Source organism: Podarcis erhardii (genome assembly GCF_964252035.2).
Source record: "Podarcis erhardii genome assembly, chromosome: 15".
NCBI classification, from domain to species: domain Eukaryota; kingdom Metazoa; phylum Chordata; class Lepidosauria; order Squamata; family Lacertidae; genus Podarcis; species Podarcis erhardii.
Genome location: NC_138505.1, coordinates 11390918 through 11456573, shown reverse-complemented (window position 1 = coordinate 11456573; position 65656 = coordinate 11390918). Strand labels below are relative to the sequence as shown.

Below are 65656 nucleotides of genomic sequence, written 5' to 3'. Positions count from 1 at the left end.
CTCTTCTATTTAATTTTAATCTATTCAATTCAATTCTATTATTTAATTTAATTTAATTTAATTCTATTCCATTCCATTTTATGTTATTTTATTCTCTTTTATCCTATCCTATCCTATCCTATCCCTATTCTATTCTATTCTATTTGGTTCTATTTTATTCCATTTTGTTCTATTCTACTCTATTCTATTCTATTTTAATCTATTCTATTCTATTTTGCTCTCTTTTATTCTATTTAATTTTAATCTATTCTATTCAGTTTTATTTTATTCTATTCTATTCTGTTCTGTTCATTATTCTACTCTATTCTATTTTAATCTATTTTATTTTGTTCTCTTTTATTCTATGCGATTCAATTTTAATCTATTCTATTGTATTCTATTCTAGTCTATTTGGTTCTATTTTATTCTATTTTATTCTCTTCTTTTCTTTTCTCTTCTTTTAGTTTGTTCTATTTTGTTCTTTTTTCTATTCTTTTTAATTTTAATCTATTCTGTTCTACTCTACTCTACTCTATTCTATCCTATTCTATTCTATTCTATTCTATTCAATTCTATTTTATCCTATCCTATTCTATTATTATTTAATTTAATTTAATTTTATTTTATTCTATTCTATGTTATTCTAATCTCTTTTATTCTATTCTATTTAATTTTAATCTATTCTATTCTATCCTATCCTATTCTCTTTTATTTTATTCTAATTTTAATCTGTTTTATTTTACTTTATTCTATTATTCTATTTTATTTAATTTAATTCTATTTTATTCTATTCCATTCTATTTTATGTTACTCTATTCTATTTAATTTTAATCTATTCTATTTTATCCTATCTTATTCTATTCTATTCCTAATCTATTTTGTTATATTTTATTCTCTTCTCTTCTATTGTATTTAATTTTAATCTATTCTATTCTATTTTATCCTATTTTAGCCCATCCTATTCTTTTATTCTCTTTTATTCTACTATAATTTTATTCTATTCTATTATTTAATCTAATTTAATTCTATTCTAATTTGTACTATTCTCTTTTATTCTATTCTATTTAATTTTAAGCTATTCTATTCTATCCTATTATTTGATTTGATTTGATTTAATATAATTCCATTCTATCCTACTCTATTCTATCCTACTCTATTCTAGTTTATTCAATTATACTATTCTATTCTGTTCTGTTCTTTTCTATTTTGTTCTATTCTGCTTGATTTTAATCTATTCTATTCTATTTAATTTTAGTCTATTCTATTTTATATTCTATTCTATTTTGTTCTATTTTATTCTATTATAATTTTAATCTATTCTATTACTTAATTTAAATCTATTCTATTCTATTCCATTCTATTCTGTTCTGTTCTATTTTGTTCTATTTTATTCTATTCTACTTAATTTTAATCTATTCTGTTCTAATCTATTCTATTTAATTTTAATCTACTCTATTCTATATTTTATTTTATTTTAATTCTATTCTATTTTATGTTATTCTATTCAGTTTAATTCTATCCTACTATCCTACCCTATCCTATTCTATTTTGTTCTCTTTTGTTCTATTATTAATTTTAATCTATTATTTTGTTCTATTCTATTTAATTTTAATCTATTCTGTTGTTCTATTTTTTTATTCTCTTTTATTCCATTCTATTTAATTTTAATCTATTTTATTTTATTCTATTATTCTATTTAATTTAATGTAATTCAATTTAAATTCTGTTCTATTCTCTTTTAGTTTATTGAATTATTCTATTCTATTCTTTTCTATATTGTTGTATTTTGTTCTCTTTTGTTCTCTTTTATTCTATTCTATTTAATAGCCTGGGACTATTGGGAAAGAAGGAATTGGCAACAGCAATCAGAACAGAATCTTACTATTGACTGATATGTGCAGCGCACAACCTTGTTATTACCAACACACTCTTTCGACAGAAAAATAAATTTAAAACTTCATGGAGGCACCCTTGATCAAACCACTGGCACCTCTTGGACTATGTTAATGTCCGTGCTAAAGATGGCCATGACGTGCTTCTTACCAGAGCTATGACGACTGCTGGACAGATCACAGACTAACACGCTCCATGATGGCTATCTAGATTATACCTCAACGCAGGCTTCAAGGAAGGAAACCAAGGTGCAAAATGAACACACAAGCCCTTCAAGATCCCATTAAGCGGGATTGCTTCCAAACGACTCTAAAGGAGCATCTGCCTTCAGAATTCCCTGATAAAGGAACACTGGACCAAGCTAAAAACATCCATTATTGCAGCCTGTGAACAAACTATTGGATACCAAACCAAGAAACACCAGGACTGGTTTGGTGAGAAAGACAGTGGGATTGAATGCATGATTGACAAGAAAAGGAAGGCCTTTCAGATCTGGCAAAGAGACAGAAACTGTGCCACTAAGAAAAAAAACCCTGTGCCAACACTAAGGCTGAGGTTCAAAGAAGAACCAGAGAACTAAAAAACACCTGGTGCATAAAAAAGCTTAAGAGATCCAGCATTTAGCCGACACTCATGATAGACCGAGTTTCTTTAAAGCCACAAAGACCATCTATGGGCCGATAAATTATGACATATGCCCCCTAGGCTCAGCAGATGATACCACACTTCTAAAAGATAATACAGTGGTACCTCGGGTTACAGACGCTTCAGGTTACTCCGCTAACCCAGAAATAGTACCTTGGGTTAAGAACTTTGCTGTGGAGGCAGCGGGAGGTTCATTAGCTAAAGTGGTACCTCACGTTGAGAACAGTTTCAGGTTAAGAACGGACCTCTGGAACGAATTAAGTTCTGAACCCAAGGTACCACTGTGATATAATAATAATAATAATAATAATAATAATAATAATAATAATAATAATTCATTTATACCCTGCCCATCTAGCTGGGTTTCCCCAGCCACTCTGAGTGGCTTCTAACAAAATATTAAAATACAGCAGTCCATCAAGCATTAAAAGCTTCCCTAAGCAGGGCTGCCTTCAGATGCCTTCTAAAAGTCTGATAGTTGTTCTCTTCGACATCTGGTGGGAGGGCATTCCACAGGGCGGGTGCCACTACCGAGAAGGCCCTCTGCCTGGTTCCCTGTAACTTGGCTTCTCGCAGTGAGGGAACCGCCAGAAGGTCCTCGGCGCTGGACCTCAGTGTCCGGGCAGAACAATGGGGGTAGAGATGCTCCTTCAGGTATACTGAACCGATGCCGTTTAGGGCTTTAAAGGTCAGCACCAACACTTTGAATTGTGCTCGGAAACATACTGGGAGCCAATGTAGGTCTTTCAAGACCAGTGTTATGTGGTCTCGGCGGCCGCTCCCAGTCACCAGTCTAGCTGCCGCATTCTGGATTAGTTGTAGTTTCCGGGTCACCTTCAAAGGTAGCCCCACGTAGAGCGCATTGCAGTAGTCCAAGTGGGAGATAACCAGAGCATGCACCACTCTGGCAAGACAGTCTGCGGGCAGGTAGGGTTTCAGCCTGTGTACCAGGTGGAGCTGGTAAACAGCTGCCCTGGATACAGATTTGACCTGTGCCTCCATGGACAGCTGTGAGTCCAAAATGACTCCCAGGCTGTGCACCTGGTCCTTCAGGGGCACAGTTACCCCATTCAGGACCAGGGAGTCCTCCACAACTGCCCACCTCCTGTCCCCCCAAAACAGTACTTCTGTTTTGTCAGGATTCAACCTCAATAGATAAAGAAGCTATTGCACTGAGATGGAAAGAACATTACCAACATCTCCTTAACCGCAACTCCCCCATAGCTGCTGAGGTCCTCTCATAAATGCCACAAAAACAAGTTAGAGATGAGCTTGCAGTATCTCCAAATCTGGGAGAGTTGTATACAGCTATGAACCAAATGAAAAACAACAAAGCCAGTGGACCTGATGGGATACCTGCCAAAGTCTTCAAAGTGGGTGGAATTGAACTTACACAACAACTTCACAAGCTCATCAAAAAAAAATCTGGGAGAGAGAAGAGATCCCAGCAAACTTTAGGGATGCCAAAATTATCAATCTCTTTAAAAAAGGTGACAGAACTGATTGTGGAAACTATCGAGGCATCTCTCTATTAACTGCGGCCGGCAAAATTCTTTCAAGGATCTTAGCAAACCGTCTCTTAACAATATCTGAGGTGTCCCTTCCTGAATCCCAAAATGGTTTTCGACCTTCGCGGGGGACAGGGGATATGATTTTCACTGCTCAACAGCGGTGCAGAGAGCAAAAACAACCCCTGTATATAGCATTTATTGACCTAAGGCTTTCGACACTGTAAATCATAATGCCCTGTGGACTGTCCTTCTGAAAATTGGCTGCCCAGGTAAATTTCTGAACATCATTTGGCTCCTCCATGATCAGATGACAGCAACAATCGCAAATAACAATGGCTCTCAAAGTGAACCATTCCCAGTGGGACCAGGAGTTAAACAGGGCTGTGTTATTGCCCCAACTCTATTCATTATTTTCATTGCCATGATTCTACACTTTGTGGAAGGGAAACTCCCCACAACCACTACTAGTGATAACCAAAGAAGAAGAAGAGGAGGAGGAGGAGGAGGAGGAGGAGGAGGAGGAGAAAGAAGAATGCTTAGAGTTAGATTAAGGTTTATGTCTAAAGTTAGTGCTGGGGCTAGGGCTAAGTTTAGGGTAAGGCTCAGGTTTAGAGCACTGGCGGAGCATATGCCCGCGCTGCCCAAGGCGGGCGCGTTCCCGAGGCGCTCGGAGGGTGCCGTCCCGGGCGCGGGATAGCCCCGCGCACGCGCACCCACGATCGCTCTTCCCAGTGGCGTAGCGTGGGTTGTCAGCACCCGGGGCAAGGCAAGTAATTTGCACCCTCTAACCCGTGGATCTGCGCCCCCTAAGCCTAACCCCCAGATGTTGCGCCCGGTGCGGCCGGCCCCCCCCCTGCACCCCCCACGCTACGCCACTGCCTCTTCCTTGCTCTCCCCTGCCTGCCTGCCTGCCTGCCTGCCTCCTCCGGCCCCGAGCGCGGGGCAACGGCGCTCTGGACTCCCGCGCCTCCTGCCGGCCGCCAGGGGAAGCGGCTGCGCTGCGCTCCGGCTGGAGGAGGCAGGCAGGCAGGCAGGCAGGCAGGCAGGCAGGGGAGAGGACGGGAAGGAGGCAGGCGAGCGGGAAGGGGAGAGGAAGGAACCGGCAAAGCAGCGCAGCAGCTCCACCCCGCCTTCCCCCGACGGGTCGCGGGAAGCGAGGGAGTCCGAGTGGCGGGCGGGTGGGCGGGCACCGACTGGCACCGCCGCTCAGGGATGGCACCCGGAGAGGTGTGGGGTGGGTCCCCAGCACCCCCTTCCTCCGCCAGTGGGTTAGAGACTCTTGAGAGTCCCATGGACTGCAAGAAGATCAAACTTATCCATTCTGAAGGAAATCAGCCCTGAGTGCTCACTGGAAGGACAGATCCTGAAGCTGAGGCTCCAAGACTTTGGCCACCTCGGGAGAAGAGAAGACTCCCTGGAAAAGACCCTGATGCTGGGAAAGATGGAGGGCACAAGGAGAAGGGGACGACAGAGGACGAGATGGTGGGACAGTGTTCTTGAAGCTACCAGCATGAGTTTGACCAAACTGTGGGAGGCAGTGGAAGACAGGAGTGCCTGGCGTGCTCTGGTCCAGGGGGTCACGAAGAGTCGGACACGACTAAACGACTAAACAAGGTTTATGTTTAAAGTTAGGGCTAGGACTCAGGCTAAGTTGAGGACTAGGGTGAGGGTTAGGGTGCCGGCATCTGGGGGGGAGACCTTGCCAGTGGTGTAGCGTGGGGGGTGCAGGGGGGCCCCCCGCACCGGGCGCAACATCTGGGGGTTAGGGGTGCAAATCCACGGGTTAGGGGGCACAAATTTCGTTCCTTGCCCCTGGTGCTGACAACCCACACTATGCCACTGGACCTTGCCTCCCCTTGTTCCTAGCAGCCAGGCACCCTCTGACTTCCCATTGCAAGGTTCTGCTGGGATCCCATTATGTGCTGTATCAGATATTATTATAAGAGAGAAAACAAAAAAATTCCTTCCAGTAGCACCTTAAAGACCAACTAAGTTAGTTCTTGGTATGAGCTTTCGTGTGCATGCACACTTCTTCAGATACCAGGGTATCTGAAGAAGTGTGCATGCACATGAAAGCTCATACCAAGAACTAACTTAACTGGTCTTTAAGGTGCTACTGGAAGGAATTTTTTTGTTTTGCCTATGGCAGACCAACACGGCTACCTGTCTGTTATTATAAGAGAGAACATCAGAGCAACATAAAACAATAACATTGCGAGTAAAAGAGGATATATCAGAGACAAGTAGAACAGCTGCTTACCAAAAGGATGGAGGCACAAAACAGTGGTACCTCAGGTTACAGGCGCTTCAGGTTACAGACTCCGCTAACCCAGAAATAGTACCTTGGGTTAAGAACTTTGCTTCAGGATGAGAACAGACATCGTGCTCTGGCGGCGCGGCAGCAGCGGGAGGCCCCATTAGCTAAAGTGGTGTCTCAGGTTAAGAACAGTTTCAGGTTAAGAATGGACCCCCAGAACGAATTAAGTTCTTAGCCCGAGGTACCACTGTACTGTCTGTGTCTCTGTTGAGGAAATCCTTCGGTTTTCACTGTAAAAGGGGCTCTTCTATTGAGCACTGCCTACGCTGACTCACCGGAAACACAGCTTCCGTTTTGAGTTTTCGGTTTTCAAACGTCACTGTTCTTGTAAATGGTACAAGTGGAATAACCCCAAGTGTCAACCGAGGGTCACTGTTGCGCTGCTTTAGAAAAATTGTAATAATTCTTTGCACATCTGCTTCTCCCGGCGCAGAATTTGGATGCTTTTTGAGCTGTTGGAGAGCACATGGATGTTGCAAAATGTTCAGGGCCCCTTTGGAATGAGCACCGTTTCAAATTCCTCAAAATGCACTCTGCCAAGGTTTCTGCTTCTGTTGTCCAGCTAAGCAGCCTTTTGATGCACAGTTTATTCTCCAGAATTGTGGATCCGGCCCACCTTCCCAATTTCTCAGCCATCTACCCGGTCGCTCGACGACCTTTGGTGCGCAATCTACATAAAGCTGCCCATTTACCCACTGCGCAACTGTGGGCCTGGAAAGTCCCCAAAAGTTCTCCTGTCACAGCTTCCTGTTCTTTCAACGTCAGTCTATGAAAACACAGCTGTGCAAGGCAAACATTTGTGTTGACATCGACGTTTGAGCATGTGAGCCAAGGCCTGTTTGCAGGAGAAATGTTTCCCATAAAACACTGGAATGCCGCAAAAACGGATTTATGGTAAGTAATGCCTGTAGGAAATCTATCTGGTTTTGCCAGATAGATTTGAAACTTGGTTGGGGGCTGATCTATAATTTGGGCAAAGGAGTCAGGGGTTCACTAACCTCAGCCAGTCTCTGCCTGATGTCTTTCTAACAATCAACTAGTGTAGGATACAGGACCTGCCTATATCAGCTTCGTTCTCCTGTCACAGAAGGGAGAAGGATGATGGGGGCAATACTAGAATTGTTAGGCTCTGCCTGTCACTGGCTCTGGCGCCACCTAAATAATAATAATAATAATAACAACAACAACAACAACAACAACAACAACAACAACAACAACTACAACTACAACTACAACTACAACTACAATTACAATTACAATTACAATTACAATTACAATTACAATTACAATTACAATTACAATTACAATTATTTATTATTTATACGCCGCCCATCTGGCTGGGTTTCCCCAGCTACTCTGGGTGGCTTCCAACAAAATATTAAAATACAGTAGTTCATCAAACATTAAAAGCTTCCCTAAACAGGTCTGCCTTCAGATGTCTTCTAAAAGTCTGGTAATTGTTGTTCTCTTTGACATCTGGTGGGAGGGTGTTCCACAGGGCAGGTGCCACCACCGAGAAGGCCCTCTGCCTGATTCCCTGTAACCTGGCTTCTCGCAATGAGGGAACTGCCAGAAGGTCCTCGGCGCTGGACCTCAGTGTCCGGGCAGAATGATGGGGGTAGAGACGCTCATTCAGGTATACTGGACCGAGGCTGTTTAGGGCTTTAAAGGTCAGCACCAACACTTTGAATTGTGCTCGGAAATGTACTGGGAGCCAGTGTAGGTCTTTCAAGACCAGTGATATGTGGTCTCGGCGGCCACTCCCAGTCATCAGTCTAGCTGCCGCATTCTGGATTAGTTGTAGTTTCTGGGTCACCTTCAAAGGCAGCCCCACGTAGAGCGCATTGCAGTAGTCCAAGCGGGAGATAACCAGAGCATGCACCACTCTGGTGAGACAGTCCGTGGGCAGGTAGGGTCTTTGCCTGCGTACCAGATGGAGCTGGTACACAGCTGCCCTGGACACGGATTTAACCTGTGCCTCCATGGACAGCTGTGAGTCCAGAATGACTCCCAGTTACCCCATTCAGGACCAGGGAGTCCTCCACACCTGCCCGCCTCCTGTCCCCCCAAAACAGTACTTTTGTCTTGTCAGGATTCAACCTCAATCCATTAGCCGCCATCCATCCTCCAACCGCCTCCACTCACACAGGACCTTCACCGCCTTCACTGGTTCTGATTTGAAAGAGAGGTAGAGCTGGGTATCAACCTACTGTTGAACTCCCTGCCCTCCACCCTAACAGACCCCGACAAGCACCAACCAACCACTGAGCGCGATCTTGCATTGTCTGCTTCCTCCAGCAAGTCGATGAGATCAGGCTGAAAATTGTGAAGACTTCTGGGGACAAGAACGATATTGAGAGTTGACCTGTGAAGTGCTGGAATGGCAGGGTGGGGCTGTCACCAGAAGATGTCTCAGAGGCTGGGGGAGAGGCCCAGAGATGCCTGGGCTGCTGTGAAGGATGGGCCTCTCCTGAAATATGAAGGGTGTGAAATGTATCCAAAGTAGACCCAGCTGTAAATATATGTACAATCATATATATTTTTCCAAATTAATTTTTAATAAATGTTTTCTTGTGCTACAAAATAAACAAATAATAATAAAAAAGGGAAAGTACATATAGCGCCTCCACATTCATTTCATAGAGTCTTTTTCACAGTTCCTTTACAAGGGCACTATTGTAATGGACATTGTGCAACTGGGGGAAAAGAGAGGGGAGAGATGGAGGGAGGGAGAGAGATGGGGATAAGGATATCTCAGTGGCGTAGCATGGGGGGTGCAGGGGGGGCCGGCCGCACCGGGTGCAACACCTGGGGGTTAGGGTTAGGGGGCACAAATTCACGGGTTAGAGGGCGCAAATTACTTGCCTTGCCCCGGGTGCTGACGCTACGCTACTGGGATATCTTCTTCTTTTATATTTCGTTTGCGAGAGATTGGAGGCCCCAGAGCTTGCTTCGTGGCAATGTGGTTTGTCTGTATAGGTGAGCTGGGTTGAGGAGGACCAGAGTGTCTCCTTCCCAAAGGAAGCACGACGGGGGGGGGGGGGGCGCGTGCCTGGAGTCTGCTGGAATTTTGCTACCAGCCGGCAGAGGGGGAGACGCACAACCTTTGTAACAATATTGCAAATATTACAGCCACGTTTATATGCTTTTCGAAGCAACAATATTCTCCCGCAGAGGTACTCCAATCCCAGGTTGATGCAGGATATTTCGTACGCAGTCTTTGAGTATCGTGCACATTTTTGCAAGCAAATTCTCCCAACAGAATGTACTTTCGTCTATTCCACAGAGCTTTGACGACCAAAAATAAGAAAAAACTTTCATTCTGTCTTTTGCACCAGCAATATTCCCCCCAGAGGGAGGTGCACCGTTCCTGGAGGTACTGCAATACCAGGTCGATGCATGGAGTGGACGGAGCAAGCCCCTATTCCATCTCCCAGCTCCAAAAATCCATTTAATATATAGTCCTCAAATAGAGGACATATCAGATATTAAACTGATAAGAACAGATACTACACTTGATCTTAGCCAAAAGGCCGAGAAGCGATACCCAAGGAAACAAAAATTAAGCGGGTCTCCTTTCCCGATGCCTTTTGAGCTGTCGGTGGGTACCTGGGCGCTGCAAACCTCTCACCGCCCCCTCGGAATTAGCCCCGTTTCCAATTCCACAAATACACTCTGACAACATTTCTGCTTCTGTTGTCCAACTCAGCACCCTCTAGATCGACAATTTAACCTCGAAAATAGTGGATTTTGTCGATCTTGCCCATTTCTCATCCGTCTGCTGGTTGCTCTGATGGCCATTGGTGCTAAATCTGCATAAACCCGCCCATTTCCCCATCAGGGCTTCCGTTATTGTTAAGTCGCTGCGCGGCAACAGAGGTCGCAAATGTTTCCCTTTCCTGTTCACTGGAGAGCATCCTGCAAACACACGTGTGCAAGGCGACCATTGGTCCTGACATTAACATTAGTGCTCCTTAGCAAAGGGGTGTTTGCAAGAACAATATTTCCTGTAAAACCCTTAAAGGCTGCAAAAGGAATTGCCAGCATATAATGATTGCAGACGGTCCATCTTTGTCTGGTTTCTCATAGACCATTTGAAGCTTTTTACCTATAAACCCAGATCCTTTTAACATCACCTTGCTTCTGCCATTTCAGCTTTGAGCCCGAAATGTACAGCCATGCCCTGAATTATTATGAGCACAGTTTTATTTTTATTGGTTTTCTTTAAATAAATTTGAGGCAACTCTGCCTGCACATTAACTCAGCCTGCTTTAAGCACGCTCGTCCCAACTAGCAAATATATTTGAAACGGGGTCGGAAGGATTTTGCTTGTGGGTGGTGCTAACATAATTTGACAGGTATTTACTTAGCAGTACCTGAGCAATCGGAAGAACATTTGCTTCCCGGGACAAGTTTTCCATGCGATCTATACAGCAATCTTTGTTCATAAGGATTTCCCTTGCTCGATAGCTTTCTGTTCTCTGGAAGCATAATATCTCTGCAGATATTTCCCCCTGGAAATAAGGGTTATCCGTGTTAATGGTGTTTTTATAGACTTGCTATAATTTCTATCGCACCAAAAGTCTGGCATTTATTACTGCCCCTGCTCTCCTTTCCTCTCTGCTTCAAGACTTCGCACCTGGTTTCTGTGATGACTTTGTTGCATGCTTGATTTTGCATCTTAATGATTAAAAATAATAACGGGCTATGGTTTATTCAGGATTATCCGGCGGGATCCTAAATCGCATCCGTTCTTGTAAATGTTACGCTTGGAATAATCCCAAGTGGCCACCGGGGGGCACTGTTGCGCTGCTTCAGAAAACAATCTTTGCAGATCTATTTCCTCCTTTCTCTCTGCAGGAACTCAGCGTCCTTCCCTTTGGCCTTGCTGGTGTCCAGGAAAGCTGGAAACTCGCCAGATGATTTGATTGCAACCTCTGTAGCTCCCCGCCACCCTTCTTCTTCTCTGCTGGGCATCACTGGCTGGTGGCTATACCAGCTGCAGTTAATAGGAAACACTGCTGTCAAAAAAATGCTGTATTAGTACTGTAGTTCTTGTATTTACATGAAAACCAATAAAATTATGGGGGGGGGGCAGGGTGCTGTTTAGAAGAGGTGGTACTGGTCCTAATTTCTGTGGCTTCGTGCGCCAATTCCTCTGCCTCCCTCAAAAAAACAAAACTTAAAATGATCTGTTCTGTAGAATGATGTATAACTTGTTTTAGAAAATTGTTAAGTGTGTGTTTTAATGGTGAAACAAACTCTTTAAAAAACAACAACAGCTGTTTTTCATGTTTTCATTCAGCCCTTAAGCTTTCAGCAGTAGATTAATCAACTAAAGTTTCAAGTTGATTAATCTAAGGCAGGTATTTCCCCTCCCCACCCATAAGTGGCGCTGAGGCTTAATTTATTTATGACATTTTAAAATTCTCACTCTTCTTGCAAGGAACTCATGGCAGTGTTAAAGATCCTCCCCTTAATTTTATCCTCCTGCCAACCTTGTGAGGTAGGCTGTGTAACCTTCCAACCACTAAATAATATAATTTTTAAGATTTCAGTTATAACAATTATTTATAATTAAACAACTCTTTATAAAACCAGGCATTGAGCAAGTGGATAGGGAAACGCATTTCTCCTTCTTTCATAACACCAGAACACGGGGATAACCAGTGAAGCTGAGCGACAAAAAGAAGTCCTAATTCACGCAGCACAGAGCAGAACTATGGAACTCACTGCCTCAGGACACAGGGGCGGTCATCAACTCGGATGGCTTTAAAAGAGCATTAGACAAGTTCATGGAGGAGAGGGCTATTGATGGCTACTGTCCCCAAGGGTGATGGTCTGCCATCCAAGGTCTGAGGCAGCAATACTTCTGAACCCCCCTTTCTGAAAAACACAGGAGGGAAGAGTTCCTCTTGCACTCAGGTCTTGCTTGTCATGTACGATTGCCATATGTCTGGCTTGGGCGGCTTAAGGTGGTTCTGGGGATTGTGCAAAAAATACATAAGTATTTCACCAGTTTCCTTAAAAAAAAATAATAGCTCAGCAATTTGGGGGTCTTCCTGGTTTTTACTTTTTTGGAATATGGCAACCGTGTCAGGAGTTCGGCCTACACTCAAGTAGGACCCTGGCAGAGACACAGGCCCGACTGGCATGTTCCCTCCCTCCTGGTCAATCATTTGGGAGCTTCATAAGCTTTCTTTAGCCCGAACATCACAGCGACCGATGCCAACCAACACCGGCACACTTAGGGATCCGCAGTCCGAGCTATTTGCGTGACAGAACTCAGCATTTTGGATAATGTACTTTATTTACATATAAACACACATGGTGAAATATACTCAGAGTCGAAAGTGGATTTCATGCTCTTTATTCAGCTCATAGTGGTGAGGAGGAATGGAAGTCCCCCCAGAATGTCTGCTTTATATATATTATTTACACAATGGGCTGCACGTGATTGGTTAATTCTGGACTTCTCCTGTAGGCCAATCAGGTTGTGGATTCTCTTCCACCTGGAGCTGGATTGGGTGGCTTCTGTGGACCAATCATACTGCTGCATTGTTCTAGGACCAATCAGACTGCTGCATTCTGAATCCTCTTATTCTAGGACCAATCAGACTGCTGCATTCCTCTTGTTCTAGGACCAATCAGACTGCTGCATTTTGGATCCTATTCAACTCAGTACATAACACACGGAGCACTGCAACATGGCTCCCTCTCGCTCTAGCACCAGACAGCAAAGAGAAAAGGAACAAAGGACAATAGTCCCACTTTACGGAACACAGTAACACAAACATCTTGTCTCCGTCAAACATCTTTGACTCTGTGGAGTCAAAACATACACCGTCATGTGAAAGACAACAATCCCATGACTGCAATCACGGAGCAGGAATTCTAACAAACCCTGCTTGTGGGTTTTGGCTGCAGGATGAACAGGATGCCTGGACTAGACGGGCCATGGGCCTGATCCTGCAGGGCTCTGCTAACGGATGGGTTGAGTCTAGCAAGCAGGATGTTGCAGGCGCCTCTCCTGGCTTCCCAGCTCAGGAGATGCAAGGCTGGCAGCTTCACCGTCCAAGTCATTAGCAAGCGAAGCCTGTTTGCTTGACGTTTCTTCCCATAAAATGCAGGCAGCCGGTGCTGGAGGGGGGAGAGGGACCCACCCACACACACAAAAAAAAACCCACAGGCCGCGTCTAGCCCGCTTTAATTATCCTTGTAAATTAATCTGTCGCTCTCGTTCAGTGCATGCAAATGCAATTTAATTATTGGCAGCAGAAGCTGGCTGGGGCGGAGGGAATGCACACAGCTCGCGGCTCACCCTCGCTCCCTGCGAAAGAGAGGCCACGGGTTGCCGGCTCATCTCCCCAGAGAGCGAGGCTTCCAAGAAATATGGCGCAAACTGATTAGGGAAATCGGCAACAGGCGTCCCTGGGGAATGTGAGGAAGGAAAAGGAGAAGCTGATTTATACCGCACAGATCCGACTCTCAGTGCCGCTGCAGGCAGTGATTAATTAAAGGCAATAATGAAATTAAGAGGCGATGTAGCGGCCACAGGCTGTCGAAGCATCGGCTGGGCTAGGTGACCTCCAGGAAAGCCTGGTTAGGTCCAAAGGAAGCTGCCTTATAGCGCGTCAGAAGCCATTGCTCCTTCTAAGCTAGTACTGTCTGCACAGATTGGCAGCAGCTCATCAGGCCTGGCCCAGCCCTACCTGGCGGTGATGCTGGAGATTTGAACCCATGGCCCTCCACATTAAGTGCAGCTTCTCTGTCACTGAGTTATGGCCCTTCTTCTAACATTAAAGTGAGTTTCCAGTTCTGATTTTGAGTAGTGATCGGATTTAAACAGGAACAAAAGATGCTGCTTTATAGTGAATCGGAGACTATTGGCCCACCCAGTATTGGCTACACTGACCGGCAGCAGCACTCCAGGGCTTCAGGTATTGGTATTTCCCTGTCCTACCTGGATGTAGTTATTCAGTAGCAAGAAGTGACTACTCTGCCCATGCTCAGGAGACGCATTTCTTTGTCGTTTCTGTGTATCCCGTGATAGGAATTTTGAGGTCTTAGAGATATGGTAATGTTCATAACCGCACGTACATAGATCAGCACAGGAAGACCGACCTGAAGCCATTTTGATTCCTAAACTAAGCAAATGTTTTCTCTGCAAGGTCAAAATTGGTCCCATTGTCTCTTTCCTCACAAATCCTGTCTTAAGGGTATGTCTGTGTTTGAATAGGGTGTGAGCCTGTGACCTGGCCCAGGAACTAAGTATTTATCACTACAAAAGACTAGCCAGGCTACCCAGGAAATCCAATCAAGTAACCTGCCAGACAGGAGATAAACAACGATAGGAGAAAAACAACATTCAAATGTGGATTGTTAATTGGTGAAAGAAGAGAATGTAAAATTACATTATATTAAGATAAACTATTTGGATAAAAACAAGGATGGAAAGGATTTGCCGAAATATTTAACTGAACTAGAATACAAAAAAGGGAGGTGTGAGGAGGTCAAGGAAACAAGCAAATGAAAGATAAGTTATGGGAAGGTTTGATTTGTTTTTTTTTAATTGTTTGTATTTTTCTGTGGGTTTTTTTGTTTGTTTTTTGCTTAATCTGGTGTTTGTTCTTTTTTCCTTTTGTAACCTTTAAAACTTGAATAAATATTACTTAAAAAAACAACAACAACATTCAAATGTTCTGTTTTAGACCGCCTTTTCTGTAATGTAGGTGTGATGTATCTGAGGGGTGGTCCTAGGTTACACCCCTTCTGTGATGTATGTATGATGTTTCTGGGGGGAAGATGGAGGGCACAAGAAGAAGGGGACGACAGAGGACAAGATGGTTGGACAGTGTTCTCGAAGCTACAAACACGAGTCTGACCAAACTGCAGGAGGCAGTGGAAGACAGGAGTGCCTGGCGTGCTCTGGTCCATGGGGTCACAAAGAGTCGGACACGACTAAACGACTAAACAATAACAACAAGGCCTTGCGTGCCATTTTTCTGGGTTCCTCCTCTCTCCTGCGGGTGAGGGGAGCACCCTGTTGCAACAGATGAATAAAGATCAAGCTTACTAGCTGCTTTGCTTCTCAATATTCTCTGGTTGGCCTCTGTTATTTTCTCCTACCAATAGGGAACCTATGTAAGGACTCTATATGGGCTCTTGGATACCCCATAAGGGAAAAGGTCAATTTTTGTTTACAACACCCCCATGACAAACACAACTCACCTGGTGCTGTGGCAAGCCCTGGCTGGTAGAGAGGGCTGCTTGTGACTGCTTAGAAATCGTGACTGCTTAGAAATCATGATAAGAATCTGACCTGTTGCTTCTTTCAGAGACTTGCATAGACTTTCAGAGACTCATAAGACTTTCATTTGGTTCTATGTTTTCAAGAGAATCCATCAAGAGTGTATATTTTGTGACTTTCAGAGATTTATAAGATTTCTGTTAATTTGGTTTTGCAGAGAGTGCATTTCATATATTTCATACTGATACGGAAGGGGGGGCATGTCTTCTTCACCTTCTTCTTCGCTACAATATATCTATTTATTTCCAATTGTCAATGTCAAAAGGGACTAAAATCTATAAAATTCATAGAAAATCAACGTGCCAGTTTGCTCAATTTCTCTAGGACTCCATCACACCTCCCCTGTCCAGCATAATCCCTCAAGCAAGGTGTTAAGACCCTAATCCGGTCAAATCTCTGATCAGCCTTTCCTCCAGGCAATGTCAGGTGGCAGGCTATGCATATTTGGGACCATTGTTTTCTCATCCCCAGGAAGTGTTTATCTGTGCATATCTCCAGCTCTGCATATTCCCCCCTCCCTCCTCCATATGTTAATCTGTGTAACCCAACCTCCCTTTAATATATTCATGATGTAATCTGTGTAACCAAACCTCTCTTTAATGTATTCATGACGTGTTTTGCACTGTATTCTGGGACATGGAGGGAGTTTCAAATACTCATGTCACCCCTTTCTCACTGTTCAATCTCGCCTTGAACCTGTTGCGCAATAAACTTGGATCTTCTGCAGTTTGCTCCTGTCTACGGCTGAGCTCATTTTCCTCCGCAGGGACCCACGGACTTAGTCCGATGAGCTGGGTGGCAGAACAGCCTCGCACCCAGATTTTGCCGTAACAATACTGTTCAATGTTCTGTATAGATTATATAAAGAATTTATATTGACATCGTATTGTTGTACTTGGTCACCATGTTGCTTTGGATATTACTAAAAGAAATCATGACTGGCAGCGTTTGCAGGATTCAGTCAGAACCGGAGTTACAAATGCACCAAAATTCTACAGACAAGCAGGAAAATAAATACAGAATGTGGCATTATTATTCTTATTCTTATTATTATTATTATTACCAACCCATTTTTCTTCTAACGAGAGCTCCAGGGGGATTTTATCCTGTAGGGAAGGTCTGCCTCAGCAGGGATTTGAACCTTAGTCTCCTTGCAGTCCTTCTCCAATACACATTATGCCGCCAGGTGCGATATCCAGTCTCCTGAAAATATCGACGATCTTTTTTTCCTTAAAAAATAATAACATGTTTCTAGTCCTTAACACATATGGGTAGCCAAACTAAGGCCCGGGGGCCGGATCCGGCCCAATCGCCTTCAAAATCCGGCCCGCGGATGGTCCGGGAATCAGCCTGTTTTTACATGAGTAGAATGTGTCCTTTTATTTAAAATGCATCTCTGGGTTACTTGTGGGGCATAGGAATTCGTTCATATTTCCCCCCCAAAATATAGTCCGGCCCCCCACAAGGTCTGAGGGACAGTGGACCCGCCCCCTGCTGAAAAAGTTTGCTTAACACAAGTTTCTAGTTCCTAATGTGGATCCCAGCAGCGCAGAAAAGGCGGGGGAGGGGGGAAGTAGACTAGGGAGGCGTGGCTTAGAACTCTGGTCTGAATGACAAAAACGGAGGAAAGGAAGGAGGGAGGAGATTGGGCGTGGCTTATGAGCCTGATTTCCCATTGGCTGGCGCGCTTTTTCTCTCCTTCCAGCCACGCCCACAACCCCCGTTGCTAGGATACTCCCCAAACAAAAGACGCAGAGCAGCCAGCATGGCAACGCACTACAGTTCTGGCCAGGTGAGGGCGGGGGGGGGGGGAGAAGAGAGGCTGCCCCCCATTGAAACCACCCCTTATATTTCCAAAATAAGACGCTTGAATTAAAGGGGGAGGGGAGGATGGGATTGCTGAGGGCAAAGAGAAATTGTTTAGGGAAGCTTTTAATATTTGATGAATTATTGTATTTTAATATTTTGCTGGAAGCCGCCCAGAGTGGCTGGGGAAACCCTATTATTATTATTATTATTATTATTATTATTATTATTATTATCATTATTATCATTATTATCATTATTATTATCATCATAGCTGTCAACTTTTCCCTTTTCTTGCGAGGAATCCTATTCGGAATAAGGGAATTTCCCATAAAAAAAGGAAACGTTGACAGCTATGATTATTATTCCCTTTCCTTCCTACTGTGAGGAGTTCCATTCTCCCTCCTTACTTCAGAGGCAGCCCTTCTTTGCTATTTGCTCCAAAACGTCTATGAAGAGGCAAACTTCTCCCCACTTCTCCCCAAACAACCATCTTCAATAAAGCCCTCATGGAGGAATTTTTTGCCCCCTCCCTTGGAGTGAGACCCCACTCCTCATTTTGGAGAGGACTCTGCAGCTCACCCGCCCCTTGCCCCGTTTAAACTCTCCTCCAGGGTCTGTTAGTCACAAGCTTTCCACTTCCTCACATCTGGGAACCTACCTCCCTCCCTCCCCCAGGAAGAAAAATCCTCTCACCCTCTTCTCACAGTGGCCAACTAAATGCCCCCATGGGAAGTCTGCAAGCAAGACCTGGTTGCAATGAGCCACCCCCTCCCCTCGTTTTCCAGCTGCTCCTTCCCTTCTCTTCCCCTGCTTCTTTTGGCATAATATATTCCGCTTCCTGGGGAGGGGTAATGAGCTCTACAGCAGCCCCACCCCCTTTCCTCTAATGACATTTCTGCCCCATTTTGCTCATATATTTCATTTCATGACCATGAGGACTAGGAACTTACTGGATCTCTTTAAAAATGAAATACAAGGTTCCCTTCCACATACACACACTTATTTTTTACCACTCGGTATTCTGGGACCAGCACTAAACCTGCCGCATCTCAGCTCTGCTGCCTTAAGGTTTCATTGCCCCATCTCAAATACCTCCCACCTTGTTTTGCAGTATGAAGATGCGTACAATCCTAAGAATTTGCAGAACTGGAACCTTCCCAGAGTTGCTAAGGAGGTGAGTCCTCTGGAAGCGAGTGTGGAATGAGCGGACTTTGGAGAGCGGATAGGTTGAGGTCTGGTGCTCTCCTAACAACAGAATAAGCCTCACCCTTTTCCCAGTGTTGGGGAAACTCTTATGTTTGCTTTGATCGATTTATTGCATATTTTTATTATGGAGGCTGACCTTTTAATGTTTTCAGGGGATTGCTTTATTGTATCTTTGTTATGGACGCTTATATATTTTATGGTTTGTGTTGTGGTTTTTATAACATGTTAACCTCTAAGAAGCCAATTTTGGCATTAAGTGCGATAAAAATTATAAATGAATATAGTAAAATCCAATTTAAGGGCACATTTCTTGTCACCATCATCTTCTGCTGCATATTTATATAAATCGTGGGTTGTATCCAACATTGGTGATACTAATTGGTGTGGCCTAGTGGTTAGAGCATCAGGCTAGGACCTGGAAGAGACTAGGGTTCAAATCCCCTCTCAGCCATGAAACTCACTGGGTGACCTTTGGCCAATCCCTGCCCCTCAGCCTAACCTACCTCACAAGGTTGTTGTGGGGATTAGGGGAGGAGGAGGAGGAGAGCCTTGTATGCCACCTTGAGTTCATTGAAGGAAAAAAGGGGTCTATATAAATGCAATCCATGCTCAGAATAAAATTAATGTACATGAATAACATGGGACCATTACGTTCAGTTAAATTCTCTGAGTAGAACTTTTTTTTAAAAAAATGCTGCTAAATCATACAGAAAATATCAAAGCGGTTCCACAACAACTGTACATTAAACCATACAATAAAAGCCATATAAAAAATTAAAATTAGTTTACTATTGTGGAAAGTGGTATTCCTAATTGCCTGCATAAGCCTGACAGAATGGAAACATTTTCAGCAGGTGCCTCCTGAATATCTAGTGGCGGAGAGTTCCACAAGACAGGCTGATGACATTAAAAGCTCGGTTCCTTGTTGTTGTCAAAGGAGCCTTGCCAACTCAGGGAAACTTGGTTGGATACAACCCTTAGTAAATAGAGTGCTGCTCCTTCGCCATTTGGCTTTCCTCCTGCCTTCATTCTCCTCCCATCTTCTCTGCAGCACCCCTCTGCCCGGGAAGGTTACACACAGTTTATAGCCAATGACCGAGGACACCTGCTTCCGACAGTCCCACGCTCCAAGGTGAGGCTCCGCTCCAGGGACAGGGAAATCTCAAGCCTGGGGGCTGAATGCGTCCCTTCAGGACTTTTGTGTGGCTCTCAGGACTCTCCCTAGGCCACGCCCCTTACGGACTGCCTGCCACACTCCTTAAACCCTGATAATTCCTCTGATTTGCCTGGATGGATGCCCTCCTAGTCAACCCCAGTTGGCGGACCAATGGGCAGGGATGGTGGGCGCTGGAGCTCTGCCACATAGGTAAAGGTAAAGGGACCCCTGACCATTAGGTCCAGTCGTGGCTGACTCTGGGGTTGTGGTGCTCATCTTGCTTTATTGGCCGAGGGAGCCAGCGTACAGCTTCCAGGTCATGTGGCCAGCATGACTAAGCCGCTTCTGGCGAACCAGAGCAGTGCACGGAAACGCCGTTTACCTTCCCGCCAGAGGGGTACCTATTTATCTACTTGCACTTTGATGTGCTTTCGAGCTGCTAGGTTGGCAGGAGCAGGGACCGAGCAACGGGAGCTCACCCCATTGCGGGGATTAGAACCGCCGACCTTCTGATCGGCAAGTCCTAGGCTCTGTGGTTTAACCCACAGCGCCACCCGCATCCCACCCTGCCACATAGCGCATGGTTAAACAGTGGGATTTGTTCCCACAAGAGGTAGTGATAGCCACCCACTTAGATGGATTTAAAAAGGGGATTGGGTGAATTCCTGGAGGATAAGACTATCAACAGCTACAAGTTGTGATGGTGATGTTCACTCGCCAGTGTTCACCCTCTGAATACCAGTTTCTGGGTCTCACAAGTGGGCAGAGTTGCTGTGGCTCTCAAGTCCCGCTTGCTGGCTGCGCTTTGGAGCAGCTAGGGCTGTCCGCTGAGAGAAAAGGATGCTCAACTCCATCAATAGCTAGTAGCTACAATGGCTATGTTCTCCCTCTACTGTGGGAGGCAGCAGTGAGCCACTGAGTTTCTGGGAATCACAAACGCTGGAGATTTGCTATTGCACTTTTTTATTTTTTAAATATAATTTTATTAGTTTTTTACGCAAAATTTGACGTTACAGTGGTACCTCAGGTTACATACGCTTCAGGTTACAGACTCTGCTAACCCAGAAATAGTGCTTCAGGTTAAGAACTTTGCTTCAGGTTGAGAACAGAAATCATGCTCCGGCGGTGCGGCGGCAGCGGGAGGCCCCATTAGCTAAAACGGTGCTTCAGGTTAAGAACAGTTTCAGGTTAAGAACGGCCCTCCGGAACGAATTAAGTACTTAACCTGAGGTACCACTGTATTCCTTTGGACATAATACATAATTACATTTTGCCTTCCCATCTGTACGTCCGCGATGCTCCTGTTGTTATTCCTTTATCTGCTGCCATAGCTGCTACTTATTTTCTACTTACTTTACCACCGTTCATTTATTATCCTTCCCTGGCCTGTTATTCGAATCCCACTTACAATTTCATTTGGCTGTAGTGTTTTTGATCAAATAGTCCGACTAGAACCTCCAACTCTTGGACCAAGTTCTCATCTTTTTTACCTCTTATTTCTGCTGTCAACGTTGCCATCTCTGCCTAGTCCATTAACTTCAAAATCCTTTCTTCTTCCACTGGGAAAGAGGGTCCTTTTGTGCTCAGGCCCTGCTTGGTGGCTTCTCCCATAGTCACCTGGCTGGCCACAGCAAGAACAAGATGCTGGACCCGATGGGCCTCTTGGCCTGAGCCAGCCGCTGGGCTCTCGGCTTGCGCACTTTCATCCCACACGTGTGCTTGAACCCTCTCCTTCCTCGCCCCCCTATAGGCCTCCCCTTGGGGAACATACATGGGCACATGGGATATGCCCCTGAAGATCCCCCCGGCCAAAGTCAACCTCACATCCCGCTCGGTGAACGCAGCCGCCCATCTCACCGAGTGGATCAACAGGTCCACAGCCTTGAACAACGCCTGTAACGGGTTCTGCCCAGAAGTCACCGGCAAGGTAAAATGGGCTGGGCTGGGGGGTAGGGGTTGGTGTTTGGAATCCCCCTCTTGGACACACCTGTAGGTCAAGCTAGTGTGGTGTAGTGGTTAAGAGCGGTAGTCTCGTAATCTGGGGAACCGGGTTCGCTTCCCCGCTCCTCCACATGCAGCTGCTGGGTGACCTTGGGCTAGTCACACTTCTCTGAAGTCTCTCAGCCCCACTCACCTCACAGAGTGTTTGTTGTGGGGGAGGAAGGGAAAGGAGAATGTTAGCCACTTTGAGACTCCTGAAGGGGAGTGACAGGCGGGATATCAAATCGAAACTCTTCTTCTTCTTCATCAGGACAGCCAGGTAGCCTTTGCAGAATCCAAAGTCACCTCTGCTGCACCATTCATTTGAAGCACACTTAAGGCACATGTGAATCACAGGCTGCACGCTGCAAAGAGCTGGCGTTCCTGGCATGGGGGCACCCTTAACAAACAGCAGACCAAGTGTCCCCATTTTCCAGGGACAGTCCTGGATTTACAGAAGCCTTCCCTATTTCTGTTTTGATCCTGGAATGTCCCGCTTTTCTTTAGGATGTCCCTCTTTTCATTGGAGGAATCTTGGAGGGTATGAAACAGCAGCTGAATTCCTGGAGAGCGGCTGCCAGGCAGTTTAGATAATTCTGAGCTGTGGTTTCCTGTATTTGTATCTTTGCTGAAGGGCTGTTGCTCCCAGGTTAAATCCCCAGGATCTCCAGGCAGCGAGCTGCTGCCAGTCAGTGTTGGCAATGCCGTGATAGATGGAGCAATAGTCTGAGTCATTGCGGAAATCCCCTTCCTGTGCTCCTATCAGCAGCAGGTAGCATAATCAATGGCCGGGCATGATGGGAGTTGTAGTCCCAACAAACAAACTGGAGGACGTGAGGTTAGGGAAGCTTGCCATAGACAGGCCTCTCTTTCTGGCAAGGCATGACTCCTCCCAAAGAATCCTGGGAACTGTAATTTACTGTGCACCATGCTACCGTTCCCAGCACCCTTAACACACGAGAGTTGCCAGGATTCTCTGGGGGGAGAGCCATGTTCTTTAAATGTTTGCCAAGTGTGCTTTAAATGTATACGGTGTGGATGCGACCCAAATCTCATGCTTGCCATACTGATAGCTGTGAGATCACAGAAAGGTTAACTGCAAAATGTTCCTTAAAACTGTTGAAAGGAAATGCTAGAGTGATGCAGTTTTATCCTGGCAGACTTAGGCAGTTGTTTTGACATTTTCTTGAGTTGCCAGTCATTTTAATGATTGATCTGTACTGCTTTTAATGGGTTTTTTCTGTTTGTATATCGCTGTACTCTGCCCGGATACATGTATAAGGAAACTTTTTTAGATAGCTAAGGAGGATGGAGGGCACAAGAAATGTTTAGGAAACCAGGCAGCCTTTGGAGAATTAGGTAAGGGCTGTAGAGCATTTTCTTTCTATGCAGAAGGCTGGGGAAAGACTCTCTTTCTGAAAGAGCAGGTGCCAGACAGTGCAGACAATATTGAGATAGTTGGACCAACAGTGATCTTCCACTGAATCCAATTGGCAGGAGATACAGTACAGACAGGGGGACTGCTTCACTCCCAGTGTATTTAAATGATGGAACTCACTGTTGCAGGACGATGTGTTTAATTATTTTATTAGATTTATTTATTAGTGATTTATGCAGTGATGGGCAACCTCCCTATTCTCTCCCTCCCAAATCCCCACAGCCAAGCGACCCTCCACCACGCGTTTGCAAACCCGTCAAAGGCGGCCCATCGTCAAGAAAAGCCTCGGAGCATCCCAGCTCAGTGGGGAAGATGCCTGCTCAGGAAGACGTAGCATCCAGAGGATCCGCCACCCCCAAGGGCCCCCTCTCCCGCCAGCCCGGTTGCATTGACGTCCGCATGAAAGACGACTTGCCGGATGCCCAGCAGATGGAGCCCAAGGAACCCAGACCTCCAGCCTCCAGCGAAATCCCAGTCTCACGCCAGCCCGGTTCCATGGATGTCCGCATGAAAGAAAACGGGAGCCCCAAAATCCCATCCCCCAGCCGCCCCAGCTCCAGGGAGCCTGCCGCCAGGAGGGCGGCCTCGGCAGAGGCCCCTGCTTCAGGGTGGCCCCGGTCGCTGGAAGGGAAACCCAAAGGGGTTAGCACCCCTGAGCTCTTGGCTTCGTGTCGCCCAGGCTCCATGGAAGCCAATCCCCAGAGCCCGCTTTTGGCCGAAGCCGTGGCATCCAGCCGGCCCACCACAAAGGGCAGCCTTGCAGCACCAGATGTCCGGAAGACCCCGCTAGACATGGGTGCGGATTGGCGGGAGAAGGGAGCCTCTCCCCGACCCCTCCATGGCCTGGAGGAGCCGTCCAGTTAGAACCAGTCCGCCTGGAAATGGAAAAATTCTATTACCAATGAGTTGAAAGTTGAAAACAAGCCATTCTGCTCAGTCTGGTCGAGACGTCCTGGGGTGCCTGCATGTGTTTCTTTCCCCATCTCCTACCCTCTCACCTCGCCCTGCCTTGGGGCTTCTCTCCACCCCCCTTCCCTCTCCCCACTCCACCCCACTTCCCTTTCTCTGTTCCACCTACCAAGAAACACCTTCCATCTGGTCCGGCCAGACAAGTGAGACCCATGCATCTCTCCACTCGCCTGAACCTCAGGAGAAACGAACAAAGGAAGGGGGTTAAAGCCCTGCCTGAGAGACACTGCCCAGGAGATGACCTGCCCGAACAAGCAGGCAGCAAGACAACCAACCCGAGCTTTGCCAATCAGAAAATTAAATAATTACAACCACAGGGGCCGCTGATGACGGAATGGGTGTTTTCATGGTAATAGACACTAAATAAAGCTAACCCCAAAAACCACCGTTTCCCAATAGGTCTTGATTGCCTGTTTGTGTGGTGTAGTGGTTAAGAGCGGTAGTCTCGTAATCTGGTGAACTGGGTTCGCTTCCCTGCTCCTCCACATGCAGCTGCTGGGTGACCTTGGGCCAGTCACACTTCTCTGAAGTCTCTCAGCCCCACTCACCTCACAGAGTGTTTGTTGTGGGGGAGGAAGGGAAAGGAGAATGTTAGCCGCTTTGAGACTCCTTCGGGTAGTGATAAAGCAGGATATCAAATCCAAACTCTTCTTCTTCTTGATTTTTATTTTTATTTAAAGGAAAACACGAGGGCTGCCGGCAGCTTGAAAGAATGTCAAATCAATTTGTCGTGTGCACTTTGATTTCATTAAGGCCGTCTTCCTCTGTACAGATTTATCCGGGCAGAAGCTCCATTGGGCTTTCTTTGGAGTCGGCAAGGATAGGATAAGCTGCCCATTTGTGGACAAGTAAAGACGTTATTGGTCTGAAGAGAAAAATATCTGTCTGTTTCCGGACAGAGCCGGCAGTGTCTTGGATAAGAGGCCTTGCCTCCTGGGTGTGAGAGGAGATGAGGCCTCCTCCAGGATGGTATTTTAGCATTATCTCCTGCGAGAGAAGGAGTGTCTTTTCCAAGATGGAATGAAAAGAGGTCGCATTCCCTTCTGGGGGTGCGACATGCAGGTGAGGGCGGGGCCAGAGGCAAAAGTGGGTGGAGCAAGGGATGCAAAGTTTACCTTTCTACCTTTCTACCTAGGCTAGATGATTTCCACACCCACCCACCGCTGTCTTTGATCCAGGCAAGCGAGAAGCATCAGAGTTCAAGGACATAATTCCAGGCAGGCAAGGAGGTGCAAAGCAGAGCTAGTGAGGGGTGTTGCCTGGGGAGAGTCTTGAGGGCCAAACAGAGGCACCTTGGGGACCACATTCAGCTCCTAGAAATGTACCCTCACTTAAGATAAACCCATGAAATCTTGCCCTGCCTTGTTAGAGCAAAGTCCTGATGCAAACTAAGAGCACCCCCTTGGAAGGTGTGAAAGGAGCCCCCTAAGCTACAGTCTAGCACAGACAGCGTTGCCAGCTCAGGAGCAGCATCCCAGACCCCGAGATTTCAGGACTCAAACCTGAGACTTAGTGGAGGGATGCAGTGATGCCATGGGGGGGAGGTTTGACCTCCCCTAGGGACGTGGGTGAGAGCCTAGGACTTGCCGATCAGAAGGTCGGCGGTTCGAATCCCCGCGACGGGGTGAACTCCCGTTGCTCGGTCCCTGCTCCTGCCAACCTAGCAGTCCGAAAGCACGTCAAAGTGCAAGTGGATAAATAGGTACCACTCCAGCGGGAAGGTAAATGGCATTTCTGTGTGCTGCTCTGGTTCGCCAGAAGCGGCTTAGTCATGCTGGCCACATGACCCAGAAGCTGTACGCCGGCTCCCTCGGCCAGTAAAGCAAGATGAGGGCCGCAACCCCAGAGTCGGCCACGATTGGACCTAATGGTCAGGGGTCCCTTTACCTATGACATCTTTAAGTCTATACAGTAATGAAGATTAAATGGGAGAGGGGAGGAGGGAGGGGAGAAGCACAGCTCTCCTTTCCTGAGTGTCCTGTCTATATATCCTATCCTATCTATACAGTCAACTTCTGTTGGGCTGAAGCTTGCTATACAGTTGTACCTCTGGTTACATACTTAATTCATTCTGGAGGTCCATTCTTAACCTGAAACTGTTCTTAACCTGAGGCACCACTTTAGTTCTCATCCTGAGGTAAAGTTCTTAACCCGCAGTACTACTTCCGGGTTAGAGGAGTCTGTAACCCGAAAAGTTTGTAACCTGAGGTACCACTGTATATGGTGTTCTTGCTCACCTGGAGATTCAAGGCCCACCCTTGCCACCTGAGGGTGGTCAGACAAACCTGGAGACTTCAAGTCACAGTCTGGCAACCACAGTCACAGAAGACTGCTGTCCCTTCAGGAAATGCCTGCCATCATTAACCTTTCCCCATTGCGCAACTCCCCAATGAGCTTTTGAGGGATTTGTTTGGGAAATGCCAATTGGAAAAGGATATGGGGAAGACCCACACCCAACACACAGCATCCTGAAAGCAGCGGCATTTTTGTGGCACCCCCTGCAGCGCGGTCACGCCGGTCGTGTCACCCTGAAACCACCTCTGCAGAAAGCAACAGAAAAACCCCACAACCTCATCTGTTAATGCCAAGCCCATTTTAAAAAGGGATGTGTGTATGGGGGAGAAACCAAGCTAATTGGTTGACTTGAAAGCTGCTGGTTCTGGGACTCGAAAGGCTTCCATCCTTATTAAGTACAGAAGATTATTTCTTTCTTTTAAAAAAAGTATTTTTTGGGGGGGGGGGGGCAAATTTAGACAGTAAAACTCTTCCCAGTAATAGATACGCACAGTTGATTTAACAGAAGCAAAGCCGTCACAACTCCTGTTCCTTAGGAAAGTCTTAGATCATCTTTTTTTGATCATCAAAGCAGCCAGGCTTTTAAGAGAAGGCTTTCAGAAAACACACGGGAGATCTGGGACTCGTCTCCCCTTTTTAATAGACTGTGAAGTGTGGAGAGAGAGAGACAGACAGACAGGTTAGATCTTCTTTCCCACCACCCACCACCAACCCGTTTTTTTAGAATCAGAAATTCAGGTACTGCCAAGCAGGTGGGGGGTTCTTCATCTATGCTCAGCATTAATGCTTTACTGCAGATTTAGTTTTGAAGTCTAGCAGGATACAAGGCTGCAGGGAACGCTCGGGAATATATTGTGTGTATCTGAGAAAGATGGACATAAACCGGATTGATGTGGTCCCCAGCAAGGGGGAGATAACAGCAGGCTTGTGGGGGCAGGAATCCCAAGGTGTGCAGAAGTACAAAACCATCTTGGGAAAGAACTTCTAAGGCTTGGCGGGGAACAACACACCCAAAAATGATCAGTGTGGGCCCATTTTGTTCCATCATGAAATGCAGAAAAGAGAGGGGAGACCCTGGTGAAATACGAGTGTGTGTGTCTTTGTGTGAGAGAAACATGTGGAACCGGGTGGAGGTAAAATGGAATACAGTGGTACCTTGGGTTACATATGCTTCAGGTTACACACTCCGCTAACCCAGAAATAGTGCTTCAGGTTAAGAACTTTGCTTCAGGATAAGAACAGAAATTGGGCTCCGGCGGTGCGGCAGCAGCAGGAGGCCCCATTAGCTAAAGTGGTGCTTCAGGTTAAGAACAGTTTCAGGTTAAGTACGGACCTCTGGAATGAATTAAGTACTTAACCCGAGGTACCACTGTATAGTACTGTATCCTGGAAGAAGGCACAGCCAGCTGGAACACTCTCTCAACATTATTATTTTTTTGCAGGTCCTCATTGTCACCAGCCCTTTTTTTTGGAGCTGGGTCACAGTTGAAAGCCATTTATGGGACCCACTCGTTCCGTTTTAATTTAACCAGGTACATGTCCAGATGTGCTTTGGAGCAGGCTGCAAGCTGGTTTTGCACCCTGATCAACCAACCTCACCTGATATGGGCAAAAATCCCTATCATTGTGGGAGATTAGGACTGGGGAATCTCTGGCCAAGTCTTATTGAAGTACAATTCTCATCAGCCCCAGCAAGCATAGCTAGCAGCAAGGGATAATGGGAAATGTAGTTCAGGCGCATCCAGAGGGCCAAAAATTCCACACACCTATGACAGATGGTAAGGGACATGGGTGGCGCTGTGGGTTAAACCACAGAGCCTAGGACTTGCTGATCAGAAGGTTGGCAGTTCAAATCCCCACGACGGGGTGAGCTCCCGTTGCTCGGTCCCTGCTCCTGCCAACCTAGCAGTCCGAAAGCACGTCAAAGTGCAAGTAGATAAATAGGTACCACTCCGGCGGGAAGGTAAGCGGCATTTCCGTGCGCTGCTCTGGTTCTCCAGAAGCGGCTTAGTCATGCTGGCCACATGATCCGGAAGCTGTACACCGGCTCCCTCGGCCGATAAAGCGAGATGAGCGCCGCAACCCCAGAGTCAGTCACGACTGGACCTAATGGTCAGGGGTCCCTTTACCTTTATGATAGATGGTCATGGAGGGGTTGAATTCAAAGAACCCAGGACAGGTGGGCTGTACACCCTTACAATTTATTAATATTACCTTTTAAACCCCAGCTTTCCTTCCAGGAGCTCAAAGTGATATACATGATTCTCTGCTCCATTTTGTCCTCACAACAAGCCTGTGAGGTAGGTTAGGCTGAGAGACAGTGACTAGCCCAAGGTTACGCAGTGAGCTTCATGGCAAAGTGATGATTTGAACCCTGGTCTCCCAGGTCCTAGTGCAACAGCTGAACCACACCACCACACCAGTTCTGCTCAGCAACAGAGAACATTCTTGCATACAAAAGATCTGGGTTTGCAGATTCCACCTGAGGAAGAAGGGTTGGAAGCTACCAATCTCTTCCTGAAAACTTGGGCGGTAGAGGACCTTGGAACTGCCCATGTATTTTTAAACCAGGCCAGGTTCTGCACCCAAGACATACAACACCTGAATGAGACGAGACCCACTGTGATATACCCTGATTATTCAGAAACATGTCAAATAAATAGCACCAGTAACTTCATGTGCCCCACAAGGTTGAGGACAATTTATTAGTAGTAGAAACAGGTGGAAACTTTACAAAACCCAAACAATGGTTCTGATTGCAGAGAAGCTTCATTTGTGGAGAACAGAGGGTGGAGAGAGGCAACCCAGCTTCATTCATGGGGAGGGAAAGCTGTCTGGCTTTAACATTTCAGGAGGTGGTAGTGCAGTATGAGCTTGTATTTACGGAGTCCGAGAGGATAATTTGTCTGCGACAGGGTTGGAGAAACATGTGGCCTTTGCAGATGTGAGGCCCCCAACGCCCATCATTCCCAGTGAGCATGGCAAACGGTGATGGGTGGTGGGAGTTGTAGTCCCACACCATCTGGAGGGCTGCAGTTTCCCCATTATCAGGACGGATCCATCTGCAAAGATGGCGAGCAGGATACAAGTGGTCTGAAATTACACCACTCGAGTTCTTTCACCCAAGCAGAGCCAGTGTGGGGAAGCTTTTTCCCTCCAGGCTTTGCCAAACTACAGCTCCCATCATCCTTGGCTACTGGCTATGCTTGTTGGGGCTGATGGGAGCTGTAGTTTGGCAGAGTCTGGCTGGAGGGCCAAAGGCTCCCCTCACACCTGCAGCAATGAGACCGGGCCTTGCCCAAGATGACATTGTTTTCTTTCCCCCTGGCCCATGTTGGCGGCCCACACCTACAAAGAGAGCAATGCAGCATTTCAGCACGTTGCCATAGCAACCTTAGCAGAGGCAGCCACAGGCCCGAAGCCTCACGGCCGCTGCCATCACTCTGGGGATAAAGGGGTGAGGCACAGGACAGCCGCTGGAGGTGGCTTCGGCTGAATGTGCTGGTCTTGCCTGCGAGCCTCGCTTATCAATGGCCACCCTTGTCCTCGTGAAAAATATACCCACACGCTCGCTCACACAGTGTGCTAATGGAGCTCCCTCAGCCCCTAGGCAGGGGACAAAGGCTGGTATTGTCTCAAGCCTTTTTGGGGGGAAGACTGGGGGTGGGGGTGGGGAAGAGAGAAACGAAAAGAAGCATGCGGCTGAGGAAAGCAATGGCTCAAGCAGTGCATTGTGGGTATGCTAGCTTCTTAGCCAATCAGGACTCGGCTGCTGTTGGCCATCTTTGGAATCTTGCGCATCCAGCCCTAGGCTTTCCCTTGTGGGGGGGGGCGGGATTTCTTGAACTCTGGCTGCTGATAATGTGGGACATTAAAATAAAAACAGAAAAAGAGTGGTTCTACAATAATCTGGGAGGATCTGAGGAGGAAAGAATCGTCTCATTACCATTTACTATTAAACTATGTGCTGATTTGTGAACCATTTGCCCCCACCCCAGACTGTTTCCCTAGCCAAAAAGCTGTCCCTCAACTTCTACTGCTCCGGAGATTTTGACGAACTAAACCGTTCAAGAGATGGAAGAGAACAGGATTTCAGGAGTGGTAGAGGACGAGAGGAGGACTGCTCCGCCCAGCTTCACATTGCTGCAATCCCAATGGAGGACAATACTGTCAGGATAAGGACGAGGACTCCGGATTGGTAGACCTGGGGTATTTTGAATCCTTTGCCCAGGTCCCATGCCTACGAGAGAGAGAGAGAGAGGGAGAGAGAGGGAAGCAAAAGTGTTGTTTTAAACAGCCGTTTTTAACCAATTATTTCACTGGTTTATTCTTTTAGCAAACCATTATATACATTTTATGAAATAAATAATTAACTCCCATCTGTCCCAGCCAACATGGCCAATGGTCAGGGATGATGAGAATTGTAATTCCAACAGTATCTGGAGAGCCCAAGACTAGCCACCCTTGTTTTATGAGTGTTGGGTTAGTACCAGGGAGACCGTTTCAAATCCCCACTCAGCCAGGAAGCGCACAGGGTGACTTCGGCCTGGTCACTGCATCTCAAACTAGCCTACCTCACAAGGTTCTTTGGAGGATAATGTGGGGTGGGTGGGTAAGAAACCATGTACGCTAGCTTTCCTCAACCTGGGCCCCTCTGGACACTGCTGCACTCCCACTTTCACCACCATGATGACAGCTGATGGAGTCGGAGGTTCCCTTGTAATAATAATAATAATAATAATAATAATAATAATAATAATAATAATAATAATAATAATTTATTTATACCCCGCCAATCTGGCTGGCTTCCAATAAAACACTAAAATATAACAACCTATTAAACATTAAAAGCTTCCCTAAGCAGGGCTGCCTTCAGATGTCTTCTACAAGTTTGGTAGTTATTTTTCTCTTTGACATCTGGTGGGAAGGCATTCCACTGGGCGGGTGCCACTACTGAGAAGGCCCTCTGCCTGGTTCCCTGTAACTTGGCTTCTCGCAGCGAGGGAACTGCAAGGATTGCCTCTCAAGAATGCATCTGAAGCTCCGTGAACACGTGAAAGAGCTATGTGCAAGTCGTTACGCAAAGTAGGTGGTGTAATTTGCATAATTTACACCAGACATACAATCAGCATAGATCTATACATAAATGAATACGCACACCCATGCCTGCGGCCATCCCTAGCCTGTCTTGTCCAGTAATTTGCGGCCTCAAAGAGAAATACTAGTAATGTTTGTAGACCTCTCTTGCCTAGTCCCCTGGAAAGGGTTCCTACTCCCCAGAGGTGTCCAGGGAAGTGCTGTTACCTACGACTCGGCTTTCAACACCACAAGGCATTTCCCAGCTCACAGATCAGTTCCTCTGCATGCAAGCAGGTCCAAACTGCTGCACTAGAATTGACAGGTGTATAGTATTGGGGTGCAGTGTTGCAAGTTTGTGGGGTTTTCTCTCAGATCACTCTTGCTTTCTGCAATTGTATGCTGGTGCGTGTGTGTGTGGAGTGAGAGAGAGAGAGAACGAGTAAGAGAGAGAGAGAGAGAGAGAGAGAGAGAGAGAAGTGCACACATCACTCTTTTCTTTCTCCTGGCAATATTCTTCTCTCTACCTGTGGCAGCTTCTGATGACAGCCGTTTGTATCGAGTGACAGCAGCTTCTATGCCTCCCTAATAATGTACAAGGGCACCCTTGATGCGCAGGGAGCAAAATCCATTTGTCAAGCCCAGCGCCCACCAATCGGCATCCCCTGCCCCAAGGGGCAGCCACTGATTGTGACTCTCAGTAAACCAGAATGCCCTCCGGATCTTATTTTTCAAAAGCAAAGGGAGGCGTGGGCAGGCAGAAGAAATCCATGCATACTATCTGGAGTCAAGGGGAAGAGTAGATGTTCATTCGGAGAGGCATAAGATGCCCAGGAGCTGGGCAAGGGAGTCAGTGGGTTGGCCTTTAGAAGGTTTTTTTTCCTCTAAGGAGAAAAACAGACACACACACACACACACACACACACACACAGCTCACACTTCTCCCAGAGAGAACCGTCTGTCCCAAATCTCAGCCCCGGAGTCAGCTGCTTTCAAGGGAATGTTGCAGAGTCCCAGAAGTGAGCAATCAGAGCAGTTGTTCTCTCCCCCCGCCCCTCCCAGCGAGAAAACACGCTGACAGATCTAATTGCTTTGAAAAGAAGTGCCACTTCGCAGCACTGCAAATGGCAGAGAAGGATGCAAACATGCAATCTGATTGCTCCTTTCTCTGGGGGCGCAGGATGTGTAGTGTAGTGGTTAGAGTGCTGGACGAAGACCTGGGAGGCCGCAGTTCAAATCCCCACTCAGCTTTGAGCTCACTGGGTGACCCTGGGCCACTCCCTGCCCCCACCCTGACCTACCTCGCAAGGTTGTTGTGAAGATAAAATGAGGAGGGAGAACCTTGTGTGTCACCTTGAACTCTTCAAAGGATAGGTGGGTCATAAATATAGGAAGTAAATACCGTATGTTTTGCTCTATAGGACGCACCCGACAATAGTACGCACCTTGTTTTAGAGGGGGAGAACAAGAAAAAAAAATTCTCCCCCTCTCTGCTCAGCGCCCCTTCAGCGAAGCGGCAGGAGAAACGGAGCCCCTTCCATTTCTCCTCCTGCTTCGCTGAAGGGGCTGTGCAGCTCTCCCTCTCTGCTGAAGCCAGGAGAGTCTTGCTCTCCCGGCTTCAGCAAAAGGAACCCGAAGCCTTTGGAGCGCAGCGTGAGGTCCCGCTGCACTCCAAAGGCTTTAGGCGGCTTTCGCTGAAGCCTGGAGAGGGAGAGGGGTCGGTGCGCACTGATCCCTCTCGCTCTCCAGGCTTCAGCGAAAGCAACGCGTAGCCTCTGGAGCGCGGAGGGAACGGTCCCTCTGCGCTTCGGAGGCTTCGCGTTGCTATTGCTGAAGCCAAGGAGCCTGCATTCGCTCCATAGGACACACACACATTTCCCCTTAATTTTGGAGGGGGAAAATTGCGTCCTATAGAGCGAAAAATACAGTAAGTAAGGAAGTCAACTCTTTCCATCCCTTTGCTTTTAGGCACCTGGCTGTTGTTTTTTAAAGCTGTTGGTCAGTGTTGCACGAGTTAATCCTGGCTCAGGCTGCTACCCACACAGAGACATCCTGTCACTAGCCCAACCTCCCCCTTTTGTCTGCTGAATGTGTGGGCAAGCAATGTTCCTCTGGCAGAATCCCCAATGCAAAGCTTCCATGTACAGAGACGGTATACCACTGAATACCAGGACAGCCACCTTCTTATTTATTACTATTACATTTCTATCCTGCTTTTCCTCCAAGGAGCTCCAGGTGGCATCTAAGGGTCTCCCCAATTTATCTTCACACTTTATGTCTTCAGCCTGGCAGCCCCCAGTGTTTTTCCAGCTGCACTGGCTCCCGGTGGAGTACAGGGTCAGATTTAAGGTGCTGCTTTTGACCTTTAAAGCCCTTCACGGCCTACGACCCTCGTACCTACGGGACCGCCTCTCCCGGTATGCCCCACAGAGAGCCTCAAGGTCCATAAATAGCAACACCCTATAGGTCCCAGGCCCTAAGGAAGTTAGATTAGCTTCAACCAGAGCCAGGGCCTTTTCAAGCCTGGTGGAACGCTCTGCCTCATGAGACCAGGGCCCTGCAGGATCTGACTTCTTTCCGCAGGGTCTTTAAGACAGAGTTGTTCCGCCTGGCCTTTGGCTTGGAGCCAATTTGATTCCCTCCCTCCCTTTCCTTTTCTTTTTCCTTTCTCCTCCTGTGATGAGGCTGCATTTTAATATTTTAATGTTTCAATATTTTAATGTTGTATTTTAATCTTGTTTTTTAGTTGTATTCATTCAACTTGTTTTTATTATTGCTTGTTAGCCGCCCTGAGCCCGGCCTTGGCTGGGGAGGGCGGGGTATAAATAAAAAAAATATTATTACTATTATTACTATTACTATTATTATTATTATTATTATTAGGAACTCCTTCCCACAGCGCTTTCAGACAGGTGCTTTCTCTACTGCCTTTCTGATACGCGCTTAAAAAGTTCTTCTTTCAACAAGCCTTCTAAAATCTCTATCCCGGTCGACACCTGCTTTCGGTTTGAATTGATTTTGTGCATGTGCTGTTGCTTTAATCTGTTTTTTAAAAATATTTATTACTATTTTTAATTTTTTTAAATATTGTGCTACTGTTATGTATAATTATTTTCATATGTTTACTTCAGCAGCTCGTATGCCATTTAAATCACAGTCGCCTCTAAGCGGTGTACTGCAGACTCAGTAGAGTGAAAATAAAAGTGAGCTGAAACTATAAAATCAGAATTTAGTTAAAAAGCCTTCTAGCAAAAAAACAAGTCTTTGGTAAGGGCTAGAATTTCAACTGGGGGGGGGGGGGAGTTCAATAAAAATGGGCCTGCAATCCTGAACACATACACAGCAACTCCTCCCAATAACTCAGTGATTACTTATGTCATTATATTGCAAATGGCTCTAGGATGCATCATGGGAAGAATTCATAAATATATTTAGGCACCAGGCAAAAACATTTAGCCAGGCCTTCGGCTTATAATTCTCTGTGGGCTTCATGACTTGGTGGGTTGTTTTATTCCTGCCTTTTAAAAATAGGATTGCCCTTTAGAATTATTATTTTTTGCTTTATTTTATGCTGGCTTCAATCTGTTTGCTTCCATATTGTAACAGTGGTAAAAAAAAATAAAAAGCAACAAATACATTAAATAAATAAAATAATGAATGAAATCAATGATTAATATTAACAACAGCAGCAATGGGGCAAGGAAGATTAGGACAAGGTCAAACAGTGAGTTCCATGGCTGAGTTGGGATCTGAACCCTGGTCTGTAGGTCCCAGTCTAGTGCTCTAACCGCTACACCACCACTGTCTCTTTTATGCCAAGAGGCTCCCCAGTTGCATCCATATTCCAAAGGGGCTACTCACTAGATGCCTGATTCCGTTCCAGGTGTGGAAGGTCAAGGGGAAAGCCAGGGCAAACTTTGCAGAGTAGATGAGGGCAGGCCCCAGGCTAAGGGACCTGATCAGATCCAAGTAGTCAGCAAAGTGTCCCGGGAGGATCAGAGCGCTTAAGCCGAAGAGCGACACCCCTGGGGAGAAAAACACAAGAGAAATGGGCTCCTTTGGACAACCTGTTTATTGAGCAATCTTCTGCGCAAAGCTGATGCGGAGGCTGGACTATGCCTGATTTTTGTCTGAGCATTCATTCCGATTTGTTCATAAAAAGGTAAAGGTACCCCTGCTCGTTCGGGCCAGTCTTGCCAGACTCTAGGGTTGTGCGCTCATCTCACTCTATAGGCCGGGAGCCAGCGCTGTCCGCAGACACTTCCGGGTCACATGGCCAGCGTGACAAGCTGCATCTGGCAAGGCAGCGCAGCACACGGAACGCCGTTTACCTTCCCGCTGGTAAGCGGTCCCTATTTATCTACTTGCACCGGGGGTGCTTTCGAACTGCTAGGTTGGCAGGCGCTGGGACCGAACGACGGGAGCGCACCCCGCCGCGGGGATTTGAACTGCCGACCATGCGATCGGCAAGTCCTAGGCGCTGAGGCTTTTACCCACAGCGCCACCCACGTTTGTTCATAGACAGTGCTTTTTTCTGGGGGTACTCAAAGACATGCAGTACTGGCACCTTAAACCCCCCCCCCCATGTGAAAAGTGGGGCACTTACTGCAACAACTTTATGGTGAGTAGCACTGTTCATAGGGTAGTTATACAGCAATGTGCATTCGCCCTACAGCCACCGTGAACTTTTTGCAGGGTGTTCAGCTGTTTCTCCATAAAATCATTCATTTGTCCCACTTTTCAACATGTTTCCCACCTTTTCGCTTTGCAAACTGCAAACCTACTCTCACGGGAGGCAGTAATGGCAACCCACGAAGAGGATTAGACTGATTCATGTAGGAGAAGGCCATTGATAGTCTATGCTCTGCCTCCACAGTTGGAGACAGAAATGCTTCTGAATATCAATTTCTGGAAGCCGCAGGAGGGGAGAGTCCTCTTGTGAAGGGATCCAGCTCAAGGCCTGGCCCCTGAGGCATCTGTTTAGCCCCGGGAGAACAGGATGTGGGACTAGATGTGACAAGGGCGTGAACCAACACATTCTTTTTATGTTCATATGTAACAAGACCTTATCTTAGGGGGAAAAGTGGATTTGTTGTGCAATGGTGTGCAATGGCAACAGAGCACTTTAATCTGCTTTATTTGCAAAAACCTCCGGCTTCAGTTTGAGCTTGAGCCCCTTCTGTGAAATTCTGGCTGTCTGGGGGCACCCAGGGATGCTAAGGATATGGGAGGCAGACATACCACTCTCAGGCCCCTGAAAAACCTCTCACATTTGCTACCTGTGCTTTGCAAGTTACATGCTGCCGGAGAACCTACGCCCAGGACACACCTCCAAGACAAGCCATACACCTAGCGTGCGGCAGGTAAAGAGGCAGCTGAGCAAAAGGGGTGTTTTGCAGGCACTGATCAGCCCTGGACAGAGAACTCCAACCATCAGACACTACAATACATTAAAATGGCGAATTCAATCCAAGTGGCTTAATACGATGGTTCTGCTCAGCTTATAAGGCCACCAACTACAGTAAGGAGCATCCATCAGGGCGAGACACAGAACAGCTACAAGCAAGGCCAGATTAGCAGTGGCTCGAGCTTTGACAAAGCCCCTTAAAGCTTCTGGAGGAAAGTTTCCTTTCCAGGCAAATTACAGATCAGCTACCAATGCACAGGCAACCTCAGCTAGCTGAGCAAAGAGAGGCAAACCCCGTGGGGGAGAGCTGGGACGCAGAGCTGCATTGACATGCGCCGGGGACAGCTGATACGCAATAAGGACAGCTTGATGAGAGCGCCTGGGTTGGCTGGAAGAGTGGCGGCGGCGGCAGCGGCAGCTCCTTCCTTTTAAGCCTCAAGGCTTCTCCTTCCTGTTTCCAGATGGCACTGCCAGAATGGATGGCAGGGGCAGTGGGGAAGGGCAGGCGGAGCCAGCAAGAGCGAAGACTGCCAAGCTGCTCTTAGATCTGCTCCCTTCCTGCCCACCTGCCCATCACTGGTCAGCAAAACCCTCCCAGGACACTTCACCCGCCACCCCGGCCAAAGGAGCATCCTGCAAAGCGCAGGACCAACGTGGCCCAAGCTGTCCTGCTGTTTCCCAGTGGTCATGATTCTCATTTTGCTGCCTGCCCTGACTTGCCCAGGGCATTAAAAAAATAAAATCTTCTTCTGCTCCCCCATCTCCCCTGGCTGCTTGAGATGAATCTGGCGAGGTGCCTCTTGGTTGACAGGCATGAGAGCGGACTGTACCACTTGAGACTGCAAAGGGCGGGGGGTAGCACTTTTTAAATGCATGACACATATGCATGCCCCCATGGTAAGGCAAAAAACACATTTCCTGAAATCCAGCAGCATTCTCCCACTGCTCCAGGCGCCTCTGGGAAGCCCAAGCACAGCAGAAAGGCCTTCTGCACAGAGGGAGCCGCAGCTGTAAGGAGGGCACTGAGTGGGGTCCAGAGGAAGGTGACAAAGGACAGACCCCCAAAGTACCTAGGCTCATTGCAGCTCCTGTGCCACGGTGAGAAATGGACATCATCATGGGCAGGGACCAGCTGAAAGAAGAAGAAACAGAGGCCAGTGACACTGGGCACAAAGCAAGGCAGCAGAGTCTAGCCGGACTGCCACCAACATTCAGTTCACAAGAGCTCTTTCTTCCCCCACCCCATCCCACCAAACTCTTTTAAAAAAGGAGTGGGGAACCTGCAGCCAATGGGCCCACTCTGGCCTTCCAGCGGGTTCTTCTTTGGCCCACCAGTCCCTTTCCTCCAAACCACACCCACCTGGCTAATCAGCTGGTGCCGCTGGCTGATGTAAACTGATAGGTGGGTTAAGTCCTGCTGGCTGCAGATTCACCAGCCTATTTCCCATGAGGAACACACTGGCGAAGCACACCCGTGCAGAGAGCAGGATTGAGCCCTCTGCTCATCAGCTGATGAACGGAGAGTTAAATCCTACTGGGTCCTGCTTCGCTAGCATGTTCCCTCGCAGGGAACCCCTCTCTCTGCCCTAGAACGTTGGCAGATGGAAGGGGGAGAAGCCACCCTTTGGTCACATGATCGCATCATAGCATCATAGTGACCCCACCCACCTGTCAAAGTTGGCCCACAGTGTGGAAGGAGATAACGAGGGGCCAAAATGGCTCCCCATCAGAGTCTTAAAGCCTTTCTTCAATTGATTATTCAACTACTGTACTCTGTTTCTAGACTGCTTATCAACCGAAGTCCCTGGGCTGTTTTCAGAAACCAGTAAGACACACCAAAAATAAATAAATCCCTATGTAAACGACATAAAACCTTCACGACCCAGCATTCAGACAGCACTAAATACACAGATCAGCATAAAGTAATACCCAAAAAAATAACATTTTGCACAGATCTAACTGCAATGGAAGAAAAAAATAAAAGAGGCTGAGAGAGGGAAGAGGTCTCTCAATGCTGACAATGTAGTCACCCAGTGCAAAAAGCAACACAGTTTGTTCCCATAAGAAGCAGCGATGGCCACCAACTAGCGTGGCTTTAAAAGAGGGCTAGACAAATCCATGGACGAGGAGGCTACTAATGGCCACAACAGGCCTTTGGTCGGGGTTCAGTCCGACTCCCCCTCCCCTTTCATAAGAACTTGCATGAAAGTGGCCTCCCAATTTTTCTCACAGACCCATGTAAGTTCAGCACAAACAGTTGGGCCTGGTGAGCATTTAAGGTCCCCAACCCTAATCTGTGGGTTGCCATCTGATTGGATTTTATTCTGATCCTGATCTGATTTGAGGATGTATTTTAATTGATTGTCTGATTTTATGTTAATGTGTTATACATTTGATGTTAGCCGCTCTTAGCCCGGCTTTGGCTGGGGAGGGCGGGATATTAATAATAATAATAATAATAATAATAATAATAATAATAATAATAATAATAATAATAAACAGCTGGTAGCAGGTCCTAATGCGTATATGTACCGTACATCTCTCAGGTGTCAAAGACCAGGCTAAAGAGGTATCTTCAGCATATGACAGAAACTGCAGAATGAAGGTGTGCCAAATGCACCTCTGTGGTGGGGACAGAATTCCTCCGTTTAGGGGCCACCACAGAGAAGGCCCTCTCCTCAGCTGCAATGCACAGTTGCAGTTAGTGGAATTGCTTGTACTTTTTATTTTATTTCCCCCTCACTATATGGAGTCAAATATTGAGTTTGGGATCTTGTTTGTGTATGTGGGCTATTAATAAACTCAAAACAGAACTGATTTGGAGAAGGAGGGGGGAGAATTGGCGACTCTCCAAGTGTAAATCACTTAGGATGGAGAAACTGTTCCAGCTCATTCTGTGCCTGTACCCAGAATTATGCCAGGAATCCAGCCAGATGAGGAGAAGGGATGGAGGAATCTACGGAGGTGGCTGAGGAATGACTTGGCCACAATGGCAGGAATCCTGGAGGGGCGGTGGAAGAAAGAGAGACCGGCTTAAAGGGAAAGCAGCGGACCTTCCGAGCACCACTGTGAAGAAAGAAGGAATAGGATGCTGCAAGGGGATCAGGGTGTGAATTCCGCATCCAGGGAGCCAATAGAATATAGGAAGCTGCTTTATAGTGAGCCAAGGTTTCAGACAGGGAGTCTTAGCCCTACCTGGAGAAGCCAGGGATTGAACTTGCATGCAAAACTGATGCTCTAACCACCGAGGTACAGCCCTTCCCCTGTGGTGTGCAGCAGCATCAAATCCAAATGTCCACCCCTTTCCCTTTAAGTAAGCCGCTCTTTCGTCGACTGCCCTTTCAGGATTCCTGCCAACGTGGCAAAGGGTTCCTCTGGGTGATCTCAGTGATCCAGCTGGGATACAAAGGCTCAGGTGGTCCTTAAGGTATCCTGAGCCAAAGCAGCTCGGGGCTTTGTATATATAACACAGGAACTCTGAACCTGTAGCAGAAGATGGCAATAATGCGGTAAGCCTTGGGGAAACCTTGCAGAACATCTAATAAAGTGGAATGATGTCTGATCGGCCCAGTATAAATTGTGTTGACGACGTGCTGCAAAAAAACACCCACCAACCCCGTCCCGGTGCTAGTCCTAAATCTTGCTCTTTATCTCAATTAACTGGAAATGTGAACGCCTCCCTTCTTAAACAAAGCCAGCTCTTACTGGTAGATGGTGACATGAGGGGACAGAGGACGGTTGGATCGGGTGTTCTTCTCCCAAAACTGGGCCATCTCCTCCTTTGCCGTCGTTGCCATGGGGACCACGCTGGAAAAGAAAATACAGGAGAGGACAATGGCGCTGGGGCCTGTGCCATGCTTAGGAACATGGGAAGATACTGCATTGCAATCAAGAGAACAGGGGGGTCCTAAAATGGGAGGGAAAGCCATGGTTCGATCATCTCATGGGTGACTCATGGGCGGCTCATGGTTTGTTAAACGAACAATGCCTCAAACCGGAGGTGCATAACTTTTGCTGTGGTTATTATTCCTCCTTCCTCCCCACCCCTTTTCCTTCTTTTGGTCTTCTAAAATAGGACACTGTAAGTCTGAGGATGGGATCAACCTCATTTGTTTTCTGTAAGGAGTTTTGTAGAGGTGAAGAGCAGGGTTATTTTTTAAAAAGAGGGAAATTGTTTAAATAATAGAATAAAATTGATGCACCAACTTCCTCTCCTGTAGGGCTCTGATCAGAAGCTTGTTTAGGGACAACTTTTGTTTGCAATAAATAAGGGTGTGGTGGAGGGGCACAGAGACAGAGGGTGAATGGAAAGGGCCATCTGAAGCCAAGCCGTTGGCAAGAAACCAGCCCTTTGATTTATATTTCCTGAGAGCAGCACCTGCAGATTCTATAAAGTGCCAATCACAGCATTAACAGCTAGCCAGCCATTTTAATGGCCCATGAATTATGGGAGAACAAACTGGCAGAGGAGTGAATCTTGCAAGGATCCAAACAGCAGGAGGAGAATTAACAAAAGCCCATTTTTTTTACTGTCATAAACTCACTGCCGCGTGGAGAGTCCCGGTCCGAGACGAACACAGAGGCATCGCCGGCTGGCTAATCTGAAAGACAAAAGGGCTCTTTGAATTTACAACTGAAGCCTTATTCTTCCCACCAAGACACAGTGCAAGACAGGAAGCATGAAAACACAACACGTTTTGCTCGATAATCACACATAAACCATTATTGTTATTATACTGGGGTGTGTATGTGTCTAAAACTTTCCGACACAATAACGAAATAAAATGTTGGCACTGCAGCTAAGGCTGTGTACACAGCATACATTTAAAGCACAGGCCCGCCTGCCCCCGAGTTCTGTGAACTGTAGTTTGCCAAGGGTGCTGGGAACTATAGTTCTTTAAGGGGTAAAAACAAATTGGGAGGGGGAGAATGTACTTTAAATATATGGTGTGTACTACACAGCCAGAGAAATATATCGCCAGCTTCCCATTGGTTTAAGTAAATCACAATCCAATATTGCCAAAAGCATTTTGACCAGGCAGTCTTCTTCAGTGGCAAACAATAACAGCTATTAGATGGATGAGTCTGAAATGGATTACCGTATTTTTTGCTCTATAAGACTCACTTTTTCCCTCCTAAAAAGTAAGGGGAAATGTGTGTGCATCTTATGGAGCGAATGCAGGCTGTGCAGCTATCCCAGAAGCCAGAACAGCAGCGCAGCAATCCCTCTTGCTGTTCTGGCTTCTCGGATTCAGAATATTTTTTTTCTTGTTTTGCTCCTCCAAAAACTAGGTGCGTGTTATGATCTGGTGCATCTTATAGAGCGAAAAATACGGTATATTTCAGGTCTGCTTACATCTAGGTTCAGGCTGCCCAGGCTTTTAAATAAAATGTGAAACCACCCATTCAAACCATTAAGGGACAGAAATGGAGTTGGTTGCAATTCCCCAGCTTCCGCTGCAAAACTCTCACAGATCCATCCGAAGAGATGCTATACAGTATATGGATTTCATAAAAGGTTTTAAATATTTATTGATCTAACAGTGACTTATTACAGATTTAATATAAATCTATGTATATCGAGCTGAAGGAATGTGTGTACATAATTTTGAAAGATGAATGCTTGCTATGTATTTGTCTATCAGTACGTTAAATCTTCTTTTAAAAATTAATGAAAGGGGGAATATATTCGTGTGCATCTGTGCATCACACACACAAAATCAAACATACAGTCCTTCACATCTCCATCCTTGAAATGCAGCTCATTTTAATTTGCTCACTAAACACAAAATATCCAAGATGGGTGAGAAAAACCAGCCCTGCCAATAATAAAAAGCAGTTATTTCATGCCTGGACCCCTAAAGGGTAAAGGTCTGCAGGCTTCTGGTGGGGCGAAAGCAAGAAGGAAAACAAACTTTCATTTCATTCTGCAGAGGCCATTTGTCACACCTGAAGCGCTAGCAAAATAGCAGGTCATTGTTTCAGTGCAGTGAGCATCACATTTCAGTCGCAAACTGACACCATGAGCAAGAGGTAAATTAAGGGTTTCAATTTCTTTTTTTTTTATTACAGACAAACACACCCCTGCAAGCTACAGGAGCTATTCTAGACAGATCCCGTCAAGATGTTGTCAGGCTGACATTCAAAGGTGACACACCAGCAAAAAACCAGTGATTCACAAGGCCATAGCTCGAGGAGTTTAGAGATGGAGACTGGAGTGGACTTTGTCTAAAGGACACACTAGTGTTGGAGATAATTGACACATAAAAAAGAAAACTTGCTTATAAGCAGAGGACTGCTGGATCAGGCCTAAGGCATACCTAGCCCAGAATCCTGTTCTTACAGTGGTCTTCCGGATTATTGTGAGAAGCCCACAAGCAGGACGTGGCTGCAATATGTACTCTCTTCTCTTGAGATTCCTTGCAACTGCCTCTGTGGCTGCCTGTCAGTGGAGACAGAATATAGCCACTGCAGCTGGTAGCCTTCTCTCCTCCATGAATTTGTCTATTCCTCTTCTAAAGCCATCCAAGTTGGTGGCCATTCTAACCTCCTGTGGGAGCACACTCTATAATTTAACAATGCACTGTGTGAAGGACTTTCTCTCCGGTTTCGAGTTACCCCACTTTGCCAGATCAGGTTCCTTCCAAGAATCCTGGGAGGTTTGGGTAAAATTAGGGTTGCCATACGTCCGGAATTTCCCAGACATATCCAGAATCCTGCACGTGACAGCAGCGTCTGGGCGGAAATCCGGACATATGGCAGCCTGTGTCGACAGTGCCAATTTTGCTGATTTCCCCTAGAAATGAGATACAGGCAGGTCAAAATGAGGCAGGAAAGAGGGGCAAAGAAATAAGAATTGAGACCAGCTGAAAGCCTGTTGATGAACATGTTTTGTAGGAAGCGAGTGGCAAAGTGTGATGGTTATTTTTCTGTAACTAGGATGCTTCCCATTATTATTTTCTGCAGGGCGGTTGAGAATGTGAAGTGGTTCCATGGAAAAGCATTGCTTCTGAACTGGCACTGGGTGAAAAGAAAACTCTTGAGCATGGTGGCAGAACTGTGACAGCTCATTCACACATAAGTTGCCACTTGATAAGTGATGCACATACATGTGGGAACCAACTCACACATACAGGCACATGTGTTCAATGTTGCACATGTATGCACACCTTTCATATTGTATGCACGTATGCACACAGACAGGTGCTCTCACAGATATTTGCAATTTCACAAACCTACAAATGTTAAATTTAGATGTGCGCATCTAAACCCACATCAATAAAGCATGGGCATATATGACTACAATACCATAAACCTGCACATGCATTTAAGCTCAGTTGTTCAGAGATGCATATACACAGCCTGTGCATAGTTCCACAAAATGGTTACATATTCTTTACGGCTACTGCACACTTCCATACAATAAAGCATGCATACTCTAAGACATATTCACAATGCCACAAGCCAGCATATGTATTTAAACTTATGGACACACAGAGATGTACAACTGCACGCATGCTCACAAGTGCCACAAATATATTATTTGTGCATTTCAGCTTATGCACATCTGACTGCAATGAAGCACACATGTAAGTGTACGCATGCAAGGCAAACACTCTCACAAACTCATGCATGCATTTCAGCTTATGCACAAGCAGAGACCCATGTTTGCAGTGCAACAAGCACATGTACACAAAAGAATAGATGAACACACAACAGGCTTCAGAAAGGGCAGCATTTAGAAACTAGTTGGAGAATATTTCAGCCTCACTGGACACTTGCCTACTGAACTTAGAAGTAGCCATTCTGAAACAAAGAGCTTTCAGGGTAAACTCCAGTGTGAAATTGAATCACAACTGATGAAGAAATTCAATCAAACGAAAACCTGTGACTGAATCAGGATAATGGGTTTTTAATCGCACTACATGGTATTAATTAGGTTACCAGTGCCAGGATATTTGCGTTCGCACCAACATTGCCTTGGTGACAGTAATACTAACAATTCTGCTTTTATTGGTGTCTGTTTTTCACGGATTTCCTTTCCATTTGGCCTCACTCCTCTTCATCCCTGCCCATCAAAGCACATACACAACTGCCATAATTTAAGATTATGCTTCATGCATTGGAGGAAATAGACAACCAAAGTGTGCTCCCTAATAGTTTGCTGGTTGTCTTAAAGGTGTCACATGTACTTTACATGTAGAAGCTTTGCCCACATGGAGAAGAGGCTGATGGGACTGCATTGCTGACATCATGCAAGGCCCTATGCCTTGAACACTGGCACACTGACACTGGTATCTATACTGGGAAAATCAACAGGCAAATGACAGGTCATGCATAGGCTTGCATGTGATCTGGACCCATGCATGATCAGGGGTTCTGATCATTGGAACACAAACGTGTGAAAAGTTGTTCACACATAGGTTTTCCTGGTGCAGGTACCTATAACAGCACACAAATGTCCATGGGGCAGGGCTGACACAGAACAGGACATTAGAGGCAGGGTCAGGGGTGCAGTCTCATTGCCTCCTTCTGTGTGCATGGCTTCTGTGTGTGGAGAAGGCCACCAGCATGTCTGCTTGTGTGCAAACACATGTGTCTCAGTTTGTGGAAATGCCTGTGGACATGTAATGAATGCATAAGCATAACACAGCTGTGGGGGTTTATGGGTAGGTGCGTCACAAATAAATGCATTTGCAGAAACATGCATAGGCACATAACACTGACATGCAATCATAGAATTGTGGAGCTGGAAGGGACCCTAAGGGTCATCTAGTCCAACCCCCTGCAATGCAGGAATCTCAATTAAAATATACATGGCATGTGTGTGTAATGCATCTGTGGGGCTTGTGTACATGTGTGCACAAACTTAGAATCATAGAATCCTAGAGGTGGAAGAGACCACAAGGGCCATTGAGTCCAACCCCCTGCCAAGCAGGAAACACCATCAGAGCACTCCTGACATATGGTTGTCAAGCCTCTGCTTAAAGACCTCCAAAGAAGGAGACTCCACCACACTCCTTGGCAGCAAATTCCACTGTCGAACAGCTCTTACTGTCAGGAAGTTCTTCCTAATCTTTAGGTGGAATCTTCTTTCTTGTAGTTTGGAACCATTGCTCCGTGTCCGCTTCTCTGGAGCAGCAGAAAACAACCTTTCTCCCTCCTCTATGTGACATCCTTTTATATATTTGAACATGGCTATCATATCACCCCTTAACCTCCTCTTCTCCAGGCTAAACATGCCCAGCTCCCTTAGCCGTTCCTCATAAGGCATCGTTTCCAGGCCTTTGACCATTTTGGTTGCCCTCCTCTGGACACGTTCCAGTTTGTCAGTGTCCTTCTTGAACTGTGGTGCCCAGAACTGGACACAGTACTTGCTTGCAAATGGATGAATGCTCATACATTTTTATGTATGACAATATACATAAACCAGAAATGCATTCATTATACATCTCCGAATGCACATTTGCATATGTCTAGATGAACACCTGTTTCTATACAGAATCACAGATTTGTAGAGTTGGAAGGCACCACGAAGATCATCTAGTCCAACCCCCTGCAATGCAAGAATCTTTCACCTAATGTGGGTCTCTAACACACGACCCTGAGATTAAGAGCCTCATGCTACATACACCAAATGAACTTTGTCGTTAACTATGTTTGAAACTACGTAAGTACAGTAGTATCAGACTGTTTTAATGTAGCGTTGCAATTTTGTGTTCTAATGCTGTACTGCACCCTGGGACCTTAATGTGAAGGGTGGGTAATAAATTAAATAATAATATGAACAACAGCATATACTTATATACTTATATGCATATACTTAGCTATGCACCTAATGCTTAAATGCGTGCATCTTACATCTGCGGGGCTTGCGAGTGAGTGCATACAGACACAGATTACATCTCTCTGCACACACAAGTTTAAATGCGCACAGGGATATGTGACACCGCAAAAACATTATGCACCCATGTGCTGACAGGTGTGGTGCGTGTGCATGCAAGCAGAAAGGCAGGCACAGCCTGCTAGTGTACGTGAAAACGCACTTTGTACATGCAGCAGGATAACAAAACTCTTTAGGTTTGCATTTCAGTTTCTGCAAGAGGATAACGGAACGGCGCTAAAAAACCCCACACCTTCAGGGTAAAAACCAATGTCACCCAGTCGCACCCAAGGGCACAGGTGCCCCCCCACAAAGGGCCCCCTCACAGAAAACGCCCCATTTCCCAGACAGCCAGGAATGACCCCCACCCCGCCTCCCACTCCTTCTCTTCCCTCCCAGCGCTTCGCTCCCGTCTTCTCCCCCCTCCCGCAGTCACCTTAATAGAGACACCGCCATCTTGCCGAGGCGCCACTCGCTCCAGGGTCCCCCCGCCCAACCCCAAGCAGGAAGAGGGCGCAGGGTGACGTCACTGCCCTACTTCCGTCGTCAAAGGCAAGCAAGGGCGGAAGGGTGCTTTTGAGCTGGCGGTGGAGGAGGGGGCAACGCGCGTCTGCTGAAGACCTTAAGGGTTTCCCGTCCAGTCCCGGTTCCCGCAGGCTGAGATCCTGTGCTCTTTTTGTTTATTTATTCGGGAGCGAGGACTATTGATTTGCATGGGGCTCCTTACTATATATTTATAATATGTGCACATTTATATTACACCCCGCCTTTTTTCTCAAGGTGGCTTACAGATAAAAATAAGAACAGCTAGAAAAAGACAATCGTTTTTTTAAAAAAATTAAACATTGATAGAATTAAAACTATGTACATATATGCAATTTATCAGCTCCACACCAGTAAATTAGGGTTGTATTCACTGTTCAGGGTAGACCCATTGAAATGAATGGGCATGGCTTAACTCAGGTTCATTCATTTCAACTGGTCTCTGGATATTTATTTACTAGATTTTTGTCCCATATTTCCTCCAAGGAGCTCAAAAGTGCTGTTCATGGTTACCTTAACCCTAATGAGCTTCATTGGGCCGAGTGAGGAATAGAGCCCTGCCCCATCCGTCCCCCCACCAAATCCTAGTCCAACAGTAACCACTGCAACACCCTGGCTCTCATTTCAAGTAGAATTTAGTTAGGTACAGCTGATCTTCTACTGTAGGAGCCCAGAGAGAAAAATTACATCCCAAGCAGCCGTTTGTGAGTGAGCAGGCCGACAACACTTGAATTTTAAGCCAATTGTTCAAGGGTTGGCACCTACAAATTTAGAGATTGCACACTTTGTTTTTCTGAGCATGTGTTGAGCTCTTTCAAATTCAGGCACCTCATACTGCTGCCCTGCTGGCATTCAACGTCTGCTGGGTTATTTCCATTTATTTTTACAGTATTTTATTTACTTCCAAAATACAAGGGCAACAGGGATCCAAATGCTGAAAGGCAGATCGTCAAAGTAAAATGATGAAATGATATATCCTTGCTTCTTCCTCAAGGGGCCTCAGGCAGAGTAAATCCGTTCGCTGCTACTAGATCTTCACAACAACCCTGTGAGGTAAATTAGACTGAGAATGAGAGAAGTGAGTGATCAAGTCAAGGTCAGTAAGCGAGCTTTGTGGTTGAGTAGAATTATGCTAACTACACTACCCTCCTACCTACGGGACCGCCTCTCCCGGTATGCCCCACAGGGAGCCTCAAGGTCCATAAATAGCAACACCCTAGTGGTCCCAGGCCCTAAGGAAGTTAGATTAGCCTCAACCAGAGCCAGGGCCTTTTCAACACTGGCTCCAGCCTGGTGGAACGCTCTGCCTCATGAGACCAGGGCCCTGCAGGATCTGACTTCTTTCCGCAGGGCCTGTAAGACAGAGTTGTTCCACCTGGCCTTTGGCTTGGAGCCAATTTGATTCCCTCCCCCTCTTTCTTTTTTATTTTCCTTTCTCCTCCTGCGATGAGGTTTCAATATCTTAATGTTGTATTTTAATTTTGTTTTTAAGTTGTATTCATTCAATTTGTTTTTATTATTGCTTGTTAGCCGCCCTGAGCCCGGCCTTGGCTGGGGAGGGCGGGGTATAAATAAAAATTATTATTATTACACTACTCTGAGTACCTCTGAGAAAGTGCAGAGTGTGTTCCGTTCTGGCATCTCTTACTGTGTGCCTCAGATTATGACGGGAGAAGCTTCAGTTCACGTATTATGTATTACATTTATATCCCACCTTTCCTCCAAGCAGCCCAGGGCGGAGTACATGGTCCTCCTGTTTTATCTATTGACACAACAACCCTGTGAGGTCAATTAGGTTGAAAGATAAGGACTGGCCCAAGGTCACCCCGTGAGCTTCATGGCCAAGTGGGATTTGAAGCCTGGTCTCCCACATCCCAATCCAAACAAAAAATTCCTTCCAGTAGCACCTTAAAGACCAACTAAGTTAGTTCTAGGTATGAGCTTTCGTGTGCATGCACACGAAAGCTCATACCTAGAACTAACTTAGTTGGTCTTTAAGGTGCTACTGGAAGGAATTTTTTGTTTTGACTATCGCAGACCAACACGGCTACCTATCTGTATCCCAATCCAACACTTTCACCACTGTTGCTATGCTGGCACCCCAGGTTGAATAATTCCATTGTTTTACCAAATAGGGAGTGCTGCATCTTTAGTCAATTTTTACAACTTTCACCCCAGTTTTCTCCATCAAGGGGGAGAAGGGAGAGGTGACAACCCCCTACTTGCCCTCCAAGATCATGGACATTCTGAGGCTAAACGCTCTAAGCAAGAATCCAGGGTACTGTGGTTTGCCGTAAACACCCCCTGGAGTCTGGGATACCATTGTTCTTGTAGCCAGGGCTTAGTGGAGCATGCAGAAGGTGCCAGGTTCAATCCCCAGCAACTCTAGGTAGGGTTGGGAGAGATCTCTAATGGAAATCCTGGAAAACCACAGCCTGTCAGTGTGTGGAAAATACTGAGCTAAATAGAGCAATGGTTTGACAGCTTCCAACGTTCCTAGCCTGTCTCGTTCCTTTGCCTTTCTGGTGTCCTGCCTTGGACCCAGCAGTCCTCGTTGCAGCACCGAGCCCCCAAACTGCCCACTTTGGACTGCTTAGCCCAGCTGGGGGGGGGGGGAATCAAAGTTTCCTTTGTCAGCTCAAACTCAGTCGCCCCAGCTTTGTGGAATGTTGTGCCTACAAGCACAGGCAAGGGATCCAGATCACATGGAAAGCACGGCTCAGGATGAAGGCTTCAAGGGATCTGGAAGGAGGGAGTGACCATGCGCTTCAGGGTTGAGCCTGTCCTGGTGACCCCTGACCCATCTATCTTCCCCACAATAAAAGCTTCCAGGACCTCTGTAAACACCATATATTCAAAGCATATTCTGCCTCCCCAAATAATCATGGGAACTGTAGTTTGTTATGAGTGCTGGGAATTGTAGCTCTCTTTGGGGGGTGTTTTACAGCTCTCAGGATTTTTGTGTGGCGTATTTTAAATGTGTCTTAAAAGCGTCCTGGGAAAGTAACTGGGCGGGTGAGCATGTGCCAAAACTAGCCAAATTTTGTGGGATTAATTTTGAAGGAACTGCTGAAGAAATGTCAAACAGATCAGTGTCAAGCAGATATCAGTCAGATGAACAACTGCACAACTTTCCGAAGATGTCCGAAGGCAGCCCTGTATCATGAAGTTTTTAGTGTTTGACTTTTTGCTGTGGTATTATTATGCTGGAAGCTAGACTGCATAAATACTAAATTATTGTTATTACAGTATATTTAATGTAAATTTTGCATTTGCTGCTCCACCCAGTTCTGCCTCTGGCTCCACCCACCAGTGACATGTGGCCCCACACAAGGGAATGTGGCCCTCGGGGTGAATAATCCAAGCCATCACTGCTGCTCTCCTCAGCAAACTGGGTTGCAGAATCAGCACCATTCATGGCCTGGCTGCACTTGGCTGCCAGTTTCCAGGCCCAGTTCAAAGGGCTGGTTTTGACCTATGTTGCTCAGGTCTCCCAGTACCTCAGAAACGGCCCCATCCCATATGCACTGACCCGGACCTCATCATCTGAGGCCCTTCTTTGTATGCTTCCTCTGTGAGAGGGCTGGAGGGTGACAACATGAGAACAGGCCTTTTCCGTGGTGGCTCCCTGCCTTGCATTGGTCTCTCCAGGGAAGTTTGCCTGGTGCCGTCATTAGACGCCTTTAGGTGCGCAGCAAACACATTTATTTCAGACCCTCCAAGTGTCCCTATTTTCCCAGGACTGTCCCGTATTTACAGAAGCCATCCCAGTTTCTGATTTGATCGCAGAATGTCCTGCTTTCCCTTAGGACATCGCTATTTTAATCAGAGAAATGCTGGAGGGGATGTTGTTTTGTTCCAGGCCTTCGGTTTGTAATCGTCTGTGGCCTCTTTGAGTGGGTGGGGATGTTTTAAACTTGCCATTTAAAAATAGGGTCGTCTTTGTCTTTTTCGTTTGAACACATGTGCTCATTTGTTTTACACATTGTACAGTGGTACCTCGGGTTACAGATGCTTCAGGTTACAGACCAGAAATAGTACCTCGGGTTATGAACTTTGCTTCAGTATGAGAACAGAAATCGCGCAGCAGCGGCGCGGCGACAGCAGGAGGCCCCATTAGCTAAAGTGGTGTCTCAGGTTAAGAACAGTTTCAGGTTAAGAACGGATCTCTGGAACGAATTACAGTGGTACCTCGGGTTAAGAACTTAATTTGTTCTGGAGGTCCGTTCTTAACCTGAAACTGTTCTTAACCTGAAGCACCACTTTAGCTAGTGGGGCTTCCTGCTGCCACCGCCAGAGCACGATTTTGGTTCTCATCCTGAAGCAAAGTTCTTAACCCGAGGTAATATTTCTGGGTTAGCCAAGTCTGTAACCTGAAGCGTATGTAACCTGAAGCGTATGTAACCCGAGGTACCACTGTACAGTAAGTTCTTAACCTGTAAGCCGCTTCAGTTAAAAAGGTGACCAATAAATTTAATACGTATTAAGGAGAATAATAACGACGACCCATTGGGAGGCTGAAGAGAGGGATGCAGGCCTTGGACCAGGCTGTTCCACCGCTCTTGCCCTGAGGCTTCATCTCCTCTGGCATTCCTTCTGGAGGCCGTGACATCGCCTACACCTCAGCCGAGAATGCGGCTTGACAATGGCCGCTCTTTTGCCCAGCTATGTCGCCGGAGCGTGTGGAGCAACATTTAACGAGCCAGCGGGCATAAATGCCCCCTTTTCACTTTTGTTCCGCTCTGGCTTGTTCTTCCCCCCCTTCTTGGCTCCAAAGCACCCCACCCCACGAAACCGAATGCCAGGCTCCCATTGGCTCGGCGTTTCTGCCGAGACGGCATCCTTCCCAGGCCGGCCAGGTTCTTAAACCAAGGGTGCCACACTCCAAGGCACCCATCGCCAAGGAACCGCCGTCTCCGCCATCGCCAACTTTTCCCCTTCATGTGGCTGTAGGGATTGTACAGTAACCCCAAAAAAGAAAGAAAGAAAGAAGAGGGGGGGAGCCATGGGGACCCCAGGCAGCTCAGGGAGGGAGAGAGCCCTTCTTCTGCTCACAGTGCTGGTTTCGACAATGGGTAAGTCAGTGTTTCGATGGGAAGGGGTCCTGGGGGTCATCTAGTCTGACCCCAGCAGATCGATGCAGGGGTGAAGTGTCTCTGGCAGGTGGCCGCCGGACCACTACTTCTGTACCTCCAGCGAAGCAGCGTTTGCTGCTTTTAAAGAAACATAGGAAGGCAGTTGCCTTATAGCGAGCTAAAACACTGTTCCATGTAGCTCAGTGCGGTCTGCACTGGCTGGCAGAGTCTCTGCAGGGCTGCAGGCATCGGGATACTCCCAGGGACTGAGCAACGGACAATAAGTCTTTTACGTATTCAGAGATATTGGGCAGTCCCCTTTGCGACTCCACTTAATACTGTTAACGGAAATCCCTATGGGAAAAGGAGGGAGAAGTTGGTGGTTATCAGGAGAACTCAAATGATGAGGTGTTCAGTGAGTGAGTGAGGGAGGAGGCTCCATTTTGCTATCGCAAGGGACCTGCCCCCCATGATTGTGATTTAATTTAGTGTGGACCGCTGGACTTGGGTTCAAATTCCACCATGGCTATTGTGCAGAATAGTTGCTCCTTACGAACATACGGGCTGCCTTGCCGGTTCATGCAGCTCAGAAATGGGGAGCCTGGGGTTCTGCAGATGCTGTTGAAGTACAACACCCATCATTCCTGACCATCAGCCATGCTTGCTGGGGCTGATGAGAGCTGCTGATAACAACATCTGGAGGGAGGGCTCTTCCTCCTCCTCCCCGGAGCAGCCAGCCAGATGTGACCATGGAAGGGCATTCAGGCAATGGCTTTCCCTTCTTCCCCCCTTACGCATGCTATTCAGAGGTAGACTGTCCCTGAACCTGGAGGTTTCACCATTAGCTGTAATTGTTCCTGCTAATTCTGATTCTGTACCTATTTAGCTATCATGCTAAGCAGATCTGTGTATTCTCTGTGATTTTCTCTAATCCTTTTCATTTATTTTTTTTCTGTTGTTGAAAATGTTTGCGGCACTTGGGGAAAAAATATTTAAGTGATTTTCAGCATATATTTCTATCTTGATGTAATCTGTAACTAAAACAGTAATGTGTGTAACAGCAAAAGTAATAGGTTTCATCCAATACTAGTCCTCAGGGTAGACTCATTGAAGTGAACTGACTGACTAACTAAAACTCATTCATTTCAGTGGGGTTGCTCTGAGCAGGACTTAGATACAGCCCAATGATAATAACTTAACCCAGCTCAGAGTAGACCCAATGAAATCAATGACCGTGACTAATGTAATTGGTTTTACTAGGTCTAATCTGAGGAGGAACTTAGCTGGATACCAACCAATAATCATAATTATGTTGCAAAGAGTTCCACAAGCGAATTATGTATTATATCTATCCTGAATCTACTGTCCATCTTTTCTTTTTTGGGGGGGGGTAAGGGAGTGGAATCCTGGTCTGGGTGCCCTATATTTATTGTTACTTGTGCCTCATAGTGGTAGTCTATAATGTGGTTTGATCTGGGCAGCAATGGTGGGGTGCTGGAGTGATCCAGAGATGATCTCGTTATCTAGGAAAGGAGTTGACAATAGTGGCTTTCTGGATCCTACCCAGCCCTGTGATTTTGGATGCTGCAACTTTGGCATCCCTGGAAGTCCAGGATGGTGACTCAGTATTAGCATGAGATAATGATAATGATGATAATAATAATAATAATAATAATAATAATAATAATAATAATATATTTTATTTCTATCCTGCCCTCCCTGGCCAAAGTCGGGCTCAGGGCAGCTAATATCAGATGTATAACATTAGTATAAAATCAAACAATAATTAAATTACCTCCTAAAAACAGGTCAAAATCAAATTAAAGTCTAATTAGATGGTATTCCGCAGAGTTAGGGTTATATGTTTTGTAACTATTTATACTTAGAAGCCTAAAATCCCAAGGTGCTTTCAAATTACCTGTCCATTGAACAGGCACCCTGATTTGTTTTCAGGGTGGATAGATGAGGTTGGCCTGCATGACCCTCGTGGGCCCTTCCAACTTTACAATTCTACAATTCTGTGATTTGGCACAGGGACAAAAATTGCCCAAATACCAATCGTTTCCCTTCTTTTTTAAAAACAGCCACAAAGACCTATTGCAGTCGTAACTCAAATTGCTTCCATCTCAGCTGAGAGGTGTGTTAGAAGAACAAAGCGATGCATTTTATATTGCTCTGGGACCTCTTTCCATTCTCTTTTGGAAAATCGATAGTGTGTGCGTGAGGGAGGGAGTGCAACCAAAGCAAGCCATTAGGAAATACGTGTCCTTTAACTGTCCCCGACCTCCTGACAAGGAGGATGCCCAGACTTCCAGGTCTGACCTGAAGTCTTCAGGGTTGCCTGGCTCCTCCATGTGGCACGTGCAGAGACTGAATCTCCAGGTGTGTGAGAGTGGCGTGCCTTTAATAATAAAGCATGTTTGCGCTGTGCATGCAGCTTGCAGGCTTCAGCCCAGAAGGAGCTGGTTGCAAATTATAGCAGAGCCTCTGCTGTGGGGGGGGGGTGTCTGTCCTCCTTTGCTCCCCTTTCCCAATTAACCTCCGTCTCCAGGGCCTGCCCCTGTGGCATCACCAGAAGCCATCCCTAGGACTCAGGACTGAACCTTGAAACCACCAGGTGCTCCTAACCTGGAAACCTTACTGACAAGTTCAATTTATACGTGATCGTGGCCTCCCATGCTTTCTCGTTTTTTTCCAGTCTCCAGTTGGATGGATCTCTAAGAATGCCCCTCTTTTTTTTGCTGCCTGAGCAAGTCTTTGCAGGGTGTGCAGAAGGCACCTAGGACTTTTTATTTCATAAAATGCAATATCATGCCCTTTGGTTCATTGGGAATGTGCCTCTCCTGCCACCCCAACCCCCCAATGTGATTTAGAGTTATGAACATTTAAAAAATAAGGAAATTAGAAAAACATATGGCACAATGCAGTCTAAACACAGCAGTGGAATCAAGAAACAGAAAATGTGAGAGAGGAGTCATAATCCTGGGAATTGTAGTTTACCGCTCACAGAGTTTAAATTCCCAGCACCCGTAACAAACTAGTTTCCAGAATTCTTGCATATTTGTGTATGTGTGTGCTTTAAATGTATGGGGTACGCAGACATTAACAGAAATACAGTGGTACCTCAGGTTAAGTACTTAATTCGTTCCAGAGGTTGGTACTTAACCTGAAACTGTTCTTAACCTGAAGCACCACTTTAGCTAATGGGGCCTCCTGCTGCGGTGGCGGCGCCGGAACCCGATTTCTGTTCTCATCCTGAAGCAAAGTTCTTAACCTGAAGCACTATTTCTGGGTTAGTGGAGTCTGTAACCTGAAGTGTATGTAACCTGAAGTACCACTGTATAGGAAGCTGGCTTGTCCTGGTCCATTTTGCTCATTACTGTCTGCACTGACTGGCAACAGCTTTCGTGCAGGGAGTCTTTCCCGGTCCAACGTGGAGATGCTGAGGATTGGGACCTCCTGCATGCCAAGCGGTAGCCTTGCCACCCAGCTGTATGGCTGTTCCTTCAGAATGGGGATGTGAGAGATCAAGGGGACATAAGAAGCTTGCCTTTTCCCGAGTTGGATTCTTTCTCCATCTAGCCCAATATTGTCTACACTGACTGGCAGCTGCACTACAAGGACTCAGGCAGCTGCTTGGCCGGGAAAAGGGTTTGAGAGGGGAAACGCATCAAGCGACAGTACTTCCCGGGAAACAACAGGCTCGATATGGATTTGTGGCAAATATCACATGTCAGCAGCTTTGGAAGGCTAGGAGTGTGAGTGCGCTGGAAATAGAGTTAAGGGGCAATGTGTAGACTGTCTAGAATTACTGTAGCAGTCTCTGCCTGCCGTTGGCTCTGGCGCCACCTACTGTTGGGCTCCCTTGCTTTCTGCCCTGAAAGTCCCAAAGGTTCAGTAGCTACCATTGACCGCAACCTATCTACAATAGCTATTGCTTAGAATAGAACACTTTCCCCCCAGTCTAATTTCGAGGTGGGAAGAGGCAGGGAAGGACTCTGAAGGGACCATCTTGGAGGCTGCAGCTATAAGCAGTCACTGAGCCAGACAGGAGGGGTCTTAGGCTGGTCTCCAAAATTCCATGTCCTGAGTTCTGATTGTGTTGTTGGATGTAAAGATCAGGTTGCATAATGGCTAATTTTCCCTTGACTCCCAGCTTGGAAGAAAGGCGGGATATAAAGACTAACAACAACAACAACTGGGAAATAAGAAGTCTATCTGCTTACATATATAGTGCATAGTTCTGCAAACTTAATTACATTTTTTGTTATTTTGTTATTGTTGTTTTCCTCGGCTTTCTTTTGTTTTTTATGTCCCCCCCCCCTTTTCATTTTTTCCCCCTTTTGTTTTTCTTATTCACTTTCACTCACTGTAAAAATTTCAATAAAAATTTCAGGTCGGTAGACATATATAGTGGTACCTCGGGTTAAGAACTTAATTTGTTCTGGAGGTCCGTTCTTAACCTGAAACTGTTCTTAACCTGAAGCACCAATTTAGCTAATGGGGCCTCCTGCTGCTGCCGCACCGCCGGAGCATGATTTCTGTTCCTGAAGCAAAGTTCTTAACCCGAGGTACTATTTCTGGGTTAGCGGAGTCTGTAACCTGAAGTGTCTGTAACTTGAGGTACCAATGTATAGGATGGTGCTGTTACCCATTCTACAGAGAGACATAAAATGCCTCCTTTTTCAGATTGCACATGGCTGTATACACCCCTGCCCATATGAAGCTCCTGACTTCCCCCAAAGAATCCTGGGAACTGAAATTTAGCTTTTGCAGAGCTACAGTTCCCAGCATCCTTAGCAAACCACAGTTTCCAGGACTCTGTTAGAAAGACGTGTGCTTCAAATTGACATACCACCCCCAGTAAGAAAGTATGTCTTGGGCCACAGGTACACTAGTTTCCATCTAGTATATGCAATATAACAGTTTAGGAGTACTGTACACTCCATATCCCTTGTACAGAGTGGGAAATCTGCAAATGTCTCCACTAGCAACTTTAAAAATATAGTAGTTAAGGTGCACTAGACAATTTTGTAAAGTTCATCTTTCCTTACCAAGGAGAAATACCGGTAAGAATGTTAATATCTGAGGGAGGGAGTGTATTTATTTAGTATATTTCTGTTCTGCACCTTCTGCATATGTTTCCCAAGGCAACAAGAACATGAGAACGTAGTGCGTATGTGTGTCATTGTATGAACTGTGCATTTAAAGGACATTTAAAGGACACTTCTCCCGACAAAGAACCCTGGGAATCGCAGTTTGTTAAGGATGCTGGGAATTGTAGTTCTGTGAGGGCTAAACTACAGTACCCAAGATGCTTTGGGTGAGGGGCACTTTTATTCATAGCAGTATCAGAAAAGTTAAAGCACTGTAAAGGCAGAGAGAAAAGAGGTTGACCCATAAGACTTGGTGGCTCTCTGCTGGTGAGTCATTACCCAGTTAATGAATGAATCTTCCAAATCAAATATCCCAAAACGTTATGAAGATAAGCAGAGCCTGGTGGATCAGACCAGTGGCCCAACTTGTCCAGCATCCTGTTTTCACAGTGGCCAACCACATGCCTGTGGAAAACCGCAAGCAGGACCCGAGCGCAAGAGTAACTCTCTCCTCCTGTAGTTTCAGGAGCAATTCAGAAGCATTGCTGCCTCCAACTGTGGAAGCAGCAACTGTGCAAGAAGATAAAAGGTAAAGGTAAAGGACCCCTGGACGTTTAAGTCCCGTCAAAGGCGACTATGGGGTTGTGGTGCTCGTCTCGCTTTCAGGCCAAGGGAGCCGGCGTTTGTCCATAGACAGCTTTCCGGGTCATGTGGCCAGCATGACTAAGCCGCTTCTAGCGCAACGAGACACTGTGACAGAAGCCAGAGCGCCCGGAAATGCCGTTTACCTTCCCGCCACAGCGGTACCTATTTATCTACTTGCACTGGCGTGCTTTCGAACTGCTAGGTTGGCAGGAGCTGGGACAGAGCAACAAGAAACGCATAATGCAACTGTGGAACTGTGCATAGTGCATTTCTGTGGAAATACTGGGAACCTGGTCCTCAGTTTACCTACTAATACCATGCAAGTTTCAATTTCTACTCTAGCCCTTTTGCGTGTTTTGCTTCTTTCTTCTTTAGTGGATATGCTTCATACAACTTTTGTATTTATTTATTTATTTACTTACTTACTTACTTACTATATGGAAACACTAGATATGGCTAGCTTCTGCTTTTGCAATCCCATTCTGTTAAAAAGCCGTAAAAATTAAATTGGAAAATAAAGCTTATTTGGGAGTGATATGGGTATGCTTTCAATGTATGGTGTGTATACAGCCCAGGACTATTTTGTACAAATACCCTTATCTTTCTAGATTCAGTATTCTAAGCATAGCAATTACGGGCATCTTAATTATACCATCTGGGATGTGCCGATCGAGACATGTTGCGCGAATAATTTCAAAATGTAGAATTAGGGGCTTTAATTTACTTTACTTGTTTTTGGTTTTTTTACAGTGAGAATTTATTGTGCATTTTAAAGCAAGGCCATTTGGAAAGGTACCACAACAATCCAAACAGGTTCCCACCAAAATTATAGTTGCTGAGTCATTAAGCTTTGCCAAATTTATGGGTTCCCCAACCCATGCCAGTTTAATGCAGTATTTGTAAAGAGACAGAGTTTTATAGACCGTACCCAATGAAATTTTGGAGTCAGCCGTTTCCAGCTTGGTTTTAGGAAATAAGCAACCACGTTTTCCTCGCATACAAGTAGCAGGAAAGTTTTGCTTTCAGTAAAATCCTGAGCAGCAGTAAGCTCAGTACAAAGGAAGGTACAGTCGTACCTTAGTTCTCGAATTTAATCCGTTCTGGGAGTCCATTCGACTCCCGAAAAGGTTCGAAAATCAAGGTGTGGCTTCCTGCAGCCAGTCGGAAGCTACGTTGGACATTTGGCTTCCAAAAACATTTGCAAACCAGAACACTCACTTCCAGGTTTACGATGTTCAGGAGCTGATTTGTTTGACAACTAAGGCGTTCAACCACCAAGGTACCACTGTATTTCTCTACACAGTGTAAAGTTAACCCCAAATTACAGGCCTCCAAGGAAAATGCAGCAAACAGACAAGCTGTGTACAGTGGTCTGCTAGGCTCTCTTGATAATTATTTCTATCCCGCCTGCCTGGGACTGCAAAAACAAAACAGAACACAAAACCCACTAGGAAGCCTGTCAGGCCATAATACTCAAGGCTGACGGCCTGTGTTCGGTTTGGTGTGTTGCAAGGATGGCTCCACGACCAGGTGGAGTCAGATGGCCACTTCAGGAAGTAAGTAAGAATTTCCTGAATTTCCCCAACTGCTCTGAGGGGGTGGCAGGTCTGGTGGAAAGCATTGTGCCCCCACCTCTGTCAAAACATAGGCTCTTCTGGACGACCTGTCCATCGAGCATCTGTCCTGAGTTGTTTGTGGGAGATGTTGTACCAAAAACAAGTGTTGTCCCGCCTTTAGGAGTTGGCCCAAGGGTGGGATAGTCCAATTTTTGAGGGAAGCAGGTCAGTGGTGCAAGGGCTGCCAGTCAACGATAACTGCGTGACTTGAACTCGCTGGTCTGTGATTGAAATCCCACTCCTAAAATAGCGACAGTCAGAAAGTGCCCTAAGATTGAACTCCCCTTCCAGCCAGGATCAGTACATGGAAAGAGAGAGGAGCCATCTCGCCCCTTTGCCTCAGGCAGCAAAATGCCTTGGCTCAGATCGGATGCGTTCGCACAATATGCAGGCCTGTTTTATTGGCCATGCGAGAGAGAAGAAAAAGAACGGGGGCAAAATCTCCTGGCTCAGGGAAATTGCCCGACATGTTGGAATTTGTACCCGGGGGTGGAACAACAAAAAGAAGGGATTGTGTGGTGTACAATGCCCTCTTTGATTCCAAATGTCGCCCTGGAGGCTTCTGGGTAGATCAGCAATGTTCCACAGCCCCTTTTGGTGGCGATGGTGGACCACAGCAAGGTTCTGCAGAAGGAACCTCCTACACTACAGATGGATGGGCGAGGGGGTGTGGAGACAGGAACAAAGTCTTACAGAGAGCGGTCACACAGGGCCAGTCTCATGAGTCAGAGCCTTGCATATTCTTCCTTCCAAACAAGGGAGCTGTGTACACCTCCACTATCCCACATAGGTCTGCCTCTCACACACTCCAGGCCAGAGGAAGCATATGACACCCCTGGGCATCTCTCCAGGTCACCTTGTTTCTGCAGTGATTTAAGAGGGCCGGTCCTACCATTAGGGAGAGTGAACTCACTGGTGACAGCTGATTTCAAATGTCATGAAAAGATGGCAAAATATTAGTGGGCAGTTTATTCATTATGATTGGTGTGCGGTTGTTGTTTTTTTACTGCCAGGGAGGGGGACAAGTCCCTTACTGGCTCTGATACAAAAATAATTTGATTGGTCTTGGGTAGAAAATGACTTTCCTTACAGGAAGGGAAAATATCAGTTGCTAGGAAGAGTTTTGATGAAACCAGGCTCTCTCTGTGCTCTCATCTGCACCACACATTTAAACCACATGACTGCAGTTTGTCAAGGAATCACTCACTCTGAAATATAGCTATAATGGAGAAAATTATGCATAACTTGAGATTTCAACCAGGACTAGAACCTCCAGACACTTTTTATATGCTTTGGCATTATTTTATGGCATACTATATAGCGAAACCATTGTTTTAAAGACAACCTATGTCACAAGCCTGGCAAATCTGGAGCAACACTTGATAATCACAGAGCTGCCATATTTCAAAAAGTAAAAAGTAAGATTCAGGACAAGCTGCTGCCTTCCGGAAATTCTCCCCGGACATCACTTCTGACTTTGAAATCTCAGTAATGTCCAGGAAAATCTGGTTGTATTAGACAGCTCTAATAATCTGATATCGCTGATAGTCTTTAGTTGGACTTTAACCCATATGCAGCTACACTCACTCTATGTGCGTATTTTATAGTTTGTTTGTTTGTTTGTTTGTTTGTTTTACTTTTAATCTGTTCTTATAATTGTTCTCTTTGATTTACCGTATATGGTTATACAAGTACAACAGGGTTTTGTTTTGTTTTTGCTCAGTGAATGAGTACAGGACCACAGTCAAAGATATTCAAGAATGTTTTCGGAAATATATATTACCTTACTCTTTAATTTGTTATTTAGCTGGCAGTGAAGTTCCCTGGTTGTTTAATTTAAGTTATATTTACTTAAAGTATTTTTATATTGCTCTTAAGGCCAAAACAAAGGATCTCGGTGTGTCTTAAACAGCTATGTCTCCTGCCCTTTCCACCTAAAAATCTATGACTCGAAAGGAAGATAATTGTCTATTCTCTCAGCTACCATCATCCTTGGCCATTGGCCATGCTTGCTAGGACTGTAAGGAGTTGTACTTCAGCAACACTTGGATGGCCAAATGTTCCCCATACCTAGTGTGTACAAAGCCATTAATAATAATAATAATAATTACCTGCACTTCCCCTTAAGGTCCCAGGGTGGGTTACAAAATGAAAACACAATTAAAAATAATTTAAAACAACTAAAACATTTAGCTGAAATGAAGAAGAGAGGCTCCCAAAGCAGCTGACAAATGCCAGTGGTAAAGCAGTCCCTGCCATTGTGTTTACAATCTAAAAGACATGGCACAAAAGGAAAAAGGGGTGGGAAGGGAGGACGAATGACGGGGAAAGAGCGCAATACATGTCTCTTATTTTCTCTTTTTTTTAAAAGATATTTATTAAAGTTTTTAAATATAAATGCACAAATAATAAACAATCTTACTTCTGTCACAAACATAGTTTCATCACTTCTTTGGACTCCCTCACGTCTCCCGCTCCCATTTACATCGTTAAAAGTTTTTTCCAAACAAATTATCAACTTGTTTACAAATCTCATGTCCAGTCATTCAAATATAATCTAGCAATTCTTCCAAAAAAAATTTATATTTTCTTTAGTCTCACTTATCATCAAATTTAAATCTAATTTAGTGGTGGCCGATTTTTTATAATCTAGCATCCTTCTTAACATTCAGCCAAATTAACATGTCTCTTATTTTCTCTCCTTTGTAGTGCTAACTCCAACTTTGGCCATCCACGTTTACACAGACCGAGAAGTCCATGGCACGGTGGGCTCCAAAGTTACGCTTTCCTGCTCCTTTTGGTCTAGGGAATGGATCTCTGATGACATCTCCATCACTTGGCATTTTCAGCCAGAAAATGGCAGAGACTCTGTTTCGGTAAGCATTTGAAGCCTTTATCTGAAGCATTTTTACCTCATTCATTTTGCTCTTCAGTTTAAGAGGGAGAAGCCATTCTATCACTGAGCTGCATCCGCTCCTCAAGGGCACACCCACACCTCCTGACCGTATCTCATCCCACCTTAGATATTCCACTATGCCAAAGGCCAACCTTACATAGATGACATTGGACGCTTCAAGGAGCGCATTGAGTGGATTGGTAACCCTCGCTGGAAAGATGGTTCCATCGTCATCCATAACCTGGATTACATAGACAACGGCACCTATACATGTGATGTCAAGAACCCCCCTGACATCGTGGGGAAGTCGTCTCAGGTCTTGCTCTACGTCTTTGAAAATGGTAAGCTTTCCCTTCCAGGTGAAAGGTCTGCTCATATTGGTATACAGAGCACAGCTTGTGAATCTGGTTAAGAGAGCAGACTTTACCTGCTGCGCTCACACACACAGAGAGATGCTTGTAGTGTAAGAAAACAACACAGCTGCTTATGACAGGAAGTACAAAGCTTGGATAGAAAAGTTTCTAGTTCCAAAATGACTAACCTAGAGAATGCAAGGGCAACCATGCTTGCTTTTCCTCTCTCAGATGGTAGATCCAAGGTGACTCCATCATCTTTAAGTCCGAGAGAAGTGTGAGGAGGAAGATGTTGTAAGCAGGATGCAACCTAAGAGGCACCAATTGTAGCTGGACTACAACTCCCATAATTCCTTGGTGGCTGGGGCTGATGGACTACTGCAACATAAGTTCCCCACTTCTAAGTTAGGAGTTGGCCCAGGGGTGGGATAGAGTTAGGGGGCATCCAGGAGAGATATGAATGCGTATAAAAGAGTCTGAATACTTGCTAAGGAATTAAAACACAGTATATGAAGTCAGAAAACTAGAGTTATAAGAACACCGCATGGATGCTAGGAATTGAACCTGCAAAGCAGATGCAAAAGCCCTTCTCCTCAGCCGCTTAGGCAGCAGCAGAAACTTAAGCAAAGACCTTATGCTAAAGACTCATTGCTCTGTCTGAAGAGAAAACCCTGCGGCCAGGGCTTTATAAGGCCTGGAGGACAGTGATTGGCTCTTGTGAGGTCAGCTGACTGATGACTCAGGTGACCCCCTAGAGAACCAAAGAACTCAGCCCAAGAGAGGCCAGGAGGACCAGGTTTGGCCCCGGAGTTTGGAGGCTCCTCATCCCAGGTGCAGGTGGTGCTTGTGGGCTGGAAGCTCCTGTGCAAGGTCTTTTTAATTTTTAACAGCAAAGTTCTCCCTTCTTCTGCTTTGTAGTACCTACCAGGTATGGTGTTGTGTTGGGAGCTGTCATTGGAGGCGTTCTGCTCGTGGTCTTTGTTGTGTTGGTGATCGCCTATCTCATCCGGTATTGCTGGCTGAGGAGACAAGCCACTCTGCAGCGGAGACTCAGGTAAAGCACCCAGGACGATGGACATGTCATAGAAGGGCAGAAACGCCCTGGCTGCTATATACACACACTCCTTACTTGTTAGATTTTTATTTTTTACTTATTTATTAAAATGTTTTATTAACATATAGAACACATACATTTACACAGTACATATACACATCACAACACCTTATTTTCATAACATAAAGCATACCTGCATTACTCTGTATATACTTGTTAGATTTTTAAGGGCATGGAGAATGCTTCGTTCAGAGATTTCCCTCCACTACAGTGCCAGGAGCTGTAGTCACAGGGATCTATAACATTTGCTATGCCCATTTATTTAAATACTTGCAGAGCACATTACAAAATATTGCGAGGCAGTAGGCAACCTAGAAGCACATAATGCTACAGTAAAAACAATTTTAAAAGTGAAACATCACAGGGAAATCTGGTTGGCAGAGAATCTCGGGTTCAAAAGTCCTCTCCAAATAGTACAGTTTCCAGAAGATATCTGAGAGAGAGGAGGGATGACTCCTGAACAAATTTCTATTGGCGAGGAGTTCCACAGGGCAAGGCCTGCCACACTAAAGTCTTGGGATGGGCAGGGTATAAATAATAAATTTTATTATTATTATTATTATTATTATTATTATTATTATTATTATTGGCCCTTGGTAAAGGCCAGCCAGACCTCAGGGGCATGGGGGATAGCCAAAATTGCCCTGAGAGCAAGATCTCAGCAGTTGAGATTGAGGGCAGCTGTGTGCCCTCATTCATAGAGAACGTTTGGCACAAGTCCAGTCTAAGCATGAAGTCTGATGCTGCCCATCAACCCTTGAGCAGCAGACTGAGCAAGCAGGCAAGCACACAAGTTACCTGAGCCACATTTGCACCATACATTTAAATCACTATCCCTCATGGCTTCTCTCCCCAAATCCTTTTAGGAGACCCCTTGGGCCCCTGCAGAGATACAGTTCCCAGAATGGTTTAACAATCATTCCCTTGTACCATGGAACTATGGGAATTCTATATCTGCAGGGGGAATAAGGGGTCTGCTAACAAATCCCTTAATGAACGACAGCTCCCAGAATTCTTTGGGGGAAGCTATGAATGTTAGAAGTGGTGTCATAGCGCTTTATATGTTTGGTGTGAATGTGGCCCTGGTCACTCAGGCTTGCACCTCTCCGGGGAGATGTATTTCTAATTACATAACATTAATTATTTCTAAAGCTGCATCTATGCATATAAATAAGCATGTGAAAAATTTAGGAAAACCTGAATTCTCCTTTTTTCCCTTTGGCAATGTGTAGCCCTTTCCTCGCTTGCACAGAAACATATCCAATGTGAGGGACCATTCATGCATTCCAGTAAGCACAGAGGGCATGACTTGTTTCTGTTTCCATTTCATTTCAGCGCTATGGAGAAAGGGAAGTTGAGGCTGGGCAAGGATTCTTCAAAAAGAGGCCGTCAGGTGAGTGTGTGAGGGAAGGAGGGAATGTGTCTGGGGGGAAAATGAGTGAGA

At 46.0% G+C, this 65656-nt stretch overlaps 3 protein-coding genes and 1 long non-coding RNA gene across 4 annotated transcripts in view; 3 read left to right on the top strand and 1 right to left on the bottom strand.

Moving 5' to 3' along the window:
- Positions 1-7155: 7155 nt before the first annotated feature.
- On the top strand, positions 7156-11624 carry LOC309330209. Its single transcript, XR_014151380.1, has 2 exons — positions 7156-7239; positions 11206-11624. It is a non-coding gene; the product is annotated as an uncharacterized lncRNA (long non-coding RNA).
- Positions 11625-17343: 5719 nt separating this feature from the next.
- CFAP126 (cilia and flagella associated protein 126) lies at positions 17344-24598 on the top strand. The gene is made up of 5 exons (XM_081841322.1): positions 17344-17447; positions 18576-18638; positions 19722-19802; positions 21577-21753; positions 23467-24598. The coding sequence occupies exons 1-5, from the start codon at positions 17421-17423 to the stop codon at positions 24106-24108; spliced, it is 990 nt and encodes a 329-aa protein (XP_081697448.1). The 5' UTR covers positions 17344-17420; the 3' UTR covers positions 24109-24598.
- Positions 24599-29195: 4597 nt separating this feature from the next.
- SDHC (succinate dehydrogenase complex subunit C) lies at positions 29196-47387 on the bottom strand. Its single transcript, XM_081841431.1, has 6 exons — positions 47311-47387; positions 41536-41592; positions 40697-40798; positions 38062-38123; positions 35446-35609; positions 29196-30748 (listed from the first exon to the last, which is right to left on the bottom strand). Exons 1-6 carry the CDS (start codon positions 47328-47330, stop codon positions 30644-30646), a joined length of 510 nt encoding a protein of 169 aa, XP_081697557.1. The 5' UTR covers positions 47331-47387; the 3' UTR covers positions 29196-30643.
- A 4900-nt stretch (positions 47388-52287) lies between these two features.
- MPZ (myelin protein zero) overlaps positions 52288-65656 on the top strand; it is a 16004-nt gene continuing 2635 nt past the window's right edge. Inside the window, exons 1-5 of the mRNA XM_081841402.1 lie at positions 52288-52492; positions 62559-62725; positions 62873-63086; positions 64017-64152; positions 65548-65605. Of these exons, the coding sequence (XP_081697528.1) occupies positions 52423-52492; positions 62559-62725; positions 62873-63086; positions 64017-64152; positions 65548-65605 (645 nt within the window). The 5' untranslated portion in view covers positions 52288-52422. The remainder of the gene's footprint in view (positions 52493-62558; positions 62726-62872; positions 63087-64016; positions 64153-65547; positions 65606-65656) is intronic.

Bases quoted from the DNA above. Each gene is read 5' to 3' on its own strand.
- CFAP126 (XM_081841322.1), top strand. From the start codon at position 17,421: ATGGCAACGCACTACAGTTCTGGCCAG. The intron at 17,448-18,575 runs GTGAGGGCGGGG...CTTGTTTTGCAG, and splicing joins CGCACTACAGTTCTGGCCAG to TATGAAGATGCGTACAATCC. The intron at 21,754-23,466 runs GTAAAATGGGCT...AAATCCCCACAG, and splicing joins GCCCAGAAGTCACCGGCAAG to CCAAGCGACCCTCCACCACG.
- SDHC (XM_081841431.1), bottom strand. From the start codon at position 47,330: ATGGCGGTGTCTCTATTAAG. The intron at 41,593-47,310 runs GTGACTGCGGGA...TTTGTCTTTCAG, and splicing joins ATGGCGGTGTCTCTATTAAG to ATTAGCCAGCCGGCGATGCC. The intron at 35,610-38,061 runs GTACTTTGGGGG...TTTTCTCCCCAG, and splicing joins AGGAGCTGCAATGAGCCTAG to GGGTGTCGCTCTTCGGCTTA.